The 60,948-nt window shown below is 52.7% G+C and overlaps 3 protein-coding genes across 11 annotated transcripts; all 3 read right to left on the bottom strand.

Annotated features, from left to right (window-relative positions):
* Nucleotides 1-2,676: 2,676 nt before the first annotated feature.
* GFRA4 (GDNF family receptor alpha 4) lies at nt 2,677-6,905 on the bottom strand. The gene is made up of 7 exons (XM_070800659.1): nt 6,860-6,905; nt 4,713-4,884; nt 4,209-4,604; nt 3,997-4,106; nt 3,782-3,916; nt 3,122-3,213; nt 2,677-2,961 (listed from the first exon to the last, which is right to left on the bottom strand). The coding sequence occupies exons 1-7, from the start codon at nt 6,903-6,905 to the stop codon at nt 2,881-2,883; spliced, it is 1,032 nt and encodes a 343-aa protein (XP_070656760.1). The 3' UTR covers nt 2,677-2,880.
* A 265-nt stretch (nt 6,906-7,170) lies between these two features.
* Nucleotides 7,171-23,415, bottom strand: ADAM33 (ADAM metallopeptidase domain 33). Of its 8 annotated transcripts, none has more exons than XM_070802143.1 (22): nt 23,260-23,415; nt 20,956-21,035; nt 18,594-18,670; nt 16,090-16,168; nt 15,787-15,863; nt 15,510-15,699; nt 15,202-15,267; nt 15,043-15,114; nt 14,717-14,883; nt 14,549-14,633; nt 14,319-14,461; nt 13,638-13,815; nt 13,430-13,525; nt 13,019-13,214; nt 12,766-12,874; nt 12,486-12,684; nt 12,316-12,393; nt 12,124-12,232; nt 11,887-12,034; nt 10,577-10,668; nt 10,320-10,394; nt 7,171-10,078 (listed from the first exon to the last, which is right to left on the bottom strand). In XM_070802143.1, the coding sequence occupies exons 1-21, from the start codon at nt 23,357-23,359 to the stop codon at nt 10,357-10,359; spliced, it is 2,379 nt and encodes a 792-aa protein (XP_070658244.1). In that variant the 5' UTR covers nt 23,360-23,415; the 3' UTR covers nt 7,171-10,078; nt 10,320-10,356. The 8 variants fall into 8 exon arrangements, with proteins under 8 accessions (XP_070658244.1, XP_019827494.2, XP_070658245.1 ...); XM_019971935.2 differs by having other exon boundaries at nt 7,171-10,081; nt 13,436-13,525; XM_070802144.1 differs by having other exon boundaries at nt 7,171-10,081; nt 16,090-16,165.
* A 4,786-nt stretch (nt 23,416-28,201) lies between these two features.
* On the bottom strand, nt 28,202-46,622 carry SIGLEC1 (sialic acid binding Ig like lectin 1). 2 transcript variants are annotated; one of them, XM_070801179.1, is made up of 21 exons: nt 46,277-46,620; nt 45,626-45,985; nt 45,058-45,354; nt 43,089-43,355; nt 42,535-42,789; nt 41,051-41,350; nt 40,137-40,394; nt 38,679-39,008; nt 38,150-38,404; nt 37,637-37,939; nt 35,778-36,038; nt 35,308-35,619; nt 34,555-34,806; nt 33,998-34,267; nt 33,669-33,920; nt 33,044-33,349; nt 32,172-32,432; nt 31,115-31,417; nt 30,754-30,856; nt 30,325-30,397; nt 28,202-29,694 (listed from the first exon to the last, which is right to left on the bottom strand). In XM_070801179.1, exons 1-21 carry the CDS (start codon nt 46,323-46,325, stop codon nt 29,620-29,622), a joined length of 5,142 nt encoding a protein of 1,713 aa, XP_070657280.1. In that variant the 5' UTR covers nt 46,326-46,620; the 3' UTR covers nt 28,202-29,619. The 2 variants fall into 2 exon arrangements, with proteins under 2 accessions (XP_070657280.1, XP_019827493.2); XM_019971934.2 differs by lacking the exon at nt 30,325-30,397 and having other exon boundaries at nt 46,277-46,622.
* Nucleotides 46,623-60,948: the final 14,326 nt, after the last annotated feature.

Here is a 60,948-nt window from a genome sequence, read left to right as displayed (position 1 = left end):
TGAAGAATTCCATGGACAGAGGAGCCTGGCGGGCTACAGTTCCTGGGGTCACAAAGAGTTAGATATGACTGATCGACTAACACTTTCAATAGAGTTTAACACACTCTCACATAAAGCAAATCACTTAGTGGGTATTTAATCTGCACTTGGGCTACCATACAACAGCGGTAAACAGGGCAAGGCAATACTTTCACTTGCCTAGCCGCCCCTGCTCCAGATGTCCATTCCCACACAGGTGTAGGCAGCTGAGAACATTCCTTCTTTATGAAGTGGTGACAGGGTAGACTCTGAGCTTTGCTCCATCCAACATCCCTCCTTTTTCCCATTAAAAAATGTCCTACCCCTTCTTGGTGGGTGATCTTGGTGGACTGATGTAATTCTCTAGGCCACAAATACTGGGAAAGAGAAGTGCTTTTCTCCGCTGAGAGTGCAGAAGGAGAGACCATAGATCCAGGGCTGCTGATAACATCCTGGGTGAGAGCCTGTCTGGCTTCAGAGTGGAGCAGAGATCAGCAGGAGCAACATCATCTGAACCCCTGGGGACAGCTGTGCCTGAAGCCCAAGCCAGTTTGAGCTGTGTTTGGTTCCAGCCAGGGGAGTACTGGCAGAAGGCGGGAGGCTGGTTGACAGCTGCCCCATGTAGTGTCTGTGGGTTTGGTATGAGTTGCTAACTACACAGTCTCAGAGCCAGTGGCTCTTTTTCTGGTCAGGGCAGCCCCAGGCCTGGGCTTCAGTGTGGTCTGTACCTAACCCCTGTGTCTTTGGTCAGGTTCTCCAGAAATGGAGCCCAAGGCAGGGATTCTCAGACCATGATTTATTGGAGGGAGTGCCCTCAGGGAACCTCTACATGAGGGAGCAGGAGTGGGCAGGAGAAGGAGCTAAACTAGGATGTGGTCTCAGCTGGGATCCAGCCTCAGCCTAAAGTCCCAGGGAACTCTGAAGCATGGCCGGCACATACAGCTGTCCCCCAAGGCACACAGGCCAGGCCTCTGAACTCCTGCCTCAGTCAGTCACTGGCCACTGGCCACCTCTGGGAACAGAGTGTAGCCTTTCAGGCTGTCTCTTCTAGAGAGGTGGGCAGCTGTGAGCTGTGTTAGCAGCCAACATCCCAAGCAGCTCGGGGATGGGTTGCACTAGCCCCAGAGAGGGCTGAGCAAGGCACCGAAAGCTTCCATTCCAAACTATCTTCTGGCTCCTGCCAAATTCCAACCAGGTTTGAGATGGAGCAGCCCAGAGACACAGACAATAATCAAGAGTCCCCAAGTTTTTGTGGAAAGCTTAGTACCTTGCTCCCATAGTTCTGCCCTCTCCTCCCAAAACTCCTCCACAGAACTATAGTTTAACACAATGCCCTTAGCATCCACTGGGTCCACATTGGCCACACATTGTTTATTAAACCCTTGTGATAAACTTCCCTCTGCTCCAGGGAAGAATTTGACTCTCCACATGGACAGAAACCAATTACTCAGGGGGAAAAAAAAAAAAAAAACACCATTCTTTCCAGTGTCTGCCAGGGTAGGGTTCTGCGTGCACTGAGGTGGAGGGCTCCCCTAAGGGAGCACAACGGGCGATCCTAGGGCTCCTAGGCACCCCATAGGTGGAAGTGTGTCAATCAGGGCCTATGCTGCTGCTGCTAAGTCGCTGCAGTCATGTCCGACTCTGTGCGACCCCATAGATGGCAGCCCACCAGGCTCCCCTGTCCCTGGGATTCTCCAGGCAAGAACACTGGAGTGGGTTGCCAATTCCTTCTCCAATGCAGGAAAGTGAAAGTGAAGTCGCTCAGTCGTGTCCGACTCTCAGTGACCCCATGGACTGCAGCCCACCAGGCTCCTCTGTCCATGGCATTTTCCAGGCAAGAGTACTGGAGTGGGTTGCCATTGCCTTCTCCGATCAGGGCCTATATTTAGCTGCAAATAACAGACACCTGGGGATAAGCGGTTTAAACAAATTAGGCACATCATTTTTCTCACAGAGTACAGCCCAGAGGAAGGCAGACGGGCTGGTGTGCCACACTGTCACGTGGTTCCTCTTCCAAGATGGTGCCCATGTTCCTAGGCATCGCCTCCAAGTTGGCAAGAAGAGGGACGAGCTGAGGCCAGAGGCTGAAGGGCCCCAGTCAGGAAGTCTGTTCCTTTTTAAAGAGCTCTCCTGGAAGCCTTATCTGTGAATTTCACTCACTGGCTAGAACTGTGTCACCAACCACCCCCTAACTGCAAGGGAAATGTAGTTTCTTTATCTGATGACTAGTAGAGAATGAAAGAATAAACAAGTAGCCAAGATCCCCGGCACCGGAGCTGATAGTTGACTCAGTTCAGCATCCACAGGTCCTGAGAAGATGTCTGGAGAGGTTCCGAGGCCATCCAAGGTCACAGAGGCCAGCAGTGGCACACCCTGCAGCTGACCTCGGTCCCCTGGCTCCCAGAACACAGATCACATGACAAAGGGCCGGTCTCAGTGCACATGGGTTTATTGAGTTATGGATGTCAGTCCTAGTGCTGGGCTGAACCACAGGGAAGATGGCTACATGGCCAGTGCAACGCAGGGAACTGGATTCTCACTCAAGTTGGTGTCCAACACATCGAGGACAGGAAGCAATCTGCCAACGTTAGTTATGGTGTGCAGGTGTTTATCATGATGGGTGGTGCCTAACTAGGAGGACACCATAAAATGCTGGAGTACCAGAGGGAGTTTTGCCTACAAGTCTGTTCAGATGTACTCCTTAGAGCATAAAAAGTGTCCAGATCTGCAAAGAGCAGTAGAGCAAGAGTGGTGGGCCAGCTTAGGAGACAAGCCAGTCCCTTTTCAGTGGGGCAGTAGGCCACTAACGAGGCCCAATATCCCAGGCAGGGTGGGACAGTTGTCCAAGGTCTGCTGTCCAAGTCAGAACAGGGACTGGAGAGCCAGAACAAGAAGCATGGAGAGCAGGGAGCTCTCCTCCAGGGGCGCATCTGCAGTAGACACCTTGGCAGGTGGGAGCAGAGTGTGGACCTGAGAGAGAAGCCCAGTTCTGCTCTCTGCCACCCCAACCCTCCCAGGGCATTCATGCCTCCATCTAGGCCCACTTGCCATGGAAGGAGGCAGTGCAGGGGCTGCCAGCTCACCATCCCCTGTCTGCACCTACCTGCAGGAGACTCTGCTCAGGGTCCTGGTGGGAGTCCAGTTGGTTACGTAGGATTGGGGGCCACCCACCGTCAAAGGTCTGTATGGCACTGTCTATGGAGGGATGCAGGGTGAGCTTGGCTGAGAAAACCTAGCACAGGGCCCAGATCCTCAAGGACAAACTGAGACCCTTGGCATCCTGCATGGGTCCTCCCCAGGCAGATATGGGAAGAGAGGACGTCTGCAAGGCTTTCAGGATGGACGATGCTAAGTTAAGAGTGCCTTACAAACTGCAGTCTTCTCTCCTTATGGAAGCATGACAATTATCACCCCATTTTACAGATGAGCACAAAAAGGCTTAGAGGAGTTAACTCTCAGCTAGTAAGTGGCAGGGTTAGGCTTCAAACTTAGACTCCCTAACTCCTAGACTGGTCAGCGAACCATCCAGCTATTCAGACTCGAAAGGCAAGACTATTAATGGGGGCGGGGGGGGGCGGGTGTTGGCTGTGCCTGGAGGATGGAACCGCCTCAGAAGTGGCAGAAGCAAGGAAGTGGGCCTGCGTGGCTTACGCTACGGACTTCAGTTTCCTCACCGCCAGCCAGGCAGCTTGGGATGGGGCAGTAAGGGCCGACTGGGGCCCCGTCCCTCCGCCCCTCCGCCCCCACCTCCCGGACTCCTCACCCAAGCAGCGGTTCCTCGTAAAGAGCCCCCGGAAGACTTCGCACTCCTCACGCCGATTTCCGCTGGCTCTGCAGTCGCACCAGGGCTCCACGCGCGCGCTTGCGTTGTCCACGTAGTTGGGCGTGATGGCTGTGCCTGGTGAGACCCCGAAAACAGGGTAATCGGCCCATCCTGGCGGAGGCATCCCCGGGAGATGCCCTGCGGGCGGTGCATACCCACGAGGCCGGCGTAGGCGCGCAGGCAGCTGGGGGCCTGGTCTCGGAGGCAGCCGTCAGGGTTGCTGGCTGTGGTCGCGCAGGAGACCTGGAAGGCCAGGAGGCGGGGCCTGCGCCGCGCGGCCGGAAGGCGGTGAGTGGGCGACTAGTGGCTCCGACCCCCGCCCGCGCGTCCCCTCTCCCCCCTCCCCCCACTCCACCTCCTCCGGCACCTGCAGATCCGGCTGTGCTCGCAGGCATCTAAGGGCCCGAGGCAGGAAGGTGGCGCCCGGCCAGGCCCTGAGAAAGCGCAGGAGGGCACGAAGGTCTGGCGCCGGCGCTCTGCGCACGCGGGGCCGCCGCAAGGGCAGAAGAGCAGTGCGTGGGTAAGCGCGGGCGGCCCGCGGGCGAAGAAGTGGCGCAGGGCGCGGCGGCAGCGGGCGCGGGGGCAGCCCCCCGGCGCGGCACGACCCAAGCACTGCGCCACGTACGCCGTGCGCAGCCGATGGCACCGCTCGTCGGCGGTGCACGCGTCGGCCGCGTCCACGCATGGATTCGGTGCTACAGAGCTCCGCGATCCTGTTGGAGAGGCGGGTAGGCTGCGGTTGTTGGCGTGCCCTACACGCACACTTCACCCCCGCCTCTGGGTCAGGGCCTCAGAATATGCGGGGTGCCCAAAACTCGAGGTGGGCAGAATGTGACCCAAAGGCGTTAGCGACTGGCACTGACTGGCCTACCGTTGCGGGGATGGGCAGCGACGGCCTCTGGGCATTCCTGCCACACGTCTGCGGTGGATGCGGAGCGTCGAGGCTGGGCCCGGGTGGCCTCCCCCAAAAGCTGAGACCCATCCTCCCCAGGCGCCACCCCTCACCAATCCAAAGAAGGGTCCTTGAGATTCTTCCCATTGTCCTGGGCCCCACCTCACACGGAAAACAGCAAGGCTTCTGGGGACCTGGCTAATGGAGACGTATCAGAAATGGCACCGAGGTCCAGAGTTTAGGAGGATCCCACATGCCCCAGAGCAGCCGCAGTTGCTGAGCTCCTGAGCGCATTAGAGCCTATGCTCCGCAATAAGAGAAGCCTGCCCAAGGCAACTCGAGAAAGCTCCCGGCACAGCAAGGAAGACACAGCGCAGCCAAAAATATATCATAAAAATAGAATTAATGTCAAGACGTGGCACTGAGCACAGTGGCTGCTCCTCTTCCTTTCTTTGACATGCGGGGACGCCTGACTTGTCAGACGCCCCTCCTTTCCGTTCTCCCTTGGAGACCCTTCGAGTGACCTATAGTTTTCTGGTTCCCTTCTTTCTTGTCCGTCTCTAGAGCATCCTCCTGCCTCTGCATCTTCCCCCTCCATCCTCTTCTACTGCTCCCTTCTTACTGATCTAACCGGTGCTGCCCCATCTGGATGGACTTTGGCTTCCCCCTGGCGTCTCTCCTCTCCACCAGCCAAGTAAAAGAAGGCTTCCTGGCAAGGGCTCAGGTACTGGAGCCATTTAGTCCTGGCTGCGGGGTGTGGATTCAAGAGAAGTCCCAGATGGCAGGCCATGGGGCTTAGTCCTTAGCCATAGGGCACTCCACTGTGGACAGAGAGTGTGCCTGGCACAGCCCAGTCACATACCAGGGGTCTGTTGGGCAGAGGGTGAGCTTTGTCTGGAAGTGCCATGGGCACTAAATGCCATGGGCATCTATATCCAGCCAGGGACTTCTCTGGTGGTCCAGTGGATAAGAATCCATCTGCCAGTGCAGGGTACACAGGTTCGATCCCTGGTCCGAAAAGATTGCACCTGCCGCAACTACTGAGCCCGTGCACTGCAAGAGAAGAGTAGCCCCTACTCGCCGCAACTGGAGAAGGCCTGCACGTGGCAACAAAGACCCAGCACAACCAAAAATAAATGAAATTTTTAAATAAAAAGTAAAAATCAATCCAGCCAAGCTAGAGTCTCTGGAGGAATTTGGCAGTCCCTTCCCCCTAGAGCACCAACCAGGCTACCCCTGCCCCTCTGTTCTCTCTGCTTCCAGGAGACTTCCTCAGATGAGAAGCCTTCTGGCCCCAAAGTCTGAGGGAAGTTTCCCAGCCTGGCTTAGCACCCATTTATTTCCGAGTGTCTGTGTGTGTAGTAGGGTATTCCCTACCTCAGATCTGGGAGCAGGGCCGTCTCTGGCATTGGCCTTTCCTTTCTCTCTCCTCTCCCCACCTCCAAGCTCCCTCCTGTACTTCCAGGACTTCAGAGCAGCAGACAAACATTGCCCTTCTCTCCCAACCAAGCCTTCACATCCCCAGGCCTCAGCCGCACACATCAGCTCCTAGTGTCTCCTGTGATCTTGCTGCCATTTCTGTTCTTTGCGTACCTGTTTCCCTCCAGCAGGAGCACCCCTCAAAACAGCACATCTCAGCTCCAAGATCTCCTTCACCTTCTCCATTCTCCCTACCCTACACCACCTGCTAAAGTGACCCCCTCCCTCCATGATGCCCCAAGTTGGGGAGGGATAGTCCAGGTGGTTGGAATAGCAGATGCATGGCATGGAGACATTGAGGATGCAGGGCAAGGAATCAGTGTGAAGTTGCAATACTGAAGGTGGAGGGCTGGGCCTGGGAGAAGGGTAACAGGTGGGAGGGCAGGCAATAGGAAAAAGAAAGTCCCTGGGGCAAAGTTACCAAGGTGAGATTTGGGAAGCCATGGCTCTGCGGGGCCCAAAAGCTGGAGGCAGGGTGCTGTGTGTGTCCTCAAACCTCGGGCACAGGTGTCTCACTGGTGCCTCTTCCTGCATTTTGGCTTTTCCTAGAATCACCTTCTTGTGCTCCCACCTTTTTCTTGAGGATCGAGGAGGATCAGGGACAGAGAAGCTAAGGTTCAGAGGTCTGGAGGGAGGCAGCCACTCACCTAGAAGCAGTAGCAACAGCAGTGCGGGTACCAAGCAGCTGGCCATGCTGGGCAGCAAACAGGAGGGGACAGCTGCAGGCAGAGCCCCTGTCAGCAGGCGCCTCCTTCCCAGTGCCCCTGGCCCACAGTGATGGAAACCTAGGTGTCCCTGCTGACTATTCCTCTGGTGGGAGGAGCCTTTGCATTGGAAATGATTCCTGCCCTCACTGAGTCCCCGCCCAGGCTGCACCTTCAGATAGATCTGGGAGCCATTTGACCTTGTCTCTCCCATACTAAACTATTAAATTTATGAAACAACATAATTCTTCTCCTTTTATAATTTTAACTTTTTATTAGCTGATATTTAGACTTACAGAAAAGTTACAACACTGCAAAAATGCTCCCTTTATATCCTTCTGGGTGAAGGATATAAAACCAGTTTTTGGTGTTTTTCCCTTCAGATGGTAAAGGGAAAACCAGTTTCCCCTAACATCACCATCTTACCTGACCATAGTACAATTATTAAAACAAGGAAATTAACGTTGGTACAAGACACTTAACTGTAAATCCCTTTGCATTTCCCCAGTCTTTCCACTTACATCCTTTGTCTGTTTCAAGATCCCATCCAGAAACCCATGATGCACTTAGTGGTCAGTGTTGCCTCAGTTTCTTCCAATCTGGCAGTTCCTCCGTCTTTCTTTACAAACTGGGTGTTTCCCTATCTGACTCTGCTCGGTGGGCAACCCCCTTCTCGAGGGAACTGTAAGCGATAAAAAACGTCTTTCAATGGCACTAACCTCTGTGTGTTATTGTTCTGTCATCTCTATGAATCAGAATCCCATCGAGAGCCTAGGAGGGGGCTTTAGTAAATAGTCTCATTCAGCGCCTTTCGCTGGTAGAATGAAATCAAGGCCTGAGCCTTGAGGCTTGCTACTCTGCTGCCAGCGAGTGATTGCAAAAATTTTCCAATTCTTCACATTTTCTGAAATGTGATTTTGCTGCCCCTCCCTGGAGTGTAGGTGGAGTTTACCTCCCAACCCCTGGAATCCTTGACTTGCTTGGCCCAACAGAATGTTATGGAAGTAAAATGTGCCAGTCATAGACTCTCAGGAAGCCTGGCAAGCTTCCACATGCTCTTCTGCAGGAGGCAGTGAGTGAGGTACTTGCCTCAAGATCACAACTATAGATTTTTTGTTTGTTTGTTTCAGTTTCCTAAAAGCCTTGGTTTGGTAACTGATTCTGTTATTTTGCTCATCATGGACTTTTGTATTAATTTTGATCTTTACAAAATATTGCATTAAAATATTACTTGATTACTTTTTTTGTGCCCAAGGTAAGTGCCTCCCTTGTTTCACTCTAATCATGTTCCTGCTGTCTTAGAACCCTCCCCAGCTGTTTGTGAACAAGCCTGGGCTAGACTCCTGGAAAATGAGAGACACAGAGCCCACTCTCCCCACCCCGCTACCCAAAAGCCAGCAAACCCCAAAAGCAGTGGCCAACAGTTGACTGCAAATGTATAAGTGAGGTGAGTTGAGACAAATCAAACCAGCAGCTGAGTTCAACCTAATTTGCCAACTCACATAATTGATTATTGTTTTAAGCTACTAAGTTTAGGGTGGTTTTGTTATATAGCAATATCTAGCTGGTAAAGAAGGTCACTAAGCAACTCTTGTATGAAGCAAGGGGAGAGAGTAAATGGCTGCTGAGAGTGTTCAAGGGAGGCAGGAGAGGTAGAGACAAGGGATCATTCAAGCAAGGCAACACCTTCCTATGCCCAGTATCTCTGGGTCCTGGCTGTCATCTGAGGTTCCAGACACCACCCTTTGTCACCCTCAGGGAGTCCCATGGTGTTGAATTTACAGACAGAGAAGACTCACGAGGGCCAAGGGCAACATGGCTTTCTTCTGACTTCTTTGAAGTCCTCTCCAAAATGGCTTCCTTTGTTCCCTCCCATGGAATGAAGGAGGGGTTGATTAACATCCAAAGTGAGGGGACTGCAGCAGCCCCGTGCTCCTCTAAAATCTCACCTGAGGACTAGGAATGGGGTGGGGTGGAGGATGCATCTGAGGGACAAGAGAGAACAGGACACAGAAAGGGACGTCCCAAGGATCTTGTTTGTTTTGCAGGGGGGTCAGGTTCCAGGGAAGTGGCTTCTGTCTGAAATGTAGAGCCCTTGGAGTCCAGGCTTCTGGCCCAGCAGTCACTGCCCTCCTAAGAGCCAGGTCTGAATAAAGTATGAGTAACAGACTCCTTTTATACAGTTCTGTTCAGGTGACTGAACTAAACTGCATTGTACTTAACTGGACGGTGATTGCAGCCATGAAATCAGAAAGATGATTGCTTCTTGGCAGGAAAGCTATGACAAACCTAGACAGTGTTGAAAAGCAGAGACATTACTCTGCCAACAAAGGTCTGTATAGTCAGTGCTATGATCTTCCTAGTGGTCATGTATGGTTGTGAGAGCTGGACCATAAAGAAGGCAGAATGCCAAAGAATTGATGCCTTCAAACTGTGGTGTTGGAGAAGACTCCTGAGAGACCCTTGGACTGCAAAGAGATCAAACCAGTCAATCTTAAGGGAGATCAATCCTGAATATTCACCGGAAGGACTGATGCTGAAGCTGAAGCTCCAGTATTTTGATCATCTGATGTGAACAGATGACTCATTGAAAAAGTCCCTGATGCTGGGAAAGATCGAGGGCAGGAGAAGAGGGCATCACCAATGCAATGGACATGAGCTTGGGCAAACTCCAGGAGGTGGTGAGGGACAGCGAGGCCAGGGGTGCTGCAGTCCATGGGGTTGCAAAGAGTCAGAGGCGGCTGGAGGACTGAACACCACCACCAAACTCCTGGGACAGAGAGGCCTCTCCGGGTGCCCAGCCTGACCTAGCACCCCCTAGTGACAGGGGAGGTCAGTGACTACATGGCCTTCACTCCTGGGTCGGATGGATTCTTGCTTATGCTGGAAGGTGTACTTTAAGAGGATCCTACAACCCTGAGGACTGGGGACAGCATTGTGCAAATTCTGATGAGGTTCCAGGGTCTTGGAGTAGGTGGTATGGCAGTAACTCAGAGAAGAAATTTCAAAGCTGACTGAAGGTGCAAAAAGTCAGCTGAGTTGCTGGCTCTTCCCCTGGGGGTCCGAGTTCCTTGGAGTGGCAGTCAGTAGCCACCTGTCCTTAAGTCTTCTTATGTCAGGAGTCACTTTACCAGAGACAGGATCTTGGCTTTTGGACTCTACCTGCTGAGAATGAAGTGGAGGTTCCAGGGAAGGCCTGGGACCCTTTCTCCTCCCTCAGGGAAAACCATAGAACTGCTTCCTCCCATCCCAAGGGCCTCCACCAACTGGCCTCAGACAACAGCTTCTCCACAAGGTCTGTCTCATTTCCATAATTTACAAGTTCAAAAACAGAGTCAGGGACTGTGAGATGAGGGGCTAGAGGAGGATAAATGAACTATGGGAGGGGGAGGGCCCCACCTACCTTAGGGGTACAAGCAGGACTATGAGAAGCAGGCTTCTCAAGGTGGCTGTTGGGTTCTAGCAGAGTTCTCAAGGTCTGGGAAGCAACAGGTGGGGGAAGAGTGCTGTGAACAAAGGTGGCAAGAGTCCCTGGTGCAGGGTGGGGCACAGGGCTCAAGGTGACTGGGTGCTAGGTGGAGAGGAGGGGCCCAGCTGGAAAGAGAAGACAAGAGCCCATCCCTTCCCTTCCCTCCCCATCTCCTACTGTGCCTCACTCACCCAAAGGCTGGGACTCCTGGGGGGCTGTCAGGCGCAACTCCACTGGGTGAATGCTGCCCAGAGGGTGGCCTCTGCATGGGCCATCTTTGGATCTGGGCGTAAGAGACCAGGAGACTTAGACAGTGACATGGCACCCTGGGGCTGCTTCCCTGCGGTAGAGGCTTGCACCCAGGCCACTCTCCCCAGCTCGCTTCCTGCTCCCTCCTGAGGGGAACCCTAGAGACTTATGCTTCCCAGGGCCTTGGATACTTTCTCTCTCCAACCCTGACATTTTCCCCAAACTCTGGCACACCCGAACATCTTCCAGATGTTGATGTTACTCAGGTCCCAAAGAGGGATGGACTTCCTCTCCCAGTGGTACCCATGTCTGTGCTCGCTATTGGGTAACCCTACTGCCCTCGATGACTCTGAGTTATGCTCAGCTGCTCAAATCTCATCTTCTAGGGCCTTACCACTTTGATATCTCTTTGAAACAACAGTCTCAATACTTTACCAGGTGATGACATGTAGTCACTGCCTCCTGTAAGCCCCCAGTGATGATACACCAAGCTCTGACCACCTTGATTCTCTGCTCACAGACCCACAGGCAACACTCATTGTGTCAAGGCCCTTTCAGCTGTGCCCTGCTCCTGTTTGGGATGCCCTGTATTCCCATCTCCAGTCCAAACCATGCCCTCTCCCTCATTTTGCCCAGAATGTCCCCAAGGCCACTTGGGGACAAAGTGGTGGTCAAAGGGGGCCTGCCTTGCCCAGCACCCAGTGAGGAGGCTGCCCTAGACTAACAATACTTGGTATCACGTGGCCCTCATCCCAGGTCATGGAGCTCTGTGTTAGGGGCAGACCCTTGGCACAAGGCAGCCAGCACCATAGCTCCCCAGTGACAAGGAAAGGAAAGGTGTGTTGGCCCCAGCATTTGGGAACTTGAAGGGGGTAACAGCAGAGATTTTGGCAGAGGAAATGTCAGAGGGCTGAAAGTTCATGAAAGAGAAACTGGAGAGGCCTTACTCAGTGGAGCAGGAGTTGCGCTATGAGCTGGTGGAAAAACAGGGTAAAGCCAAGGATAAAGCAGCCTCTTGGTGGGAGAAACAGGAGACATGGAAAAGGGGTACTGAACCACAGTAATGGGGGCCATGGGGGCCCTGCATGGACCTACACCTTTGGCTTCACTGGAAGACCACTGGGGCCTTCTGCTCAAGGCTTCTTTCCATTGCTTCTGCCTGCCTCTCTGCACCTGAGGCAACAGACCCCACCCCAGCTACGCCAGGTCCAGCAGAGCTATGAGGAGAAGAACCTTAGACCTCTGTGCCTACCCACTGCACATGAGAGCCCTCCTTGAGCCCCAGAAGCATTGCTGGAGACAGAGTCCCGGACGCCGGTAGCAGCACCAGGCCAGGCCAGCCCCAGGTAGCAGAGGCAGCACAGAGCTAAGGATCATCGCCAGCGTGAAGGCGTCCGGGTCTGCGGAGGACAGGCTACGTCTGAGTCCTGAGTGCACCACGTGGCTCCTCCCTGCCTGCCCTCCCTCCCCCCACCCTCCGTGGGCACACTTTGAGGCCGCACAGGACCGCTGTCCACACTACCACCCAACCCTGGCTTGTCACACGAAGGCGGAGCCCAGCCTGGAGCACAATGGCAGTTACGGTTACTATTGCAAACCTGCAGAGGAAAAGAGAAAAGGAAGGTCCCACGAGACTGGGGACTCCCAGGGTCAACCCCCACACACCTTTCAGGCCACTCACCCCGCGGCCATGGCAGGCCATCAGGCAGAGCTCCAGCTCTCGGAAAGTAGTGTTCTGGCAGCGCCTTTCCTGGCACACCTATAGGCAGTGTGGGCACGGCAGTGAGGGGGACTGAGGCTTTGACCCATGGGACTCAAGTGGTAGCGAGGGGCTGGGTGGGCAGGGCTCACCATTCTAGGTCCACACTGGGTGCCTGCCTCTACCAGGCCCAAGTCAGGCAGGTCCAGCTGGGCACCGGGCAGCATGGAAGCTCCCCTGCAAGTCACCTCGCGGCTGCCCAGGTGTACAGTGGAGTCCACCGGAACCACATGTGGCACCAGTGCGCTCTGTTCCCCGCCCTGGCACTGCAGTTTCCCACACTGCGCATCCCTAGGGAGAAGCAGAGGTAGTCAAACCGCGTGGTGTTTCTCCATACCCTCTTCCCCAGCTTCCCTTCCCTCCGCTCCCCACCTCCGCGCACAGGGTACGAAGTTGCCGTCTCCCTGCTGGCCGCAGTTCCCCTGGGCGTCTCCCGCGGAGTTCACGACCTGGAAGCAAGCCTCGGGGGCTGGGCGCGAGCCTGAGGAAGCAGGGGCGGGACTGGGGACAGCCCAGACTGGAGCCACGCCCCTTCTGCCTCAGTTTCCACCCCCGCCCACCTCCCCTAGAGCACCAAGCAGCGCAGAACAGCGGATCGGAGCGGAGCGCGCGCTCCTGGTCTCACCAGGCCCCCAGAGCTGCTGGCACTGCTGCTCCAGCGTGGGACACGCGCCGTCCCGACAGTAGCCGCGGCCTCTGGCACAGGGCGAGCCGTCCAGTAGGTAAATGTCCGGTGGGCAATAAGGGGAGGCTCCGGTGCAGAATTCAGGGAGGTCACAGTCACCCGCAGCCGGGCGGCATGGCGTGCCCGCCGGCTTCAGCTACGTAGGTGACCCGGGTGAAGGCAAGGTGGCGAGGCATAGAGACAACGAACAGAGATACGGGACAGCCCGGTGGGGAAGTTCAGGAGAACCCATGCACAGAGCAGAGCTAGCACCCACAAGGGAACCCAAGGGCGCCAATTAGCCAAGACCAACAGGCCGGCTCCCAAGTGCCCCCAACCCTCACCCCGGAGCCTCCCATACCCTCACCATACCCTCACCAGGCAGTGTGCGCAGCAGTCCCCGTGGGTGCACTGGGCCCCCGCACGCAGCGAGCAGTTGTGGGCAAGGCAGCAGGAGTCGGGGCACTCCTGGAGCCGGAAAGGCGAGGAGGGACCAGGTGAGGGTGCAGCGATCAGACCTCCGGGGAGGGGGCGAGCGGGAACCAGTTTGGTCCCCCGGGGCTGGTCTTGCGGACCCCACCTGGCCGGCGCCGCAATCGCACTCCTCGCCCTTTTCTACAAAGCCGTTCCCGCAGCGCGCCTGCGGCACCAGGAGCCCGGAGTCCGGCGCGTTGGAGAGGCAAGCGCCCCTTCCCTTTCGGAAGAAGGCGCGCAGCTGGCGGCGGCTGCACGCGCTAAACACGCGAGGGAACGGGTGCCTACGGACGGGGGAGGGCGTCGGGCGTGCGGGGAGCACCCCTGCCAACCCCTCCGTGTCTCCAGTCCCTCCCCCCCAGCACACTGGCGCTTGGCTACGCAGCCAGTAGATGCGCAGACACCGCCTGCGCGACGGACAGCTCGAACTCTCTAGAGGCAGAACCCAGAGACGGTAAGTAACTCGCGCAAAGTCACACAGCGAGCGCGAGGCAGGAGGGTGTGACGCCAAGGGCGAGCGGCCCAGGACCCAGGGTCAAATCCCGACCCAGCGCCACGCTTCCCGGGGTTGGAGTCACCTCGAAAGGTTGTTCCGAAAATAATTTATCACGTCATGGGAATCCACTTTGCCTGCTTTAGGGCGGGAACTGTTACCATCATCCCGATTTCACGGAAGAAACAGGGGTAACCATTTCTCCCACAGAAAGGCAGCAGAGGCAGGCCCAGGTCCCGCCCTGCAGCCCCGCACCCGCTACTCCGCCCCCGCACCCGGGCCGCGCGCGGATACCCGGTAGCCGCCGCCATCACGCAGCCGCCCTGCTCCACCGCCGCCTCCGCGCAGCAGCCGTGGGGGTCGTGGCTGAGGCCGAGGCTGTGGCCTATCTCGTGGGCCATGGTGGCAGCAGCACCAATGGAGAACTCCGAATGGTCCTGGGAGGGCGTGGCTACGCTCACTGGGGGCTGCGAGGGCGGCTCCCCAGCCCCTCTCCTCCCGCTTCAGTACCAGGTGGTGCTCACTGTCGTCACGCCTCCAGAGCTCTCCGCGAGGCACATGCCCTCGACGGGTGCCAGGCCCACTGTGGCGCCCCGGAAAGCTTGGCCCCTGAGAGCGGAGCGCGGCATGACCGGGCGGGCCGGGAGTCCGAGCCGCCCAGCCGGGACCGCGTGGGGGTAGGTGGCACCCACGTGAGTAGCTGAGCAGAGTCGTGTGGCTGCCGCGCCCACAGCCCCCGGCGCCACTGCAGGAAGGCCCACAGCGTGGCGTTCGCGTCTGGCGTGACGCGGCTCTGGTCCTGCTCGGTCCACACTTCCAGGCCGGTCAGCACCACCTTAATGTCCAAAGTCCTGAGAATCTGCGGACGCAGGGGAGCAGACTGAAGCGGAGGACCGCCTTGGTGCCTGGGCTCCTCCATGGGAGCACCTCTCATTTCTCCCCTCCGTTCCCTCTCCCTATCTCCAAGTCTGCCCCTTCTCAGTCACCCCCAGAAGGGCTCTCTCCCTGCCGACCCAACCTGATCCACATAATTGGCGATCTCCAGAAGACGCTGTTTGGCGTGGTTCAAGTTCCTGTGCTGAGTCAAAAACTAGAGAGGCAGAGATAAGGCGGCGGTGTGACGACAGGCTGAACTGACCCCAACCAGGCTCTCCAACCCCCTTGGGGCTCCTCTCACCAGGGTGTGGTCCCCTACTATGTACAGCTCCAGGTACCTCGGGCTCCGGAGGGACTCCCGCCTCTCCTGGGTGGGGGTGGCAATGGTGATCCTGAGTGGCAGGCTGCCCGGCTTGAACCCTGACCACCAACCCCAGTTCTCAGAGAGCACAAAGTTAACTCTAAAATATTTTGCTAGAATTTGTTCCTTCAGCTTCCAAATAAAAATATCAGGACAGGAGGCCCTAAATTGGGGCTGCACTGTTCCTGTCTCTTCTGATTGTAAAGGGCTTTGGATACTGCATTCCCACCCCTGCCCATGCCCCTGACCCTGATCTGGGTGGCACACGAAAGGCTGATCGTGTCCCTTTTGTCCTTTGGGTCCCTGTGGCCACAGGTTCCTTTCCCTCTGAACAGCTGCTCCACCCGGAAGATCCTATGGGTCAAGAAGTCCTTGGAGTCCCCAGCTGGCGAGGGATGCACATAATAGCTGGCATTGCTGCTGAGTGTGATCAGGCCCCTAGGGTGCAAAGGGGTGCAGTGAAGGGCAGTCAGGGGACATCTTTCCCTAGCCCCAGGTCCAGCCTCCTCCCCCAGAACTCCTCACCTCATCCCAGAGCAGATGCTGAGGATCACCCAGGAGTCCAGGAAGCCCCTCACATGCCCATGGTAGTGGCAATGATCCTGGAGAGCAAAGGACCCAGCCCCAAATCTCAGCCAGGGCTGAAGTGGGGTGGAGGGCAATAAAGAAAGCATGGTGGGGGACTAGCTCCAGCTTCTCCTTAGAACAGGAGGAGAAGAGGGGAATGGTGGAGAGGCCCTCAGCGGGGGGCCGGGGCGGGGTGCGGGGTGGGGGGTGTGTTCCCCTGCACTCCTCACCCTGTCCTCAGGGCCCTTGGAAGCATCTCACCTTGTGGTTGGGGAACAGCACTACCGGCCGCCCATCTGGGCTGTAGTGGGTTTCTGTGTATCCTGGGGCCAGCAGCCTGCTGGGAGGGGGTGTTGCAGAAATTACCTAATCCAGCCCTAAGACCTCACCCTGTCTTCCTCCCTAAATGCTAATTGAGTAGCTCTATGAGTGAGGCAAAGTAATGTAATGACTTTTGATGCTTTTGAACTGTGGTGTTGGAAAAGACTTCTTGAGAGTCCCAAGGAGATCCAACCAGTCCATCCTAAAGGAAATCAGTCCTGAATATTCATTGGAAGGACTGATGCTGAAGCTGAAACGCCAATACTTTGGCCACCTGATGCGAAGAACTGACTCATTTGAAAAGCCCCTGATGCTGGGAAAGACTGAAGGCGGGAGAAGAGGATGAGATGGTTGGATGGCATCACCAACTCAATGGACATGAGTTTGAGTAAACTCCAGGAGTTGGTGATAGACAGGGAGGCCTGGCGTGATGCAGTCCATGGGGTCGCAAAGAGTCAGACACAATTGAACAACTGAACTGAACTGATGAGTGAGGCACAGGGCTAGCACTTAAGAAGCAGCCAAGGTGTGTCTTATATGGGCTTCCCTCATAGCTCAGTTGGTAAAGAATCTGCCCAGGAGACCTGGGTTTGATCCCTGGGTTGGGAAAATCCCCTGGAGAAGGGAAAGGCTACCCACTCCAGTATTCTGGCCTCAAGAATTCCATCGACTGTATAGGCCATGGGGTCCCGAAGAGTCAGACATGGCTGAGCAACTTTTACTTTTGGTAATGGCTTAGATGTGGAAATGGCTTAGATGTGGAAATGGGAGTGTGGGGAGCATCAGAGAGGAGCAGGAACAGGGGAAAGTTTGTGGTTCTCATGGGACCTGTAGCAGGCAGCTGGATCCACAGGTCAGGGGTATTAGAGAGACCGGGCAGGAGGAGAGGAGTCAGGAAACACTGCGGAGAAGGCGGACCTTGGAGCCGAGGAAGTGTGGCCTCCTTAGGTGGCCCTGCCTGCTGCCTACCCTTGTTGGATATCTGGACAAACCTTTAGCCCAGAAGTCCCCACCATTTCTGGCACCAGGGACCGGTTTCATGGAGGACAATTCTTCCATGGACAGGAGTGAGGTGGGGTTGGTAGGGGTGGGATGGTGTGGGGATGATTCAAGTGCATTATATGTATGGTGCACTTTATTATTACATCAGCTCCATCTCAGATCATCAGGCATTAGATCCTAGAGGTTGGGGACCCTTGCTCTGGGGCACCTCCTCCCACTCAAAGTTCCTTCAAATCTCCTCAGGCCCCCGGATCCTACATATCTCCCCAGCTGTCTTTCACTGAGGCTCACCCCCTACTTCCAGAGGATACAGAAATCACACCTGAAGATCCCGCCCATGTGAGCAGGGATCTTCCTCCTCTCCTTCTCCAGACCCCACTCAAGTAATGATTTCATCTTCAGGCTTCACCTCACCAGCATCCTTCCCACCAAGACGGATCAACTGTAAGTCAATTTCTCTTTGAAGAAAATCCTTCATTCCTCTCCACCTTGACCTCTTTGCCCCAAAACTGCCCCCAAAGACTTGTGATGCCTGTGTCTTCACTCTCCAGTCTTTCCCCCTCCTCCAGCTTTGCTCCCCGACTCCACCCACACACTCAAACCTAGGGAGGAGGTGATGTGATCGTCTCTTTTAACACATGGGGATATTGAACCCCAGAAAACTATAGTTAGGCATGGTGGAACCTGAGTTTGTTTTCAGTGCATGGGGGAGAATAAAAAATGTGTATGTAGGATGCTTAGAACAGTGCCTGTGATGAAACAAGCACTTGATAAATGAGAGATGTCGATAATACAATCTAGATGGTTTCAAGAACCCACTCTCCATCTTAGACACTCACCTCGCCCAGCCCGGCTCTGCTTGTTCATTCACCAGCTCAAAATCTTTGGCTTTGCACTATCCTGGACATTCAGCACCAAAATGGCCTTCTGTAATCTGGCCCTACTAGGACTCCCCAAATTTGTTTCTTTTTGCTCCCTTCCCTATAGAAGGAGACTCCCCAGGCAAGCCAGACAAACTGCTACCTGCTGATCGTGCCTTGACCTTTGTAGTCACTGTACTTTTGTGCCTGGCATTCCCGCCTTCTGGACCACCTGCCCATTCTTGGAATCCGTCTTGGATTCTCTTTCGACTCAGCACACTCTGTGAGCACCCAGCAGGTGATATTCACTCATTCGTGGCAGGAAGCTGACAAGATGTTCCTGGGGCTGGGATGAGAGATATGCCCTACAGCGAATCCAGCCTCAGTAACCCATTTCAGTCTCGAGGGAGCCAGTCGAGACTAACATTGACTCTCCCTGTAACCTGCACCTCCTCCTCTGGGGCTCTCACCCCATCCAGCCTCCCTCTGCGGTTCCCATCCGTCCCTGCCCCCAGCAGTGATCCTTCCCCAGAGACGGGGGCTGTTCTTGGCTCCCAGCTCTTTCCCCAGCCTGGTACTCACTGATTCTTCTCCAGCTCTAGCAGGAGCTCCTGACCTTCAGCCTCCAAGGCCACCAGCCTCACTTGTAGCTTTGGGACCTGGGCAAGAAGGAGTATAGGGCTGAGAGGATGGGCATCCAGGCCCTCTGCCTGCCAAGGAGCAGGAGGAATACAGAGGTACCTGACAAGGGAGTTCACGGGGAAAGCGCAGAGGCACAGGGCAGAAGACCTCCCCTTGCCTGGTGGGTGCGGATGGGTGTGGGCTGCGAACATGCAAAGATGTCCCCAAACTCAGAATGTCTGTTCTAACAGCAGCCATTCGACAGAGCCTTCTAGTTTCACTCCGTATCCTCCCTGGAGAGACGAAGGGTCTTGGAAAGATGCCATTCCTTGCCTGAGGGCCCTGGGCTCTTCTGGCCTTCCCTCCTTTTTCATGCCCAGAAGGCTCCCTCTATGCAGGGAGGACAGTGCGGTCCTGAAGATGTTGATGCTGGAGAATGGGGTAGCCACGGTTTGGGCCTCCTCACAACCTCTCCTTTCACTCCCTGTAGGATTCAGACTTAGCACCTCCACCTCCAAAGCTGACAAACTCCTCCCCCCACCCCCCACCCCCCACCCGCCACCAAATTTGCCTACACCCCTAGCAGGCTCACCTCACACCTGCTTCCCTGAGCTTGAAATGTAAACACTGACCCACAACCCAGGCCAAGAGAAAAACACTGGCTTTCTTCTTGGCTAGATGTCAGGAGGGTGAGTCTGGGGCCAGCCTGTCCATCTCTCCTTCCGCCTACCTTCTTTGCTGCTTCCACCCTGCGGGAGTACCCCATCTGCCCCGCTTTGTCCACTCAGCCTGGCTGGGGGCCCAGAGTTGGAGCGAGCTGGGAGCCTCCTGAAGAGCGGCTACGTCTTTGGAATGCTGGCCCTTCCCTTTTATCCCACAATGCACTGTCCTGGGCTTCAGGCCAAGAGGCTCAGAGTCTTGTTGGGGGGGCCCTTCCTCTGCAGGTGGGGAGCAAATAGTCCCTTCCCCAAGCCTAAAGCCCCCCACCCCCACCCCTGTGCCGCCAGCATGAGCTCATGTGGCCGGAATGCCACTTGCTTTATGGAGAAAGGTCTGCGCGGGGACAGGAGGCAGTCCAGCTGGAAAGCATCCCTTGCCCCACTCCCATCCCTCTTTCTGTTCTCTGTGGCCCCGCTGTCCTCATTTCTCCCCCTCCGGTGACCCTACCCCTCACCATGCACTCCACCTCCAACCTGAAATGTAGGTGTTCCCTGCCTCAAGGACATGACTCCCTGCCACGCTGTCTGCTGTCCTCATCTTGGCAGGCTTCCCAGGGACAGAGACAGTGGGGAAAGCAAAGCCCCTCTGGCATTCCCCTCCTGTTCGGTCACAACCCAGGCCAGGCCCAGAAGGAGGTCTACAGTCAGGCTGGCCCCAGCATGTGAGGAACAGTCTCAAATCTCAGGCCAGCACCATGCTGACCACTTGGATTGAGGCCCTGAGGGTCTGGGGGACCCAGGGAGGGCCCTAGATTGAGAGGTGCTGGGCCTGGGGGTGCCCTGCCCTTCATGGCAGTGCTCTTCTGCCTTCTTCCTTGCAGGCTTGGACACTGGGTTGTCCTCTCCTGATAATTCAGGATGAATAGCCTCTCAAGGCATGGGAGACATTGGCCAATGTTTGAAGTTTTTCAGACCTTAGCAGGTCTCAGGCTTATGGATTAAAGAGCTGTGTGACCTTGAGCAGTTTCTCCAAGTTTTCTGGGCCTCAGTCTGCCCCTCTGTGAAATGGGCATACCAAGGATGCTGGGCACTGCGCAGCACAGCGGTGCGGCACATACAGATGGGGACAAGGTTATTCTGGAAGTGTGTGATGGATGACCATTGGGAGGAGACTGAGGTAGAGCATCCACAAGAAACAAAACAGGGTGGACTTGCATCTAAGGGGAAGTAGATCCTGCATGAGTCAGTGAGGTTGACGTTTCAGGTCCCTAAATGACAGGGTCCTGGTGAGGACAGCAACGCATCCAGTGTCACTTTGCAAAAGGAAGATATGTTGGTGTTTTCTTTAAAAGGTCCCTGAAAAACTTTAGGCCCCACAAACTCTGGCTCCACCTCTGCCTGATGGGGTGGGGGTGGCCTGAATAATACTGGAAAGAGAGGGTTAAGGAGGAGGTGGGGGAGAGGAAACTGGAAAATGACTTCCATGTGTGAATCCTCTCTCCATCTGGATGTCTCCCACCCCGACCTGCCAAACCTTTGGGGAGGGGCCTAAAGGACTCTGGGAATCTAGGGGCCCTAGCAAAACTGCCATGCTGAAATCTGGGGAGGGGCAAAGGGGCCAAGAGACTCGGCCTCTACATGGGAAGGGATGGTCTGGCACTGACCGGCTCCTCCAGGGTGACCATGCGCTGGGGTCGTCCATCTAGGCTCCAATGCAGAATGACTGGCTTTCCAAGGCTGTTTCCTGGGGTGAGGACAGAGCACAGGGTAAGAGGGAGCTGAGGGACAGAGGGAAGTTGGAGACAACACAGGGACAGAGTCAGAGGATGTCAGCAGGCAGGAACAGGACACTTCATCTTCAATACTCAAAGGTTTAGCCTGGAGAAGGGTGACTACCCATAGGGCATCCTTGGAACCCAGGGGCTGCCAGGGAGGCAGAAGAGAGAGGAGTCTGGGAAGAACAACTCAGCTGGGTACTCGGGAGCTCTAATGACCTTGGGAGGGGAAAACGGGAATCAAAGATCACCAGGAAGAGACCAAGGCCCCCAAAACAGAGGGTAAAGGAAATGGGAGGCAGCTTCGGGTATTTTTAGGTGGGGCAGCAAATGCTTTTATGGTGAGAAATATGTGAAGAGAGGAGGCCTGTTTTTCTGCCACCATCTGAGAAAAACAACAACCAGATGTTGCCCAGAGCTTCCCCTGTGGTTTTGTGCTAGGGGCAGGGCTTCCAGGGACCCTGGCCCAGAAGCCCCCTTTGTGGAGGGGGGCGGGGATGGGGTGGTTTTGGAGTCAGAGCCTGAGTGCTCCCAGGCTGGGAATGCTTAAGGGGGCTCTAGGAGCCAAGCATTACTCAGAAGGCGCCTGGAATGCTCCCCTGGAATGCTCCCAGTCCTCCCTAGTGAGCCCCAGAAACTCTCACCACACCCACACCCGCCCTGAAGGAATCAGACCTTAGGCTGCCCAGACCTTGCAGGCAACCTTCCTGCTCCTCTGGCACTCAGTCCCTGGGGAAGCGTAGCTCCCAGAACTGACCTCTCCCCAACACCCATCCCCCAGCCCTGTCCCCAGTGCTGATCAGGCTGAGATGGCTGCCTGTGGAAGTGGCTCAGCTCCTTCCAGGCCACCTCAACTCCTTTCTCCTCCATCTTCTCCTCTAGACCCCATCATCAAAGACCTGGGAAGCAGCAGCTCCAGGAAGTCTCCTCTGCCAAGTCCTCCTTGAGTGGATCAGCAGTTGCCATTAAGGAGATGGGGTGGGGGTAGGGAGGTGCAGGGCCTTGGAATGGAGGCTTAAGGGCTAGTGCAGGGCGGGGTCTGAGTGCATGTATGGGAGCCACTGTGGGGGTCTCAGGCCAGAGAGGATTTAACTAGATCCAACTGGCCCTGGGCTTCCCAAGGTGCAGAGGGGAAGGTGTGCACGTGTGAGTGTGGGTTGGGAGTTCTTTCCTGGCCCTGCGCACACACACTGGCCATTGGTACCTTGATGGGGGCAAGGAGGCAGAGATGGAACGGTGGTGACTAGGTGGAAGGGAGTGGAAACAGAGGAGTCAGTGTGGTGTTGGGGAGCATAGAGCCCCTCTTCATTCCTCCCAGGGGTTCCTTCATCATCCCCAGACCTCAGGCTGAAGAAGGACCGCTGGAATGCCTGTGGACCATTCCCAAAGGCCTGAGGGCTGTTGTCCCTCCCCATGCACATCCCAGAACACAGCAGGATCCTAGCCCTGTGCCCCTCACTGTGACACCCTGCACAGTGCTCTGGAACCCACTGCCACCAGGCTGCCCTGCCCTTCCTGCCCCCCCCCCCCACCCCGGTCAGGCACTTGATGCACAGGAGATATTTTTGTCAACCCCATCTCGAAGAGAGTTTGGAGGGGTCACTCTGAGAAGAGACAGAGCTAGAGCCTTCCCTCAGGGCCCTTCTATCAGGCACCATCTGTCTGAAGCAGTTGCTATCTAACCAAACAAGGCAACAGTATAAACAATATACACACTGCCCCAGAGCCCGGGGATGAGGCAGTGAACATGGGCTGATGCAGGAGTGTGGAGGCCACAGCTAGCCCCTTAGTGTGAGGCCGCAGCAGGGACTGACTCCAGGGCCCCAGTGGTCTGGGGCTTCCTGGAGGACCGAGGCCCGCTGAACCCTAAGAAATGGAGGTCCAGGGACCTTCACACTGGCAGATGGGCAAGAGCAGAGAATCCAGAGGGGCTTGGGGCTGCTGAGCCGCTACTCAGAGGGGAAGGGGCCCTGCCACTCTGCTTAACTATTGGCACAGGGCGTCTGGGAAGAGTGTGGAAGATTGGGCGAGAGGTCTGCCCAACTACAGGTGAAAGCCCCTGGGCAATTCCTGCGGAGACTTTCCCAAACCCTCCCCAGGGCCTGTCCTCCTGGCCCGCGGGATTCCCGGGGATTTCTGAACCTCCATCCCGACAGTGCCTCGCCCGACCCTGTGGGGGGAACTCCCACTCACCTTGAAACTCCTTCGTCCCCCACACAGGCCACGGTAGGCCCAGTAGCAGCAGCAGCCCCCACGTGGGCGACCCTCGAGCTCTCCGAGACCCCGGACGCATAGCTCTGAGCGCCCAGCGTCGTCGCTGCGGCTCCCGGCTCCCGGCTCCACCCCCGCTGGATCGCCGCCGACCCACGCCCTGTACAGCCGGCCCTCCGGCTCGCACCCGCGGCTCGCACCCGCTCCTCGCAGGACCCCGCGCGGAGCCCCGCCTGCCCCGCCGCCCATCCGTCCTGACCCCAGGCCGGCGGCGTGTGCCCTCGGGGAGCCAGATCCATGCCCCTAGAGCTTGGAGGGGCAGGGGTGGGAATCTCTGCGCCCCCCCCCCCCCACCCCGCCACCACTTTGGGAGACCCTCCAGAGCCGACCCGCAGGTTAGGTCTCAGAGGGCCCCCTACTCGTGGGGATGGGAAGTGAGATGGGGCAGGGACCCCCAAGAAGGGCTTCTGGGGACCCGAGCAGGGAAGCAGGGACAGTGCGAGGGGCCACCTGTGGCTGCTCGGGTCTGCCCGAGAAGCGCCCTCCTCCGTAGTCTCTCGGGGCCGACCTTAGTCCTCACCTTGCCACCAGTCCTGCCCAGAGTTGCCCAGGTGAGAGACTGGCGGCCTCTAAGAGAAGGGAGGCCCGGGTGACCGCGACGGGCAGGTGCGGCCACGGCCCCAAGCTAACCTCTGCGCTACAGGGCCCCCAGCCCCTCCCCGCCGAGGCGCGCGGGTGGAGGCTGGACTAGTGGAGGCCCCGGGCCTGGGGTTCCCTGGCCGCACAGACAAGGCAGCAGGGCGGGCGGGCGGAGAGTGGGGCAGGCCTGTATCCCCGGTGGTGGCAGATGGGGGTGGGGAGGCGGGCAGGGCGCGAAGAATGGCACAAAGCCGTAGACTCCCACACGTGGGGGATCCTTTGGGCCTCGTTAACATTTGCTTCTTGTTTTAAAAAGTTTGTTTACTGAGTAGTGAATTTGGATAGGGAGTAGCATGTGTTCTGATAGCGAGGAATGTTAACTTCCAAGCAAATGTATTGTTTTCAAGAATTCAAAATTCAGCTAGTAAGAGTTGCAGTGGGGCGGGTAACCTATGCTGGTCTGATTCAAACATCAAGAAGTTATGGTGGGAAGTACAGGGAACAGCACATCCTCTCAGACTACATCCCTCCAACAGAAAGCTATTATTACCTTCTTGTATAGGTTTTTTGATTATTTTACTGTGTGTCCAAGACAATACAAACATTTTTTCCTCTCTTTTTAAACATTTTTTGCATCTTTCCCCCCCCAATTTATATGCCTTGAATATCCTTCTTATCAGAGATCTCATTAACACTAGTTTGTTTTTTTGTTTTTTGTTTTTTTTTGCCAGAGGAGGAGAGAGCAGCCATACTGCGGCAGCACATGGGATCTTAGTTCCTGACCAGGGATGGAACCCCCGTGCCCCCTGCAGTGGAAGTGGGGAGTCTTAGGAACTGGACTGCCAGGGAAGTCCACATCAACAGTATTCTTATGATTATTACTACTATTCTATTATTAATACTTTGGATTTTAAAATTAACATTATTACATGCAATAAAAATACACTTATTTTAAGTGTACAGTTAGATGAGTTTTGATAACTTTATATACCTGTGTCTTCACTTCCACAGTCTAGATAGAACATTTCCATCACCCCCAAATAATTTCCCTGTGCCTCTTCACAGTCAATAACAGATATGCAGATGATACCACCCTATGGCAGAAAGTGAAGAAGAACTAAAGAGCCTCTTGATGAAAGTGAAAGAGGAGAGTGAAAAAGTTGGCTTAAAGCTCAACATTCAGAAAACTAAGACCATGGCATCCAGAACTCACTTCATGGCAAATAGATGGGGAAACAGGGGAAACAGTGACAGACTTTATTTTGGGGGGGTCCAAAATCACTGCAGATGGTGACTGCAACCATGAAATTAAAAGACGCTTATTCCTTGGAAGAAAAGTTATGACCAACCTAGACAACATATTAAAAAGCAGAGACATTACGTGCCAACAAAGGTCCATCTAGTCAAGGCTATGGTTTTTCTAGTAGTCATATATGGATGTGAGAGTTGGACTATAAAGAAAGTTGAGCGCAGAAGAATTGTTGGAGAAGACTCTTGAGAGTCCCTTGGACAGCAAGGAGATCCAACCAATCCATCCTAAAGAGAATCAGTCCTGAATATTCACTGGAAGGACTGATGCTGAAGCTGAAACTCCAATACTTTGTTCACCTGATGCAAAGAAGTGACTCATTTGAAAAGACCCTGATGCTGGGAAAGATTGAAGGCTGGAGGAGAAGGGGATGACAGAGGATGAGATGGTTGGATGGCATCACTGACTCAATGGACATGAGTTTGGGTAAACTCCAGGAGTTGGTGATGGACAAGGAGGCCTGGCGTGCTGCAGTCTATGGGATCGCAGAGTTGCGACTGAGCGACTGAACTGACTGACTTCCCAGTCAGTCTCTCCCCAACTCCTAACCCCAAGCAACCACTGATAAACTTTCTGTCTATAGATTTACTTATTCTAGAACCTCAAACAAGTAGAATCACCAAGCATGTACTCTTTTGTGTCTGGTTTCCTCCCATCTCTGCATATGAGATTCATTTACGTTGTTTTCTTTTTTTTTTTTTCATTTACGTTGTTTTCTAGCAGTAATTTGCTCTTTTGTAGTACTGAGCGTGTTCTGTGGTATGAGGGAAGCGTGGTTTCTCTATTCTCCAGATAGGCATTTGGGTTCTTTTCCAGTTTGGATTCTTCTAAATACAGCTGCCACAAATTGCTGTGTAAGTCTTTATATGAACATGTTTCATTTCTCACCTGTAAATACCCAGAAGTGCAATTGAAAGGTCATACAGTAAAAGGCATGTTTACTTTTTTAAAGAAGCTATTCTCCAAAGTACCTGTACCATTTTACAGTCCCACCAGCAATGTGTCAGAGTTTTTTATATCCTCACCAACACTTCAGTGTTGGTCCACCTTTAAAATTTTAGCCATTCTAATGGCTAAAATCTACATTAGTTTTAATAGTTAAATGATGTCATTTATTCATAGTCTCCTCTTGGGCATATAAATGGTTTCCAATCCCTTGATCTTACAAACAATGCTGTAGTGGATAGTTTCATACAGACATTCATTTGTGAGATGATTTCCTATAAGCAGGATTTCTGGGTCAAAAGATATGTGCTCTTGTTATTTGGGCAGATAGAGTTAAGCTGCCCTCCGATTTGTACCAGTTTACAATTGCATCTGGGGTGCTCATTTTCCTACAGCCTTCCCAACACAGTTATCAAGACTTTATTGATATGATATTTGCTAGTCTGCAAGTGAAAATGGAGTCTTCATTTCCATTTTGTCTTATGAGTCAGGTTGAATATTTATTCACACATTTAAGAACAGTTTGTATGTCTTTTCCCCTGAATTGCCTATTCATATTTCCAGCTCATTTTTCTATTGAGGTCTTTCTCTTAACAACTTGAAGGAACTCTCTATATAAGGGAGATGAACCGTTTGTCTGGAGTATGAGTTGAAAACTTTCCCCCCAGTTTGTGAGATGTATCCAGCCTGGGGTGTATGACTTCAGCTCCGTTATACTCACTGCGGAGTAGCATTCAGTTGTGGACTATCACCACGTGCTGTCTTCATTGACACTACTGTTGCTGGACCTTAGGGTGGTTCTTAGTTTTGAGACGTTATAAAAAAATGCTGTGTGTGTCCTTACCTTCCTCCCTTTACCTGTCCTGCTTCCTCCACCCCTTTCCTGGTCTCCCCTGGGAACACATCCTTAATAGGTCACTTGCACAATGAAACCTTGTCTTGGGAAACCAGACCTAGTACAGACATAGATCACTTTGGTTATGCTGGGTGCTCCAGTGTAGACAGGCTAGATAGCCATCAACCCCTCCTCCTGTGGAAAAGGACTTGTAACTTCCTGATTTGCCCTCTCTCGGGATCCACATTCTCTTGCGAAACCTCTTCCCCAAATCCTCCCTGAACGGGAGAAAAGAGGGGCGTCTTTTTCTAGTTAGCTTTGGGGGCTTGCGACTTTGTACACAAAGGAGACTCTGGGGGCTGGTTGCATGGGTATATTCACTTTGTGAAAAGTCATTGAGCTGTATGTTTAAAATGTGTGCACTTTTCTATGTGTGCTATGCTTGAATTAAACGTTATTTCAAAAGTCTTGAGGAGGCTCAGACCACCGGGGGTGGACACAGCTAACCTCTCTGAGACTCTTCCAATCCCTGGTGGACCTACACCCACTTGGAGGTGCACAGAAGCAGATGAAGACTCCAGGTCAAATGTTCCCAAATCCCCCAGGAGCCATCCTTCCTGTGTCTACTCCTGGTCCTCCCCTCACCCTCTCTTCCTTGCTAGCTGCGTGCGTGCTCGGTTGTGTGACGCTCTGTGCGACCCCATGGACTGTAGCACGACAGGCTCCTCTGTCCATGGAATTCTCCAGGCAAGAATACTGGAGTGGGTTGCCATTCCCGTCTCCAGGGGATCTTCCCAACCCAGGGATCAAACCCAAGTCTCCTGCATTGCACACAGATTCTTTACCTGAGCCACCAGGGAATATTCGGCTGCATTTGGCTTGTTCTCTCCCTGTCCCATTTTAACCCACAGTTTCTACTTAATAGCAATGTAGAAAAAATACCCCTTACCAAGTGCTTGCCCACAGCATGCCAAGCACAGTGCTGGTCATGGGAGCAGAGGTGAGCGGTGCCCAGAGCTTCAAGGAGCAGGAAGGAGCATGAATTGCTTGAGTGTAAGGTAGTTTGTGGTAAATGTTATGTACTTTGCACCCACTGCTGCCTTCAGCAGACAGTCTTCCAGAATAAACACCACTCACATTCTAATCCTCTGTGTTCCAGTCCAGCAGTTGGCTTTCAAGAAAAAGATTCATTCCAGTTATGTCACAGGATGGATGTTTATTGGGAGGACATGTTTGATAGCCCCAGGAAGAGCCTGGCAATTGGGCACTAATAAGAATGGGACCTGGAACCAGAAGGGTCCATGTATGGCTGCATGAAGCTCACCTGGCCTTCAATCTCTTCCCAACCTGTTAGCTCCTATGCCAACTTCCCACTTCTCTCCACATTTCTCAACTCAAATCCCGGAGTGGTGAGCCCCGTGCTCCTCCCACCATGTGCCACCAGGATACCAAAGGAGTCACTAGCCCCCCGAAACTGGTTCCCCTCAGGCACCAACTTCCCTAGGGGCACGTTATTCTTTCTTAGTGACCCTTGTTTGTCTTAGTAACCCCTGGTGCACACACTTCCAGGAAGAGGACGTGAGCTCGCTTGATCGTGGCAGGAATGCACTTGGAGCAGAAACAAGGATGCTGATACGATGTCTGCTCCCCACACTCTCTGGGGGTGGGGAGTGTAAATGGGGCCACCTCTTCTTTCAAGGGCTAGACCTGGCACAAGATGCCTGTTCAGGCAACTCAACTGCCTGGCATTCCCTCTCCCTAGGGACCACAAATCCTTCTTGACTTTCTCAGTCTTAATGTGTGAGAGGCACTACCTCCTCCAGGACTCATGACCAGAAAGGACAGGGACATACCCTGGCCTTCAGTAGATGGGCACTGAGACAGAATATGGCCTGCTGGCAGCCTTCTCATCAGTGTTCTCAAAGTCTCAGGGATGAGTCCATAGTTGGGAGTCCTTTGGAAATATAATAAAAACTACATTTCCCAAAATCCCTTGCAGCTTGGAGTAGCCATATAACCAAATTCCAGCCAGAACTTCTGGGTTGTATCCACAATGGGAATGAGTGTGCCTTTCATTCCACTTCTTCTTGCTGGAAGGAGTATGAGCCCAATGGGATCATTGTGAACTTCACAATCAAAAGCAACATTTTAGGGACGGAGAAAAACAAAAGAGAAGGATCCAGAGCTCCAACATCTTAAACCACCATAATATACCCAGACTAGTATGAGAGAGAAAAATCAAATTCTTTCATGTTGAAGTTACTGTATTTGGTCTTTTTAGAGCAGCCTAGCTTATATTCTAGTCACTATAGGGTGCCGTGACCAGCTTTTAATGATATAGAAAGCTCTTCTTCTATTCTAATCCATCCCAGAAGTCCACAGTGAGCTTGGAGGAAGAAGATGTGAAGAGGTAGTGCTTTGGAAGATAAATAGAGAGATGAGATCCAGAGAAGAGAGAAAGAGAAATAGACAATGTGATCAATTCATTTCTCTTCAGAGTTGCCCAGAGTCAACACCCTTATGGGTAGATTGAGGTTCACCATCATCTCTCACCACCCATTTTTCTTGGGGGTTGGAGCCAGGTCATAGAAAGTCAGATGCCACAGAGATGTTTTCAGAGGGAGTCAGGACCCAACGCTGCATTGTTCACAGGGTCCGAGTCATCACAGATTCTGGTGACTTCCTCCTCCTAAAGGCAGGAAATGCCACAGGTCAGCTCAGGGGCAGAGTCCAGCATGAGGTCCAAGATGTGGCTGCATCAGGATCAATGAGCTTCCCACCGAGAAAACCGGTCACTGGAGGACTCTGGGAGCATTCATCACCTGACCTCTAGCTCTGGAGGGCAGTCCTCCAAGTCCCCAGGCCTGGGTATGGGTCCCCAGGGGATTGGAGAGAGTGTGCATGGCTGAAAATGTGGCTGGGAGCCCTGGCCCACCAAATGGATTATCTACAGAAAGGGACACACCACAGGGGAGGGGAAACAGGCTTTCACCCCTGCAAAGGTGATGGGCAGAATCAGGAGTGAGGAAGAGAGACCCTAAAACCCAGGTGGGGTCCTGGAAGTAGAGGCAATGCTGCTCAGTTCAGAATGTCTGCTCCAGTTATTCAGGCAGCCATGCAGCAAGCCCATGTCTGCTCTGCCCTACTCAGAATGTGGCCCCCACTGTCTTCTAGGGGGTGCTGGGTCTCTGTGCTCTCTCTCCAATCTCCCCTAGCCCCAGGCACTGTCCTATAAATGAGAATAATCTCTCGGTGCCAGTCCCACAGCGCAGGCTAGCCAAGTACTGTGTCTGCATGTGCCCACATGGTGCATGGATACCTGCATGGTTTCCTTCTGAGAAGCCATCTCCACTGAATTTTCACCCTCTCTCAGCTTATGAAAATTCCTCCTTCTGCAAGGACAAGAGTGGACTCAGAGAGCCTCTCTCCTCCCCGGCCTGCCCCCGTTCCATCCCCCCACCCCGTAAGCTTACACCCTGCTTGATACACAGAACAGTGGGGGAGATTTGTGGAGAATAGGCTACTTGATCTTTCTTCCTCCCCAGTCCTTTCTTCAGCAGTGAGAGAGCAGAGACAAGGAAAGAAGAAAACTATAGAAAGATAGATTTAGAGACAATTTTAGGCTTCTCAAATTTGGAGCAGGGGGAAGGAGAGGGACAGGCTAGAAAGTATGGAGCTTGTGAATTTGGTAGGAGGGACATGGGGGAAGGATGAGGTTACTCTGTTCACCTTCTAGCTCCAGACTCACCTCCAGGTGTAGTAGGCCCCCAGGCCCAGCAGAAGGGAGAGAAGGCCAGCCAGCAGTCCCAGGACCCAGAGGAGCTGCTGGAACAGCTGCAGGCGGTGCAGGGCTGTAACACGAGGTGAGGCTTAGGGTGTGGCTGTGGCTCCAGGCCTCTGATTCTCCCTCCCAAGCTGACGCCCGCAAGATGAAACCTATTTTAAGTTCTACTTTCTCTTGGAAATTTCCCCATGCGAAGGAGTTTCAAGCAATCAGTCTAGACTAGACAAGCAGAAGGGATTCAGGAAAGACCTCAGAAGGAAGCCTCTGGATCTGAGAGCCGGGCCTTTGTGCAGCGCAGCCTAGGAGATAGGGCGGGGGGTCTCACCTCTGGTTCCAAAGTAGGTGGCAGCAGAGGCAGAGCCCAGGGAATTAGAGGCAGAGCACACATATTCCCCCTGGTCACTGGGCCTCAGCTCCTCTATGACCACCCTCAAGGCATTGGGGGTGACTGAGACATGGATGTGTGGCTTGGCAGGAGCAACCTTGGACTGGCTAGAGGCCACCAGCCGACTGCCAAGGTGGAGGGTCAGGCTGGCCAGGGGCTCGCTGTCTACTCGGCAGTCCAGAATGCCTTGGATGCCACCCTCAGGCTCCACAAAAACCGTCATCGTGGGTGTCTTGGGGGGATCTGTAGGAAGACAGGGAGTGTGGTGACTGCAGAAACAACTACACAATTCCTCCCCTCCTTGTATCCCATGCAAGGCGACTGCTGCTCCTTCCATTAAGAGGCAGAGCCTGTTTCCTCACTCTTTAAATCTGTGACTCCCTTTGAAGGCAGAAGTGCCTTTGTGTGACTTCAGGGCTAGACCTCAATGGGCCTTGCAGCTTCTGCTCTCCTTGGAAAACAACCAAGTGGAAGCCCAGGCCAGCGTGCTGGACACACGAGGCCCAACCGACAGCCCACGCCATTTGCCAGCCAAGAAGGTGAAATTGCAGCCACATGATGTAAGGCCAGCAGAAGCACTAGCCCAGCCCAAATTTCTGACCTGCAGACTTGTGAGCAAATAAAAAGCAGCTGTCGCTTTAAGCACTAGGTTTTGGGCTGGCTTGTTACACAGCAATAGCTGACTAATACAGTGTGGGCCCTTGTGAAGAGTAAAATAAGGGGCTAGGATTGATGAGGGCTTACTGTGCACCAGGCATTCTGCATGCTCTACCTCCTGCACTCTTCACAAGGAGAGGAGACTGACATTTTATAGATAAGGAAACCAAGGCAGGGAGGCATAAGATCACACATCAGTCAGTGGGAATTCTCTGACCCAGGACTCCATTGCTGTGAAGTCCTTGGATTTTGCAGACAGAAGAGGAGGAAGACCTGAAACAGGCATGTGAGATGTGGGGAGACTGAGGCGGGGGGAAGATGTCAAGGATGTGACACTCACAGAGCACCCGGAGGGTAACTGGAGCAGAGGCGGTGGCCCCAGTGGGGAGCTCAGCCTGGCAGTGGTACATCCCAGCTTGGTCGCGGGCCACGTGGGTGAAGGCGACGGTGGGCACAGGCTCCGTGTGTAGTCGCTGGCCATTCCAGAACCAAGTGAAGGTGGAGTTGCCCATGAGCCCAGGGCCACCAGGGAGCTGACAACTCAAGTTCAGTGCTGCGCCCTCGGGCACATCTAGCCCTGGCTCGGCCACCACATGCACACCTGCAGGACCAGACGCGGTTGGGGTCTGCAGGCCTGTGGGAGCTGCAGCCTCTGGCTTGTCCTCTGTGCATAATATGGGATCTGGATCCCAAAGGTGGGACTGTGTCTCCCCCATCAGACTGCCATCAGGGTTACCTCTCCTTGCCCTGGGGACTTCTGGGGCAAAGCGGTGCCTCCCTCTCTCATCAACTCAGGCTTTTTGATGGATGAGGCTGTCTTGCCCTCAGATTGAATGCCCCAAGGATGGGGCTGCACCTTGTCCCTCAAACTGAGCTCCCTGAAGATAAGATTGGATCAGTCCTCCCATTCCCAGTTTCCCCAGGGCAGGTCTGTTCTCCCACCCACAGTCTGGGCTCTCTGAGGGCAAGGTTATGTCTCCCCTCCACCCATGCTCCCCTTGAGTTGTTGCCATATCTCCACCCACCTCTCCTGTAGGGAGCTCTCCGAAAGCCAGGCCATTTATCCCCCTCAGGCTGAGCAACCCGCCTCCAGTGGGCACTGTTCCTCCCCATCAAGTCAGGCCAGCCAGCTTCTTCTTGTGGGAGCCCCACCCCTCACACAGACTCAGACCCCACAGCAACAGCGCCCCTCCTGCCTCCTGGCTGGCTCACCTTCTGCCTGCAGCTGCCCCAAGGTGGTGCTGACTGAGCCCAGCAAGTTGCGAGCCGTGCAGACGTAGGTGTCCTCGTCCCCTGAGGGCACAGCTTGCACTCGCAGCCGCAGGGCATTGCGGGCCACCTGGACATGGCCCGTCTCCACTGCCAAGCCAGGGATGCCGTTGCTGGTGGCCAGAACTTTGCCATTGCGGGCCAGGGCCAGCTCGGCAGGCGGCTCACTGTCCACGGTGCACTGTACCACAGCCATGGGGCTGCTCCTTGAGTCCCAGAAGGAGGACACAGCGGCGTCCCGGGGGGCATCTGGATGGTAGAGCAGGGCGGAGTTGAGGGTCTTGCTTGGAAACCCTGTGCTATCCATTGCCCACCTGCCTGGCATTGGTGAGGCTGAAGCCTCTGGGGAAATGGTCATTTCTGGGGAGTGACAGCTTCAGGAATCCTGTGGGCAGATTCCTCCAGGCAGGGTTCAGAGGACCCTAAGGAATCTTCCCTCATCCGCTATGTCTTTCCCCAAGTGTCCATTCCCAGGTTCAGTCCTGTGCAGTCTTGTGCCCACCCAGACTAGGGCCCAGAAGCACCCTCCACTCACCCTAGGCACCCCCAGGCAAGGACCCTTGCTTACAGAGGACATGCAGCGCTGTGGGCCGGGAGCTGCGTGTACCCTGGGCATCCCGGACCTGACAGGTATAGGCTCCTGCGTGAGCCCGTGTAACCACCGGGAAGGAGAGAGAGGCCTCTGGCCCCTCCTGCAGCCAACGGCTATTGTGGTACCAGGCATAGAGGGTGGGTGGGCGGGCAGCAGGGTCTTCACAGCTCACTGTGATAGGGGCTCCCTCGGGCACAGTGGCTGATGGAGCCAGGGTCACCTGCACAACTGTACCAAGAAGACAGGGTCAGCTGGGTCCGGCAAGACACCATAGCTGATCCCACCCTGGCTAGGCCCTGCCTCACCCTCTAGCCGCAGCTCTAAGGATGTGTTGACCTGACCCAGAGGACTGTGGGCTGAGCAGCTGTAGAGACCCTCATCGCTGGGCCCGGGCTCCCACAGCTCCAGCTGCAGGGTGTTGGGGACTGAGGCTGTGGTCGAGGAGGCCAGGAGGCGGCCAGCATGGCTGAGGACCAGCTGAGCAGGTGGACGGCTGTCCACGGTGCACAGCACCAGGGCAAGCTGCCCGCCACGGCTCTCCAGGAGATAGGTCAGGCGCAGGCTGCGGGGTGCATCTATAATGCAGAAAGGCAGAGACGGAGTTCAGCGCCCACACCGGTAAGGAGGCCAGTTTGCATTCAAAACAGGAAGGCTTTGGCTCCCTGCCCCCAGTGGCCTCCACTTGCCCAACCTGCAGCATTGCTCCTCTGCCCGTGTCCCCCAGCTCTAATGCTCCTTGTCCATCACTAGCCAGCTTGGTACTGAGTTCCTGGGGTAGATGACTGTGGGACTCGGCCATGCCCTGATCCCCGCAAGCTGTTGTCATCCCTCCCAGCTCCACCCTGCATCCAACCAGACTCACAGAGGACATCCAGGGTGACAGGCCTAGAGCGATGGAGCGTCTGGCCAGGGATCAACACGCCGCAGCTGTAGGAGGTGGCGTCCACGACCGTGACATTGGGGAGGGCGATGGACTGGGCAGCATCTGGGCGCTGCTGCCCATCTTGGTACCATGTGTAGGTGAGCTGGGTCAGAGTGGTCCATACAAGGCAGGTGAGGTTCACCAGCTGCCCCTCCTGCACGGTGGCTTTGGGCCACACCTGCACACTCACAGCTGGAGAGAGAAGAGGGCACAGGGACACCAGGGAATACCGAAGGCTGTGTAAAGCAAGCCACCTATAGGGTGGGAAGCTTCTCAGCCTCTGGGAGGCACAGGTGACCCACCTGTAAGTGGGGCTCAGAGATGGAGCTTGGGAAACAGTTCATCATCTGTCAGGTGGTTCCCAGCAGAGTTCTCCCTGGAGTGCCCTGAGCCCTCCCTGACCCTGTTGGAGGGCACCTGGGCAAACACAGGCCTCAAAAGCCCTGCTGTGGTTTCTCCTTGAGTGACCCCTGTCTGATGAGTTTTATCCCCTGGGCATCCATGTAAAATTCTGTTTTTAAAAAAGGTTCTTCAGTGAAAACCAAGTTTGGAGATTGCTGCCCTTAAGAAGAGTGGGAGTGCACTGTCCTGTGTTCAGCCCTCCTGCCCGTGTCTCAGGCTTCCAGAACCTTCTCCAACCTCCTCTTCTCTTAAAAGAGCCACCTACACGCACACTCACACCCCCATTCTGACCTTGGGCATCAAAGGTGGCTGAGGCCAAGGCCTGGCCTAGGGCGTTGGTGGCCTCGCAGGTATAGACGCCTTCATCCTCCAGCACTGCATTGTGAATCTCCAGGCGCAGCGTGTTGGGGGCCACAGCCACCTGTAGCCGGGGAGAGCTCCCCGCAAGCTCCCCCACTCCTTGCAGGGTAGAGGTCACGAGGCGGTCCCCGTGAAGCAGTCGTAGCTGGGCTGGAGGGTCACTGTTCACACGGCACAGGAGGAGGCCCAGTCGCCCAGGGCCTGTGTCCATGAGGGTAGTGAGTGTGGCCTGGCGAGGGGCATCTACATGAGGCAGACAATGGTCAGGGCCCGAGCAGGTGGTCCCTCATCTAAGACTCTCTCAGAAGTAGAGTCCAGAACCAGGGCTCAATATCCCCTTCTCCAGTCATGCCCTTGGCTCCCTCCTTCCCCAAGAAACATGAATGGATCAAAGCGCTTACAAGACACATGGAGGCTGACCGGGGCTGCCAGGTTCGTGGTGGCTGAGCCGGGAGCCTGGGCTTGGCAATGGTAGGCCCCAGCTTGGCTCAAAGTTATGGCTGCAAAACGGATTGTGGCTGAGGTGAACTCCTGGAGGGGCTGGCCATCTCGGTACCAACGGTATGAGGTCCCCTCCAGGACCCCTGTGGGTACTTGGCAGCTCAGGACCACAGCCTGGCCCTCCCGGAGCTCAGGCGATGGTGACACCTGGACCCAGGCTCCTGCAGGGAGAAACCAAGAGCAGGTGAGGGCCTTCCACATCTGGGACTGCGTTTGTGTACACATGAGGACAGCAAGACCCAACCACATGTGCCAGAGCCACTGCTCACCCAGACCACTGCTGAGGGCCCCACTGCAGCTTCACGCCTCTTCCTCTCCTGTGCCTGACTCCCTTGCCCTGGTTCTGACCTGGCATTCACTGTCCATCACTTTGAGTTGTGGTTTTGCTTTGGCAGTCATATCTCACCTACCACAGGGAGAGCCTCACCTGGGTCCGACCCAAGTGCCATGCACAGCCCCTGCACGTGCTAGCTCTTGACAGATGTTGTTTTGACCCCATACAGCACAGAAGTGGTAGGGATTTAGGTCCAACCAGGGACCACTGTCCTGATCATGAGCTGACCTCAGCATGGTGACCAACAGCCTGGAAGCGGAAATTAGCAGCTCTCTCTAGCCCATCTCCTCACCCAACTTCCAAGTCATGAGAGCGCAGGAACGGAAGACCAGGCAAAGGGCTGTCTCTCGTTCCCCCCAGGTTTGAGGCAGGAAGAGAGCAGAGTGAGGGAGTAAGAAGGAGGGACAGCTATAGTGGTGATTGAGAGCTCAGACTGTGCCAGAGACCAGCACTGAATTCATCCAGAGCTAGCAGGGCCCCCTCCTCGTCATGTGACCATGAGCAAGCCCCTAAATCTCTGACCTTCAATTTCTCTGCCTGTGAAAAGGGTATGATAAAGAGGAGATACAGAAAAAAGTTCCAGGGAAAATGTTCAAAAATTGATGTTTGTCATTATGGGAGGAAAAAAAAAGTTTTTTTTTTTCAGCATTATTGATATTAACTTTGTTCTTTTCTGGCTTATTCACTTAGGCAGGATTATTACAGAAGAATATATACAGATAGATAAATGAAGAATATGGATATATTCATATATATATATATATGTATAGTCAGACACAACTTAGCAACTAAACAGCAACCAACAATGTACATACAAATGTGATCATGTGTGCATTATATGGGGCTTCCCAAGTGGCACTGCTGCTGCTGCTGCTGCTAAGTCGCTTCAGTCGTGTCCGACTCTGTGCGACCCCATAGACGGCAGCCCACCAGGCTCCCCAATCCCTGGGATTCTCCAGGCAAGAACACTGGAGTGGGCTGCCATTTCCTTCTCCAATGCACGAAAGTGAAAAGTGAAAGTGAAGTCGCTCAGTCATGTCCGACTCTTAGCGACCCCATGGACAGACCCCATGGTAACAGAGTCCAATATGACTGAGTGACTTAACACATACATTACATGTTCCATATGCGTGCTAAGTCGCTTCTGTTGTGTCCAACTCTGCGACCCCATGGTCTGTAGCCTGCCAGGCTCCTCTGTCCATGGGATTCTCCAGGCAAGAATACTGGAGTGGGTTGCCATTTCCTCCTCTAGAGGATCTTCCGGGCCCAGGAATCAAACCTGTATCTTTTGCATCTCTTGCATCGGCACGGGGGTTCTTTAGCACTAGCACCACCTGGGAAGCCCATTTATTACACATCGCTACATAAATATGCAGAGTGGCCCCCAGGACACTTGGACGCACCACAGCTACAGAGGACACTCACCTCGGACCTGGAAGAAAAGGGAAGTGTTAGATGATCCCAGGGCATTGTTGGCCTCACAGCGGTAGCTGCCAGAGTCCTTAAGGCTCAAGTCTTGGACCTCTAGCTGCAGGAAGTTGGCTGTGGTTTTGGCCTGGAGGTGGCCACGGGATGGAAGCTGGGGCCCTGGGCTGGTGGCCAAGAGGTGCTCGCCGTGGAACAGTGCCAGCTGGGCAGGAGGGCGACTGTCCACAGTGCAGACAAACACAGCTGTGTGGCCCTGGTCCACATCCAGGAGAGCAGACAGCTTTGGAGGGTCTGGAGGGTCTGTAGAGACAGTGGGGAGCTCAGGCCAGCCCCTACCCAGCTCACCATCTTTCAGCTGCCAGGCTGTCCTCCTCCAGATACTCAGTCTAGGCCTGCACGCGCCCACACCCAAGCCATGTTCTTGCCTCCTCAAACTCAACCGCAGCCCTATTTGCCCCAGACCACCCCCTCCACCCTCCAAGGGCCCAAATCTCCTTGCCTATCACCCACAGAGCACTTGCAGGACCACAGGGGTGGAGAGCTGGGCACCGGCCTCGGTAAGGATGCGGCAGGCATACAGGGCGGCATCTGTTCTGGCCACAGGCAGCAGCGTCAGGGTCTCTAGGGGGCCCTGGGCCCACAGGGCCCCATCTCGGAACCAGGTGAAGTTGGCAGGGCCGCCAGCTTCCCGGCTCACCCTGCAAGTCAGGTTGGCTCCAGTGCCTTCCTGCAACGTGTGCGACGGTGTGATGACCAGGACGGTGGCTGGAGAGCAGGCAGCACAGGCTTACTGAGACGGGCCTCAACCCTGACGGCTTCCCCCTAGTTCCCAGGGTGAGTGGTCCTGTCTCCCTGTCTGGAGCAGGTGGGAAGAAGCCCCTCTGGGTGCCCATGGGGAAAGGGGAGGAAACCAAACTCCCTCTGTTGACAGGAGGTGGTTTCGCCCAACTGACCCTCCTCGGAGCTGGGGATTGCAAATGAATAGGGTCCCGAGTACCAGCCCCTGACCCCAGGCGACCTGTTCCCTGCCCTGCCTCACCCTGGGCATTGAAGTTTGCTGAGGCAGAGGCGTTGCCCAGGGCGTTGCTGGCCTCGCAGAGGTACACGCCCTCGTCCTCCAGCACCGGGTCTTGGATCTCTACCCGCAACAGGTTGGGGGCTCTGGTAACCTTTGTGCGTGGGGAACAGCTCCCGCAGGCACTACAGCTGCCCCCTGATGGCAGGGAAGAGGCCACCACTCGACCCCTGTGGAACAGCCGCAGCTGGGCCGGGGGGTCGCTGTCCACACGGCACAACAGGAGGCCTCGTTGACCGGCTCCGGCGGTGTCAGGGTCCAGCTGGGCAGTGAACGTGGGCCGGCGTGGGGCATCTGGAGAGAGAAGAGTATGGGCACTATCCCACAGCCTCTGCCAGGCTCCCACAGGTGCAGTCAAAGCTAGCTAGGCTCCCAGAACACACTGAGCAAAGGCATGAACCTGGAGCTGCCGCAAACAGCTGTGCAGACTGCGCATTATACAAGGACCACCGGACCTGGGTGGCAGGACCTCAGCCCATGCCCGTGTGCTAAACTATGCCTTAGCACAGGACTGAGTCTTCCCAGAGGAAGAAGGGCCTTTTTCTAGCTTGCTGCTGCTGCTGTTAAGTTGCTTCAGCCATGTCTGACTCTGTGAGACCCCATAGACGGCAGCCCGGGCTCCGCCGTCCCTCAGATTCTCCAGGCAAGAATACTGGAGTGAGTTGCCATTGCCAGAACTGTATGGGCTAGCAGCCACCTTGCATAACAGCCCTGTGCTCCTGGGCAGGGTACCTACAGAGCAATCCCTGGTTGTTTTACTGTCTGCTTCCTCTCTTCACACCCCATCCCCTAAGACCCTGCCTGTCTCTTATCTCTGATCTCCAAGCCAGCTCCCATGAGAACAGATAATGCCTAAATTGCCCTCCTAGAAATTTTTGAAGAGTGGGACCAAGACCCCCAGGTGATCTCACCCTGAACACTAGAAAACCCCCAAGAGGTGACCGCTCTTCCTGACAGTCCCTGGACATGCGTCCTGCACATGTTAGGGAAGCCGTGCTGGAAGCTGAGTGTGTCCTGAATGTTGGTCAGCTGCTCAGGAGCATCCACCCTTGACGAGATGCAGGCCTGTGTGGGGAGGCTCTGCCTGTGTGTCTGTACCTGTGAGGGTGCCGCCTATGGAGCGTGTCTACATATATAGGAGTAGAGTGTCCCAGGGCCCAGCTGCAGAGGATAAAGCTTGGACGTGGTGTCCATGATGGGTCTGAGGCTACAGGCAGAGCTATAATGGGACTGGGAGGGGGAAATGGGATGCCCTAGACTCGGTCTCCATAGGGCGGTCAGGGCCATGGTGACCAGGTTCGTGGCTGCCTTCTATCGGGACTCTGGCCAGGACAGAGTCAGGAGGTCCTGGAGGAGGGGGCTGATGGGCTCTGGTGACTGATCTTCCCACAGCAGGCAGGGGCTGGAGGGAAGGCTACTCACAGAGGACGGTGAGGACAGCAGGTGAGGAGAGCCCGCTGGTGCCATGGCCATCCTGGGCCCGACAGTGGTATGAGCCGGCATCAGTGCTGGAGACCACAGGGAGCAGGAGGCTGCTGCTGGGCCCCTCAAGAAGCAGGGCCCCATTCCGGTACCAGGAGAAGCGGGTGTCAGACATTGGGCTCAGGCTGCTCCTACAGCTAAGTGTTACCGCCTGCCCTTCTGCCACTTCTGCTGCTGGGCTGATGAGGAGGCGGGCCACTAGCAGAGAAGGAGAGAAGAAAGCTCAGCTCCCATGCATGTCTGCGGCTCCGTGCCACCCACAGCAGAAAGCCCTCCTGGGCTTCTCCCAACTCAATTCTCAGGAGGTCTGAGCATCATGGCATCAGCTCTGTGAATCTCTCGATGATCAGAAGGGTTTGACCTTGAATGCCAATTCAGATCTATTGGTACCTGGCTGCAGCATGGTTGAGCAGGATTCTGGGCCAGATCCTAGGCCTCTGTCAAAAACCTGGCTTGATCAATTAGCTATGTCTGCCTCAGAAGGAGGGAAGGGCAACATGTGCACCGAGACTCAGCCTCTCTGTTTGGGCTTCTGCATCTGACTCCTACCACAGAGTATGCCCCAAATGTTCAACAAATAAAAAACAAATGAATATGCATTGAAAAACCCTGTAAGTTCAGAGTCAGAATGGATACAAAAGGGATAACTCCATCTGCCACTTTTCTCGTTTTGCTTTGACTTATGGGGAAACTCTGGGACTGGGATGACTGTATAGCTCAGATCTTTGATGTGATTTTTTTTCTAGCCAGCTAGGTCAGGCCTTCAGTTGAGCCCTGTTGGTTTTCAGGAGGAAGAGGCCAGAGCAGGCCTCCTCCTCAGGCTCCTTCTACCAGCCCCAGTGGGACCATCTTACCATTGGCATGGAAGTCCAGGGTGGAGGATGAATTCCCAAGGGAATTGGTGGCTGAGCACATGTACTCCCCACTGTCTGTTGGCCCCAGGTCTCGAATCTCCAGGCGCAGGGAGTTTGGGGCAGAGTAGACACTGAAGCGTGGGCTCTGGTCACCCTCTCCGGAAGTTGAGGCGAGGACGAGGCCCTCATGTGACAACACCAGAGAAGCCAGGGGCTCGCTGACCACAGAGCACTGGAGGATGCCCACCAGTCCCTCCTGCGTCTCCAGGAAGGCAGTTAGGTGTGGGGTGAGGGGTGGGTCTGTACGGAGATGAGGGACAGACCTGTTACCCTCAACAGGTGCATTCCTGCCTCTGACCCCTGCACCTACTTTGTCCCATGATGCCCTGGGAAAAGTTAGTGATCCCAGCAGCTCCTATTTGTCCCCAGACTGGGCAAATCACTCTGTCATCCCAGTTCATCCTAGTCAATCCTTGCAGTCACCCTGAGAGTGGGGATCCAGAGACCCCACTTTAATGGTGGGAAAACTGGTAAAGAAAGCTGGCAGAGGACAGCACTGCAGCAAATGATCAAAGTCCACATTCCCAGCAATGAGACAAACTGACCCCATGTGCCTCTTGAGGTGACACGGGGAGACAGACACAGAATCATGTCCGTGGTGTCTCTGCCCAGGTGCATGGGCTTGGTCTGCTCCATTCAGACCAATGCAAGGTGAGAATATCACAAAACAACTGACCTGTGCTGGTCAGGGTTCAATGTCAAGGAAGACAAGGGAAGACTGAAGAAAGGAGAATAAAGAGATTTGACAACTTAATGCAATGCAAGATCCTGAACTGAATCCTGAACCAGAAAAAAAAATTACCATAAAGGACATTATTGGGCCAACTGGTAAAATTTAAACATGGATTGTAAATTATATAATGATCTTGTATGAATGTTAAGTTTCTTGACTACATATAATTGTACTGTGGTTATGCATGAGAATGACCCTAGGAAAGACATGCTGAGAAATCAAGGAGTAAAGGGCCATTATGCCTGAAGAATATAAATGGATAGATAGATAGATTATGTGTGCATGTATACATATAGAGGGCATATGTATATACACATGTGAATAGAGTGTATATGTAGCAAAAATGTGTGCAAGCGTGCGCACATATATGTGCACGTGTATATGCATATGTATATGTGTGTGAGTACATATATACACACAAATATAATATATAGTTAGAAAATCAAATGTTAAAAAATGGGAATCGAGGTTAAGGGTATATGATAATTCTTTGTTTTTTCTTGCAACTTTTAAGTTTGAACTTATTTCAAAATAAAAAGTTGTTTAAAATAGGACACTGAGGTCTGGGGGGTGCAAAGCCTTGCCCAGATGTGAGCTCAAGGGCACGCCGGCCCAGAACCCCAACCCTCCTGCAGAGGCTCTAATCTTTGGCCTGGCTCCCAGCTCCAGTGCCCTCGTCCCCACCACTTACGGCGGACCACCACGCTGACTGGGTCAGAGCGCTCTCTGCCCTGGGCATTCTGCACCTCACAGAAGTAGAAGCCCGTATCGGCCCTGGTGACTGAGTGCAGCTGGAGGATGCGACTGTGGGTGGCCTTCATCAGCTCGTGGTTTTTGTACCATGCGTAGCGCAGCTCCCTGGGCGCTTCTTTCGGTGTGTTGCAGGCCAGCGTCACAGTCTGGTTCTCCAGAATCGAGCCTGCTGGGCTCACCTGGACCGCAGCCACTGGGGGGCAGCATAGAGCACACTAAGGGCTACTCAGGAGACTTCCAGGCCCCACCCCCCAGGGTTGCAGCCTAAACCTCTGCGCGCTGTACATCACACCCCTCTGAGGAGGAGCCTCCTGGGCTGGCCATGCATTTCTTTGCCCTGTTCACTGCCAGGGAGGTTTGCCATCTGTCAGAAGCCAAGCTGGAACTTCACACAGGCATCCCAGGAGGCACCTTGGCCTCGTTTCCCTCAGCCCTCATGGCCTGGATGCCTCCCTACACTCTGGTCAAGACCCAGGCTCACCCAGGACTCACTGAAGATGTGGAGGCTGACAGGAGGTGAGACCGAAGAGCCCACGCCATTCCCAGCTTCACAGGTGTAGACGCCAGCATCAGCCCAGGCTGCCCGGGGCAACTGTAGTACACGACTCCGGTTTTTGAGGTGCGTCCCATCCTTGACCCACTGCACAGAACTGACCTGAGGGTGACTGCTGTTCACCTGGCAGATGAGTGTGACCAGATCCCCTGGAAGGATGTTCCGCCCCGAGGGGCTGAGGAGGATTTCTACACCCTTGGGGGCATCTGCAAGGCATGACAGGGGTTGTCGAGTATGGTGCCCAGGGAAGGCAGGGGCATTTTTCCACTCCCCTTTCAACACTCTGCCCTAAGGAAGCCCACCCAGATAAACCAGAACTCCCATCAGTCCCCTGTCCACAGCAGGCACTGGCCTCACATTGTGAGGAAGCCTGCTCTTGTCCTTGTCTACTGACAGCCTGATGCCTTGATGCTTGGCATAGCATTCAGCCTACACTGCCTTCAGTTGCTTTCTGCCCCATGACATGTCCATCGCCATCTCTTCTATCTGAGGGCCATGGGCACACTGCTTGCTTTGGTGGCTTGTGGCAGCTGCTGGCAAGGGACAAACCATCTAACACAAGGGCTAAAGGCAGAGTCAAATTCTCGCTGAGAATGGTTAACTCATTTGCTGGGAGATGCTAACGATACAAAGAAACTGCATTTCTTTAAATCTTGTTCTCAAGCCTCTCTCTATGTAACTATGCTAATAAAACCTAAAATTTTCAGGAGTTCCCTGAAAATTGCCTAGTAGTTAGGACTCTGGGCTTTCACTGCTGTGACCCAGGTTCAGTCCCTAGTCAGGGAACTGAAATCCCACAAGCCATGCAGTTCAGTTCAGTTCAGTTGCTCAGTCGTGTCTGACTCTTTGCGACTCCGTGGACTGCAGCACGCCAGGCCTCTCTGTCCATCACCAACTCCTACAGTTTACTCAAACTCATGTTCTCTGTGTCGGTGATGCCGTCCAACTATCCCGTCCTCTGCCGTCCCCTTCTCCTCCCGCCAAAACAAGCCATGCAGTGTTGCAAAAAAAAAAAAAAAGCTAGTATTTTCCTGGTGGCTCAGACGGTAAAGCATCTGCCTACAATGAGGGAGACCCGGGTTCTATCCCTGGGTCGGGAAGATCTCCTGGAGAAGGAAATGGCAACCCACTCCAGTATTCTTGCCTGGAAAATCCCATGGACGGAGGAGCTTGGTTGGCTACTGTCCATGGGATCGCAAAGAGTCGGACACAACTAAGCGACTTCACTATTCACTAGTATTTTCAAGTCCTTAATCTATGTAACTATGAAAATAATAGAAGCTAATATTTTTTCATGCTTTTAATTTTCATAACAAGCCTGTGAGATAAAACGTATTTATTATTACCTCCACTACAGAGAGGTAGTGAGAAAACAGAGGCTCTGAGAGGCGAGTAACTTGTCCCAAGTTTGCTCATCTAGTCAGTGGTGAAGCCAGCAGCCTGATGCCTATGTATGGCAGTTGTTCTAGAACAGGCTGCCCGTCTTTACTGTGATGGGAAGATGCATAATCAAGTGAAAACTTGGAATTCCTCCCACTGTCTCTTTGCCATGTCCAAGTGTTACCCTGGTCATTGAGTGTGAGTGGCAGGAAAGGGGTGAACCTTCTCCGCCTCCTCATCCTCCAGAGCTGGTCTAAATCCCAGGGCCCCTACTGGCCAACCCCCAGTTCTCCGGCTGAGTCTCCCCTTCCCTGCCCAGCCTAGCTTCAGGGACTGGAGGTTGGAGGGAGCCTTTCAATACTGCTCTTGGGGCTTAGCAGTCTTTCCACCTGCTCCACTCTGGAGGTCCAAGCACAGCCTGGCTATTTCTGCAGGCCAGAAAGGGATGGTTTCCACTGGGGAACCACAGATGTGTGTGAGCTCAGTAACAAGGATGTGCTACCCACCCTGCCTGCCACGTTCACTCACACTGCACTTGGAGGTGAATCTCACGCTGAGTCTTATGGTTGGCTGCCGAGAGCTGGCAGCTCAAGGTCCGGCCATGGTCCTGCCAGGACAGGGCCATGTGGAGGGTCTCCTGGTGGTGGATGCCCGTGGGCTCAAGCTTCTGGAGTGTGGAGGTGGTGGAGCGGGCAGGGTCCTGGCCTTGCCACCGAAGGGTGACTGGCTCCTGCAGGCACGCGTACGGAGTGGAGCAGTTGAAGTCCACCTCCATGCCCTCATGCAGCTCAGCCGGAGAGGCAACGGTGGGCATGATGAGCTCCTCTGAGGACAAAGACAGGAGGCTGGGGGCTCCCCTTCACCATACCTGAGACCACCTGCCCTGGAGACCTCAGCCTGGGGCAGGGGACTTCAAGGGGAAGGAGAAAGCCAGGGGTTCACTGGGGGCGAATGCTAGGGGGCACGGGGATGGGCTGGAACTGCAGCCAAGATTAGGGCTGGGTTTGGGTTTGGGTTTAGGACCAGGGTTGGAGCTGTGAGCCAGTGGGGCCAAGAGCAGTCTGGAGTCGCTTCCAGTCGGTGACCTTGCTCTCACCTGTCACAGTGACTGCTGTGCCTTTGACATCTACCCAGCGGTTGCCCTCGCTGATCTCGAAGCGGAAGTTGTAGGAGCCTGAGTCCTCAGGCTGCAGGTCCTTCAGCAGCAGGTTGCACACCCTGAGCTCAGGATTCCCCACCATCTGGGCACGGCCTTGGAAGCGGGCCTCCACCAGCTGGGGCTTTGTGGAGTGACTCACTACCTGCCGTCTGCCTGAGTAGTCATAGTACCAGATGGTTGTGATGCCATCGGGCACATTCACACTGGCAGGGAAGCTGAAGGTGCAGGGGATGACGAGGCAGGACCCCTTCATACCCTTCACGGTCTCGGGACTGGAGACGCCCCATGAGATCAGGTCTGAGGGAGAGGCAGGACAAGAAAGATTGTAATGCAGGCCTGGGGTCACGTTCTGCCCCCCAGAAGGTGTTCCAGATGCACTCTCAAATCCTGCCCTGACCTGCCCCCAGCAATGCAACCCCTCTGGGCACCCCAGAGAGGGTCCCTGTTCCCTGTCACCGCCTCCTCATGCCCTCCTTCAATCTCAGCAGCTAAACCTGTGACCAGACACGGTTCAGTCTGCCCAGGCCAACAGAAGCTGGACTTGCCACGGCCAGGCCCTGTAAGAAGGAAAAGGCCAGCAAAGCTTACCTGCTGGGATGGGTAAGGCCAGGAGGAGGAGCTGGAGCAGGAAGTCCATAGCAGGTTGTCACGCCGGTTCTGTTGCCTATGAGGTCGGGGAGCACTGTGCTGGGCACACAGGGATCTCCTAGGGAACCTCAGTCTCAGAGCCTGCTGGGATCCCAGGCCTGTTTCCCCACACACTATGCTGGCCAACCCAGTGAGAGGGCAGGGCAGCTGCCAGCTGGCATCCAGGAGCCCATGTTCCCAGCTCAGGCTGTGTCCAGGAATGCCTTCACTTGGTGGCCCCAGAAAATCCTGTCTGTCGCTTGGCCCCACCCTAAGTTCTGCTTTCCCAGCCTCTTCAAAGATGAACAGCTGTTTCTCTATTTCCCCCACTTCCTTGCCCCCTCCCTGACACCCAAGTCACCAGCAACTGCAGCCCAGAGAGGCACAATGACTTATTCCAAGGCATCCAGCATAAATGATGGTTTCTTACTTGAAATTTGTCTCCCTACCACCAGTCTTACCAGCTGTAGACCATACTGGAATTTGAGCACTTAGAAAACTGCAGCCTTCAAGAGTCCTCCCTTACTCAAAAACCTACTATGGCTCCCCATTGCCCATGAGATGTGGCTCCCCTACATCCCTGAAAGGCCTTCCTTTCCTACTGCCAGCTCTGCCTCCATTTAATGCTCCCCCTGCGACCAGTTCCCACCCTGGGGCCGGTACTGTCTATCCACAAGCTCTCCAGCTATTCAGCTCTGGCTTCACCACAAATGATCTTTGCCTGTTGAAATCTTATTCAGTCTTCAAAGTGGCTTCTAGCTGAAACTTTCCCTTTGGGGTCTCTAGCCACCCTAGGGCCATTTCTGTATTTACCTTGTTCTTTGTAGCTGTGAGCACCCATTTCTCAGGACTTGGGACTGAGGACATGTGTCCTGCAGCAGTGCAGAGCCCCTCACCCCCTGCAGCAGTGGGCAAGAGAAGAGTGTCGTCCTTGATGGTTTAGACTTCGTGGCAGGGCAAGTTTGGTGTGACAGGGGACACAAGAACCCTGTGTGGCATATAGCTCACAAACAAGAGATAAATCCTACTGTATGCCATGCACAAGAAGGCAGGCCCTTCATCATAGAGTGCCTCTGAAACCATAAAATTGTTAGAAGAAAACAGGTGAAAATCTTCATGACCTAGTAGCAGGCAATGATTTCTTAAGCATGAAACCAAACGCAGAGCAACAAAAGAAAAAATAAATTGAACTTGATCAAAATGCAAAATGTTTTTTGCATCAAAGGATACTATCCAGAGAGTGAAAACTCAACCCACAGAATTGGAGGAAAATACTTGCAAATCATATAGCTGATAAGGGATTAACCTCTGGAATATATAAAGAACTCCTATAATTTAACAACAACCCCTCCCCAAAACAACTTAAATTTGAAAATATGTGCTAAAAGCTTGTATAGACATTTCTCCAAAGATGATATACAAATGGTCAACAAGCCCATGAGAAGATACTCAACATCAGTAGTCATTCAGTTCAGTTCAGTCGCTCAATCGTGTCTGACTCTTTGCGACCCCATGAATTGCAGCAAGCCAGTCCTCCCTGTCCATCACCAACTCCCGGAGTTCACTCAAACTCACGTCCGTCGAGTCAGTGTTGCCATCCAGCCATCTCATCCTCTGTCGTCCCCTTTTCCTCCTGCCCCCAATCCCTCCCAGCATCAGAGTCTTTTCCAATGAGTCAACTCTTCGAATGAGGTGGCCAAAGTACTGGAGTTTCAGCTTTAGCATCAGTCCTTCCAAAGAACACCCAGGACTGATCTTCTTTAGAATGGACTGGTTGGATCTCCTTGCAGTCTAAGGGACTCTCAAGAGTCTTCTCCAACACCACAGTTCAAAAGCATCAATTCTTCGGCGCTCAGTCCAACTCTCATATCCATAAGTGACCACAGGAAGAACCATAGCTTTGACTAGATGAACCTTTGTTGACAAAGTAATGTCTCTGCTTTTAATATGCTATCTAGGTTGGTCATAACTTTCCTTCCAAGGAGTAAGCGTCTTTTAATTTCATGGCTGCAATCACCATCTGCAGTGATTTTGGAGCCTAAAAGAATAAAGTCTGACACTGTTTCCACTGTTTCCCCATCTATTTTCCATGAAATAGATGGGCTCAATAAAGGACAGAAATGGTATGGACCTAACAGAACCAGAAGATATTAAGAAGAGGTGGCAAGAATACACAGAAGAACTGTGCAAAAAAGATCTTCACGTTTTTGTACAAAAAAGATATTTCAAATCCTGGAAGATGATGCTGTGAAAGTGCTGCACTCAATATGCCAGCAAATTTGGAAAACTCAGCAGTGGCCACAGGACTGGAAAAGATCAGTTTTCATTCCAATCCCAAAGAAAGGCAATACCAAAGAGTGCTCAAACTACCACACAATTGCACTCATCTCACATGCTAGTAAAGTAATGCTCAAAATTCTCCAAGCCAGGCTTCAGCAATACATGAACCGTGAACTTCCAGATGTTCAAGCTGGTTTTAGAAAAGGCAGAGGAACCAGAGATCAAATTGCCAACATCCGCTGGATCATGGAAAAAGGAAGAGAGTTCCAAAAAAACATCTATTTCTGTTTTATTGACTATGCCAAAGCCTTTGACTGTGTGGATCACAATAAACTGTGGAAAATTCTTCAAGAGATGGGAATACCAGACCACCTGACCTGCCTCTTGAGAAACCTATATGCAGGTCAGGAAGCAACAGTTAGAACTGGACATGGAACAACAGACTGGTTCCAAATAGGAAAAGGAGTACATCAAGGCTGTATATTGTCACCCTGCTTATTTAACTTCTATGCAGAGTACATCATGAGAAACGCTGGGCTGGAAGAAGCACAAGCTGGAATCAAGATTGCCCGGAGAAATATCAATAACCTCAGATATGCAGATGACACCACCCTTATGGCAGAAAGTGAAGAGGAACTAAAAAGCCTCTTGATGAAAGTGAAAGAGGAGAGTGAAAAAGTTGGCTTAAAGCTCAACATTCAGAAAACTAAAATCAGTAGTCATTAGAGAAAGGCAAATCAAAACCACAATGAGCTACCTCTTCACACTGTAAAAAACAAACAAAACCAGAAAATAACAAATGTTGACGAGGCTGTGGAGAAATTGGAAGACTCATGTACTGTTAGTAGAAATGTGAAATGGTGCAGCCCCTTTGGAAAGTTTTGTGTTTCCTCAAAAAGTCAGACACAGATTACCATATGACCTAGCAACTTTACCCCTAGGTATATACCCAAAAAAATAAAAAATAGGGCCTTAAATAGATATTTGCACACATGTTCACAGCAGCATTATTCATAATAGCCAAAAAGTAGAAGCAACCCAAGTGTCCATCAACAGATGAATGTGATATATCCATACAACAGAAACGGAGAAGGCAATGGCACCCCACTCCAGTACTCTTGCCTGGAAAATCCCGTGGATGGAGGAGCCTGGTAGGCTGCAGTCCATGGGGTCACGAAGAGTCACATATGACTGAGCGTCTTCACTTTCACTTTTCACTTTCATGCATTGGAGAAGGAAATGGCAACCCACTCCAGTGTTCTTGCCTGGAGAATCCCAGGGACAGGGGAGCCTGGTGGGCTGCCGTCTATGGGGTCGCACAGAGTCGGACACGACTGAAGTGACTTAGCAGCAACATAGGAAGAAATGAAATTCTGACACATGAAATAAGCTAAGCACAAAAGGGCAAATATTATATGAATCCACTTTTATGAGATACGTAGAATAGGCAAGTTCGTAGAAAGTAGAATAGAAGTTACCAGGGCCTGGAGAGAGGAGGGATGGAGGAGTTAATGTTTAATAGGTACAGAGTCTCTATTTTGGATGATGAAAAATTCTGGAAATAGACAGTAATGATGGCTACACAGTAGTATGAACGTACTTAATGCCACTGAATTTCATACTTAAAAAATAGTTAGAACAGTAAACTTTACCACATACACATACAAAACCCATATTGTCAACTTTGCAATCTTCCTTGGCCCTAAATGCTGACCCTGCAGAGTGAGGGGAAGGGCCTGGGGAACCTGGAAGCGGGGACAGGAAACTCATGATATCTTCCGGTCCCAAGTCCATCTGTCTCAGGGATGGGGCCCAGCTGATTCTGGTGGCTACCAGAGGGCACTCCTGGGGAGAGGCTGAACAGAGCCTGGAGAGGTGCTGAATTGCCTGTGAGGATGACTAGCCAAGTGTGAAGAGAGGAGGGATGTCCTCAGAGGGAGCACAGAGAAGGCAAAACTGTGGAAAGAACAGGCAGAGCCCTGTTCCTCAGGAGACTGGGGCCCCTGGCTAGGCCGCTCCTGCAGGCAGGTCTGGTCATTTGCTGGGGCCTGTGGCCAGTCCTCAGTCTCTGGGGCAGTCCTAGTGCTGCTCCTCTCCCTGGAAGATGTGCCCACACCCTCCACACCTGGTCCTTGGTCACGCTGGCCCAGGCTGGGCCACACGACCTGGCTGCGGTGTCCTGGAAGCTGGGCTGAACAGCAGCCTGCTGGCCATGTTTGGGGGCAGATGTGGCCCTGGGCCACACTGAGCATCAGGGTCAGCTCCTCTACAGCTGGGACACCACCAATGTTCACACTGTCCCCAGTTCCCCTGAGGTTCCCATTTGGGGCCCTGGAAAGAGAAACGCTGAAGCTACAGGAGGAATGGTGGACACACTGACCCCAGAATGGAGCAGGGCTTTTTGAGAGGACCCTTTCTAGAACCACCCAAAGTCACAGCCTGTAGATGTCACCTATACTTAGCCCAGCCCCAATAACCAAGGGGTCAGTCCCACCAGAGTCCAGCTTATTGCTCAGCTTGTTCTACCCCAAAGACCAGCCTCAGCCCAGAGAACTTTCCCGGAAAAAAAAGAAGGGCATGAAGAACTCCAGGAAGGGAGCTCCTGTCCCAGTTAAAAGCCTGGTGCTGACAGGGAGGTGCCCCTAGGGCTTGGGCTGAGTGGGGTGTCCTGGTGGGCACCTAGCACCTCCTGATGGTAGACAGATGATTGCAGCTCCTGGGAAGGGGGTGGCTATACTGGGGACAGGAAGCACTGTAGCCCTCAGGCAATGACCATTCGGGAGAGCACGGTTCCAGGGTTCATCCTGGAACCTCCAAGCCTTGCACCTTCTAAAGATAGGGTTTACAGTCCCATTCCTCTGAACTGATAGATGCTGCCTCAGCACTGGGTTGGGGTGTATGGCACATGGGGGACACCCACTTTTGCTCTCTGTGTTAGAGCAAGTGAGTGGGTAAATATGAGACCAAGTGTCCCAGGACATCTGGGAGGGTTACTAGGGCCACAAGTCCCTGATTTCTGATCCCAGAGGCCAAGTTTGGCCTGGGGAAGAAAGGGCAAAGGCAGTTTCACTGCAGGCAGCTGTGCTTGGGTTCAGGATTCAGTTTCTATTTCCCAGTACCAGAGCTTCTCCCAACTTCCCTATCAAGTTGGAGAAGGAGGGATGGGGGTGACCAAGCCAGCTTCAGCGCTCTGCTCAACAGGTCAGAAAGCAGGTTCAGATGGGCAATTCCAGGAATACATTATCTTCATAATAATGGAAAGTCCCAAACATAGGCCATTTAACTCGGAAAACCACATTATCCATAAATGAGGTCTATCGGCTTTGAAAAAGTAGTTGAAGCGTCACATTTGTCTCCTTAATCTGACTGTAAATGCTCTTAGCCCGAATGCCCATTCCACCAAGCTATGCTGGACGGTGCAGGGGGGCCTTCACTCGGATGAATGAAGTGGTAATGTATGAAGAGAACTGCTGGGAAGGGGAGGGTCGGGCTGCAGTTGGTTTGGGGTGAAAGTGATGGTTAGGCTGCGTTTTAGTGTTGGCGTGGAAGAGAGAGTGATGGGGTTGGGTGAGGGTGCCGGTCAGGCCTGGGGCTGGATGGAGATGATGGTTACTAAATGGTTGGGGGTGGGTTGCAATGGAGGGTGAGGTAGGGGTGGAATAAGTACCAAGGCTGGGCGGGACAGGAGTCAGGGTTAGATGGGGGTTGGGATGTGAGTTGGGGAAACTTTGGAGTTGTGCAAGGCTTTGGGTTATGAGTGTATCTTTGTCTTGGGCTTGGACACCCAGGTGTTCTCCCCCAAATCCCAATCCAGCCCTGCTCCCAAGCCTCAGCTCATCCTCTAGGCCCGGGGATGGGAGTACCTGCTCCACAGAGGGACGAGGCTGCAAGGTTGGTGAACCGCGGGTGAGAAGGACGTGTGGAGGGCCAGGAGCTCGAAGTGCCGCTGTCTCTCTGGGAAAGGAGACCCAGCTCGAGGTTCCTTCCTCTTTTCCCAAAGCCTCAGCTCCACTGCCTGCCCTGGAAGCTAGTCAGGGAGGAAGGCCAGTCTTGCACAACATCAAGACCGGAAAGACCTCTCAGGCAGGGGACGACCCCTGCAAGGCCTGCGACTCTGGGACTTGAGCAAGCAGATGTGGGACCCTGGGCCCCTTGCCTGAGAGAGGGCCTCCTCTCGGGCAAAGTGGGAACTTAGGGGTCCTGGTCACCAGCCATGGCCATACTCCTCTCTTTGGGGACCCCTTGGCCTTTTTAGGGAATCTGAGAGAGGAGGAAGGGAGAGTTCTGCACACTGTTTTCCTCCTGACAACAGAGGAGACAAGTCCATCCTGGGGTAGGGAAGCGTGACGAGGCACCCAGACCAAGGTGTTGATTTTCCAAGTCCTTTGGGACCTTCCCAGTACCCCCTTGTACCTGGCTACTCTGGAGACAAACCTCTGAGAAGCAGGCTCTAGATGTGAGGGACACAGAGGCCCCAGTCTCAAGCTAGAAGAGTATTTCTAATCCCTCTTCCCTTCCCCACTGTCCCTCCCGCCATGTGTCCCCATGGGATTTCAGCAGCACCCCCACCCCTGCTAAAGCAGAAGAGGGAAGATCTTGCCATGGTTGTGATGCTGTCATGATACCAGAGCCCATTTTATTGAGCCTCCACTATGTGCCAGGGCTTCCCTGGTAGCTAAGCTGGTAAAGAACCTGCCTGCAATGCAGGAGACCCTGGTTCAATTCCTGGGTTGGAAAGATCTGCTACAGAAGGGATGGGCTACCCATTCCAATATTCTCAGGCTTCCCTGTTGGCTCATACGGTGAAGAATCTGCCTGTAATGCGGGAGACCTGGGTTGGGAAGATCCCCTGGAGAAGGGAATGGCTACCCACTCCAGTACTCTTGCCTGGAGAATCCCATGGACAGAAGAGCCTGGCGGGCTACTTTCACTTCACTTTACTTCATGTGTCAGGCACTTAGGGTATAGGGCAGATGTTAATTGCTCCAAACAATCTTGGATACAAGTGACAATACATTAGTTTCACAACCCAAATGTAATTCAGCTCAACCCTAGCCTATCTGCAGTGGTGGGGAGCCCAGCCAGATCAGGCTGTCTATACCCTGTGGGCAAACCCACACATGCAAATCAAAAGCGACATGAAACCTTGAATCAGGAGGGACCCAGGATCTCAGGTCTCAGTGGCCCAAAACAGATGTCTCCTGACATTCTACCCCGAGGTCCTCAGGCCCAGAGAGACTGAACTCTATCACTCTGTCCTCTTTGTAGCCCTGTGTACCTCTTTAAAAAAATGTATCTATTTATTTGGCTGCACCATGTCTTAGCGGGTGGGATCTTTGATCTTTGTTGCAGCATGTGGAATCTAGCTTCCTGACCAAGGAATAAACCCGGGCCCCCTGATTTGGTAGCTGGAGTCTTAACCACCAGGGAAGTCCTGGTCATTTCCTGTTTTGACATTTTTTGAAGCAATCTCATTGCTTCCTTCTCCAATACCAACATAAGACTTATGGGCCCAGAGACCCCCTAATTCTAGGACTGTGTGAGTGTGGCTTATCAGCCCCAATCCCTCAGTCCATTCCAGACTACACATATCTCTCCCACAGCGCCATGGTGGGTAAAGCATTCTCCTTCACCCCTTGATTTTGGACTTAGCCATGTAACTTACTCTAGCTGATAGATGTGAGTGAACACAGCACAAACAGAGTAGTGAAGTGGACTTGCATAGCTGGCCTTGCTGTCTTAGATTTCTGCCATTGCCAAGCAAAAGCACCAGCTAACCTGCGAGTCCGAAGAGGATGAGAGACACGTGGAGCAGACCTGGACCAAACCCACAGCCCGCGCCTCCAGCCAGCCAACCTGCTCAGATCTACGTATCTATTGCTGGAATCCACTGAGAATCCTGTGGTTGCGCGTTAGCTACAAGAGTAAATGATACAAGGCCTAAGTCTCAACAGCACAGATGACCTTTCCTTAGGGTAAGGAGGACAAAGACTTGTCTGCTTTGCCTGGTCAAGGAACATTACCTTTCTGTGTTTTCCAAGTCAATCGTTGCCAAAACAATTTTAAAATAAAAAATTCTTCGGTAATTTCTCAATAGGTCTCACTGTTACATGTATTTTTAACTTTCACAAACGTTCTGTGAGGTAGGCACTGTTATTCTCATTCCAGATGTGAGAATCCAGACATGGGGATGTGGGATATTTGTCCAAGATAAAATTTTTTGACTACAGAAAAATAAGACCTCACCAAAGAGATAAATTTCTCTTTGTATAAAAAATTAAGACCTCATCAAAGAGATATATTTCTTTTTGTATAAAGGGCTTCCCCATAGTTCAGATGGTAAAGAATCTGCCTGCAATCAAGAGACCTGGGTTCAATTCCTGGGTCGGGAAGATGCCCTGGAGAAGGGAATTGCAACCCACTCCAGTATTCTTGCCTGGAGAATCCCATGGACGGAGGAGCCTGGTGGACTACAGTCCATGGGGTCGCAAAGGGTCGGACAGGACTGACTAACACTACTACTACCAAAGAGATATATGGGCTTCCCAGGTGGCGCTAGTGGTAAAAAAGCTTCCTGTGATGAAGGAGTCCTGGGTTCCATCCCTGGGTTGTGAAGATCCCCTGGAGAAGGAAATAGCTACCCACTCCAGTATTCTTGCCTTAAGAATTCTGTGGACAGAGGACCTTGGCGGGCTACAGTCCATGGAACTGCAAAAAGTCAGACACAACGGGGCAACTAACAAAGAGACATACAGATGGAAAATAAGCATCTGAACAGATGCTCCACATCAGTGTCATCAGAGAAATGCAAATCAAAGCAAGAACGATGGGACTTCCCTGCTGGTCCGCTGGTTAGGACTTTGCGCTTTCACTGCCAAGGGCTAAGGTTCAATCCCTGGCCAGGAAACTGAGACCCCACAGACCATGTGTCTCCACCAAAAACAGACAAATTAACAAACAAAAAACTCCCACAGTGAGATACCACTGTTCTGTTCTGTTCTGTTCTATCACTAAGTCGTGTCCGACTCTTTGCACCCCTGGACCGTAGCATGCCAGGTTTCCCTGTCCTTCACTGTCTCCCAGAGTTTGCTCAAACTTATGTCCATTGCGTCAGTGATGCTATCCAACCATCTCATTCTCCATTGACCCCCTCTCTTCCTGCCCTCAATCTTTCCCAGCATCAGGATCTTTTCCAATGAATCAGCTTTTCACATCAGGTGGCCAAAGTATTGGAGCTTCAGCATTAGCCCTTCCAATGGATACTTAGGGTTGATTTCTTTAGGATTGACTGGTTTGAACTCCTTGCAGTCCAAGAGCCTCTCAAGAGTCTTCTCCAGCATCACAATTTGAAAGCATCAATTCTTTGGCACTTAGCCTTTTTTATGGTCCAACTCTCACATCCATACATGACTATTGGAAAAATCTTAGCTTTGACTAGATGGACATTTGTCTGCAAAGTGCTGCCTCTGCTTTTTAACATGCTGTCTAGGTTTGTCATAGCTCTCCTTCCAAGGAGCAAGCGTCTTTTAATTTCATGGTTGCAGTCACCATCTGCAGTGATTTTAGAGTCCAAGAAAACAAAATCTCTCACAGTTTGCATTTTTTCCCCTTCAATTTCCCATGAAGTGATGGGACTGGATGTCATAGTCTTTGTTTTTTGAATGTTGAGTTTTAAGCCAGCTTTTTCACTCTCCTCTTTTATCCTCATCAAGAGGCTCTTTAGTTCCTCTTCACTTTCTGCCATTAGAGTGGCATCATCTGCATATCTGAGGTTATTGATATTTCTCCCAGCAATCTTGATTCCAGCTTGTGATTCATCCCGCCTGGCATTATACATGATGTACTCTGCATTTTGCATGAAGTTAAATAAGCTGAGTGACAATATAAAGCCTTGTTGTACTCCTTTCCCAACTGTGAACCAGTCAGTTGTTTCCTGTCTGGTTCTAACAGTTGCTTCTTGACCCGCATACACATTTCCCAGGACAGAGTTAAGGTAGTCTGGTATTCCCATCTCGTAAGAATTTTCCACAGTTCATTGTGATCCACACAGTCCAAGCCTTTGTTGTTGTTGTTCAGTAGTTTAGTTGTGTCTGATTCTTTGAGATACCATGGACTGCAGCACCCCTTCGTGGGTCCCAGCCTTGTCATGGCAAAGGGACTTGCATAACTCATTGTAGTTATGAGCCATGCTGTGCAGGACCACCCAAGATGGACAGTCATAGTGGAGAGTCCTGACAAAACATGGTCCACTGGAGGAGGGAATGACAAACCACACCAGCATTCTTGTCTCGAGAACCCCATGAACAGTATGAAAGGCCAAAAAGAGACACCACTACATACCTATTAAAATGGCCAAATCCAGGACACTGACAGCACCAGGTACTGGTAAAGATACGGAGCAGCAGAACTCTCATGTGTCACTGGTGGGAAAGCACAGTGGTCCCTACCGCAGCCATTTTGGAAGACAGCTTGGCTTCCAAACTGTCTAAAAACAAACTGTATAAAACAAAGCATACTCTTACCATACAATCCAGCAGTTGTGCCCCTTGGCATTCATAGAACTGGACTGAAACCTGCACACAGATATCTGTAGTAGTGTTATTCACAACTGCCCTAAGTTAGTAGCAACCAGAATATCCTTCTGATATTGAACGGATAAATAAACTGTAGCACATGAGACCATGCAGTTTTCTTCGGAAAAATGAATTATCTATCAAGCCATGAAAAGACATAAAGTAATCATAAAAATCCCACTTCATAATTAAACATATCACATCACAGACTATCCTAAGAATGGTAGATTCTAAAACAATAGAACACACCAGAATTGGGAAAGAACACGAGTAAAGACACCAAACAGTATTTTTTTAGTGACAATACTTGAGATATAAAATCTTGAATATGAAATTAAATTCTATTCAAAAATCCATTTATTCATAAACAAATGGCTATTAAGTGAATTTATTTCATGGCTTATGCTGCAGGCTTAGTAAAATTTTGATAATGCATTTTACTTTTGTTCTGGCATGAACAAGCTTAATTTTTTAAGTGAAAAGAAAAAAGCTTGGCTAAAAGTACAGGAAACGGAAAGTAACAGTGATTTAAATAAAATAGAAGTGTATTTCCCTCTCCTTCAAGTAAAGTGTTGGCATCCAAGGCTGATGGGCAACTTCATGATCATTCTGAAATTAGGTGGCTCAGATGGTAAAGCGTCTGCCTACAATGCGGGAGACACAGGCTTGATTCCTGGGTCGGGAAGATCCTCTGGAGAAGGAAATGGCAACCCACTTCAGTACTGGAAAATCCCATGGATGGATGAGCCTGGTAGGCTACAGTCCCTGGGGTTGGAAAGAGTTGGAAAGAGTCGGAAACGACTGAGAGACTCCACTTTCTTTCATTTTTTACTCTGCCCTCTTCAGTGGTTTGTTTTCACTCTTGGTTCAAAATGGCTGCTTGAGCTCATCATTATATCTGTATTCCAGAAAGTAGGATGGAGGAAGGAACAAGGCAGGTCATGCCCCTTCATTTAAAGCTAATTCCTTACATTGTGCACTTCATTTCTGCTTAGGTTGCATTAGCCAGAAATTAGACACATAGCCTTATGTCTTTATTCCTATAGATGATGTGCCCAGGTAAATATTGGGGGCTGTTTACTAGGGAGTTGGGGAGGTAAAGTCCTGCTCTCATATAGAACAATCAGTGCCCTAATTCAATCATTTATTTCTTGGACCTAGTTGGATCCCAGGCCCAGGCCCCGACCACCTCCACTGCTGCAACTCTGCAGAGCCTCCTATCTCCCCCAGAGGGCGCCAGAATTCTCTGCGTCCTTGCTTTTCTCCTTTGAGACCCAACTGCAACATCCGAGGTGTGGACAGCTCAGCCCAAGTGACCCGTGAGAGATCCTCCAGACCTTGCTCTGGTCAGCTTTGGGGCAGGTGGCAGTCATATAACCCAGTAGTTGGGATCCAGGACCCTGTATGGATCTGAGTTCAAATCCATAACATATCCTTCAGCAGCTAGGCAATCATGGAGAAGTCACTCGAACCACTCAGAGCCCAGAGCCTCCCAAGAGCTTGTATGAAAAGCTTCTGACAGGGCCTGGGCTGTCGGAAGAGCTCTGTGAGTGCAGAGTGGGAGTGACTGAAGGCTGTGCTCCACTCCCCCCAAGATGACGTCCACTCTCAGCACACACCCTGGATTTTCACTCTTTTAAGCACCCCTCCAAGCCTGTCGTCTGTCCCTCTGGCTCTCCTCCCCAGGACATGCACCTTGTACTCACTCACTTCTGCTCCCTGAGAGTGTGAAGTCTCTGGAGTTCTTAGGGAAACTGAAGGGCCACCTTCCCTCCCCAAACAGCCACCAAGTCTGAGAGCCTGGCTTGGAGGTCAACAGGCCCATAGAGGCTTCACAAGAAAATTAGAAGACCCAAGTTATCTCTCCCTTTTTCCTTCCTGTGCAGGGTCTGGACATCCAGTGTGAACAACTGCAGGCCCCAAAGGACCCCATACGTGCAGAACTGGATGGAGTTAGAAACATTTAAACCACTACACCAACTTCAAGTTCAAGATGGTGGGCTGAAAACATCTCCCTACCACTCCTAGTCCTTCAAATACCATCAAAAGCACAGTGAGGAAAGGGAAAAGGAAGCAAATCCATCAAAGGCCTGAGGACTGGTGGCTGGAGGTGCAGGATCAATTGTCCAGGGATTTTTATTTACTTCTGGAAGATAGAAGGGTAGGTTGCAATAAGGCACAGATGGGAGCAGGGGAAAGTATAGTCAAAGCCTTCCGGAGAGAAAACTGCCCTAAAGGAACAAGCAGGCACAGAAGCAGGAGTGGACCCACCACGGTAGACCTCATCCCTTAAAGTTGGATGATGAGTGGCAAATGGATCACTCCCCATCGCCCTGCCCACTGCTTACTCACCAGAGCAGGGGAAATACCCTACACCAATGCCAATACCGATCAGTCCTGCCCTTCGGTCATAAAGATGAACTGTATTACCAAGTATTACCAGACAACTGAGAAAAACCAACAAAAGGAGAAGGATTAACAAAGAATAGCACTGGGCAAAGAGCCCATTTTGAGCATGTATAATTTTAAGGTCTTGCACCTTCCCAAACCCTTATCCAGATATGGGCCATATATAAATATATGTATCCACTATATTTATCTACACATATACCCATCTTAATGAACTTGTAATTGGATCATTAAAGTGGTCATAAAATGGACACACATCTGGGTGGAACCAACTGAATGTATTCTGTACTACCTAGCAGTTGTCATAAAAATATCAATAAGAGGGAGCAGAAGTGTATTTGACTGGAAGAATTCTTGTTTCCTTGTCATTATTCTTAGTGAAAGGAGATAATGGGGGGGAAAAACAAAGAAAAGAATAGTAAATACCTTTTCAGGGCTTATTGTGGGCCTGTCCATGGTCTAAGCATTTTACGTTCAGTATGCATGTGACGAGGCTTCCCAGGCGGTGCTAGTGGTAAAGAACCTGCCAATGGAGATGTATGACAAACAGGCTCAATCCCTGGCCTGTGTTGGGAAGATTCCCTGGAGGAGAGCATGACAACCCACTCCAATACTCTTGCCTGGAGAATCTCCATAGACAGAGGAGCCTGGCGGACTACAGTTCATAGGGTCGCAAAGAGTCGGACAGGACTGAATCAACTTAGCATGCATGCATGCAACTCATGTAACAACCCTCTGAGTTAGGTGCTATTATTATCCACTTTCTGGGAAACTGAGTCACAAAAAGGCAACATAACTTGGCTGAGGCTTACCTAGCTAGTAAAGGGCAGAGAGATAGAATCTGAATCCAGGCAGCCTGTTTATTGCATTATACTCTGAATCATTCAACTATTCTGGCTCTTTAATAAATTAAATAAAAGGTGAAAAACTGATCCCAGAGGAAATAGATAAGGAACAGAAGAAAATTTATAAAAAGATTCTATTGCTATTACATTTATAAACTAAAAAGGGGAAGCTGTGAAAATAAAGCAAGAAATAATACTTGTAAATTTAAGCTAGAATCACTGAAATAAAAAGAAATTCAATCAAAAGAGTGTGAACATCTGTGGTTTGAGTGTACAAAATGAATTCATTCTCTTTTTGATTTAAAAAAAAATACTGATTTCCCACCTATATTCTCAAGTTCTGTGAATTGGATGAGATTGACCCCCCCAACCCCCACATTTGCTACATGAGATAAACATGTTGCTCCTGGCAGACCACCATGAGAAGCCAGGGAATGATGAAAACACTGAGAGCAGAAGAAAGATATATAGTGACTCTGGGCCCTTGATGACATCATTAGAGTTCCTGGGTCAAGCCTTACCTGAA

This window comes from Bos indicus, chromosome 13, assembly GCF_029378745.1.
Source record: "Bos indicus isolate NIAB-ARS_2022 breed Sahiwal x Tharparkar chromosome 13, NIAB-ARS_B.indTharparkar_mat_pri_1.0, whole genome shotgun sequence".
NCBI classification, from domain to species: domain Eukaryota; kingdom Metazoa; phylum Chordata; class Mammalia; order Artiodactyla; family Bovidae; genus Bos; species Bos indicus.
This window is presented reverse-complemented; position numbering and strand designations above follow the sequence as displayed.

Bases quoted from the DNA above. Each gene is read 5' to 3' on its own strand.
- GFRA4 (XM_070800659.1), bottom strand. From the start codon at position 6,905: ATGGCCAGCTGCTTGGTACCCGCACTGCTGTTGCTACTGCTTCTAG. The intron at 4,885-6,859 runs GTGAGTGGCTGC...GGTGGGGCCCAG, and splicing joins GCTGTTGCTACTGCTTCTAG to GACAATGGGAAGAATCTCAA. The intron at 3,214-3,781 runs GTGAGGAGTCCG...ATCCCTCCATAG, and splicing joins TACGAGGAACCGCTGCTTGG to ACAGTGCCATACAGACCTTT.
- ADAM33 (XM_070802143.1), bottom strand. From the start codon at position 23,359: ATGCGTCCGGGGTCTCGGAGAGCTCGAGGGTCGCCCACGTGGGGGCTG. The intron at 18,671-20,955 runs GTCAGTGCCAGA...CTTCTTGCCCAG, and splicing joins TGGTCACCCTGGAGGAGCCG to GTCCCAAAGCTACAAGTGAG. The intron at 10,669-11,886 runs GTAGGCACAGAG...TCTTACGCCCAG, and splicing joins AGGGCTCTCATGTGCAGTGG to ATCCAAAGATGGCCCATGCA.
- SIGLEC1 (XM_070801179.1), bottom strand. From the start codon at position 46,325: ATGGACTTCCTGCTCCAGCTCCTCCTCCTGGCCTTACCCATCCCAGCA. The intron at 45,986-46,276 runs GTAAGCTTTGCT...CCTCTCCCTCAG, and splicing joins GGCCTTACCCATCCCAGCAG to ACCTGATCTCATGGGGCGTC. The intron at 40,395-41,050 runs GTAAGATGGTCC...CTTCTCTGCTAG, and splicing joins CCTGGACTTCCATGCCAATG to TGGCCCGCCTCCTCATCAGC.